Source organism: Spermophilus citellus, assembly GCF_964194105.1.
Source record: "Spermophilus citellus genome assembly, chromosome: 18".
In the NCBI taxonomy this organism is placed as follows: domain Eukaryota; kingdom Metazoa; phylum Chordata; class Mammalia; order Rodentia; family Sciuridae; genus Spermophilus; species Spermophilus citellus.
In genome coordinates, this window is record NC_138200.1 from 66,004,760 (window position 1) to 66,073,386 (window position 68,627).

Below are 68,627 nucleotides of genomic sequence, written 5' to 3' on the forward strand. Positions count from 1 at the left end.
CTGGGGCCTCGGGAGCTGGAGGAGGTGAAGAAAGAGTCCCCAGAGCCTGGGGAGGCTGGGCCACACAGACGTGAGACCCCTCAGCCCAGACCTGGGTGGCACACATTTGCACTGCTCCGAGCCCCGTGTTGGCGGTCTGCCGGGGCAGCCCGGGAAGCCAACCTTGGCTCCTTCCGAGTAACAGGATCTGGGGTGGCTCCCCCTCCCCACAAAGCCACGGAGACCCCCAAGCTTCTCCCTTAGCAGGCGCCCCTCTGGGAAAAGGAGGGGAGCAGCCCTGAGTGGCTGTGAGTGACCCACGTGTGGACGGTTACCTGTCCAGCAGGTCCCTCTCCCACCCCATCTGCACACGCGGCCCTGCCTAGGTCTGGGGCCAAGGTCTCTGCCCTGCCCCAGCAAGGCGGGATGTGGCAGGAGGCCGCTCAGGGGGACACGCAGCACCGGCCAGGCCTCTGTCCACAGCCACGTTCAGACACTTTCAAGTCCAAGTGGCGAGGCAGAGCATGTGCCAAGGCCTTGGGGCACCAAGGGAGCAAGACGAGGTGGTGAGGCTGAGGCATGGTGTGCGTGTGCTTGTGGGGTGAGGGGGGCCAGAGCTTGTGCAGGTGTTTCTGGCTTCCCTGGTGGGGGCGGTGACGGCCTCTCGGGCTGATGACCAAGCCAGCATCCCTTACTTGAGGCATCCCGGACCATGCAGAGTCTCAGTCTGGCCGGGGGCCAACTTTTGCATCTGGAATGTGTTAATTGATTGCTAGAAAAATAATCAGGGCAAATGCAGGGCATTTCTGGTAAAGAGACTCCAAGGAGGCCCCTCTGGAGCCAGATGACTCAGGGCTGTGCCGAGTGGTGTGTGGTCTGGAGCCTTCTGGCCGCGCGGCTCTGCCTGGAAACAGCTGGCGGCGCTGCGCGTTGATTCACGGCGGTTTCTCTTGGAGTTTGGCGCAGGAGCCTGTGGCTAGGTCTGCAGCCTCCCCGGTGCCCTCTCAAAGACGCAGCTGGCTGTAAAGCTGTATGAGTTTCCTGTAGCTGCTGTAACAAATGACCATAGCTCAGTAGCTTAAAACAGCATAGATGCGCTGACTGTGTCATGGTCCCATGTCAGAAGTCTGAGATTGGTCCTGCCAAAAGCAGGTCGAGGTCAGGTAGAACCCTTATCCTGCCTGTTCCAGCTCCAAAGGCATCTGTGTCTCTTGGCTGGCAGCCCCATCCTTCATCCTTCAAGTGCATCCTGACAGTCCCTGCTCCTGTCACCACGTCCCCTTCTCCTCTGCCCCTCTTGCCCCTCTTTGAGCAATGCTGTGATTCTGTCAGGCCCACGGGACACTTCAGGATGCACCACATGTCAAGGTTTTTAACTTAATTGCATCTGCAAAGGCCCTTGGGTGGGGTTACTAGTGTCTCCCAACAGTTGGTGTCCAGCTGGCACCTCAGAACATGACCTTATTTGGAATCAGGGTTCTGAGGCTGTGATGCAGTTAAGAAGAGGCCATGTTCAGTTGGGATGGCCCCCATCCAATGATGTGTTTATAAAACACAGGAGGCCATGTGATGTTGGCAGTGATGGGCGCAGTCACAAGGCAGGGGACACCAGGATGCTGGCCACCACCAGGAGCCAAGGAGAAGGTCGGGAGGGGACCTTCGCGAGGGGACCTGACCCCAGGCTCCCCCTCCAGGACCCTGAGAGAAGACGGTGCTGCTATCTCGAGCCCACTGTGGATCTGGGTCACAGCTTCTGAGTGACCGTGACTGTGGGGTCTAGGAGCAGGAGGCGGGCTGGTCTGGGTGCCGTTATTTAGTTGGCCCCAGGTCCCTGGCAGCCAGGAGGATCAGGCTGACCTCAATGCTGGAGGAAGAGCCGGGATGCCCGTGGCGATGGCTGTGGCTCTGCTGGACACTGCAGGTCTCAGTATGCCCTGGAGGAGTGGCAGAGGTGTCAAAGTCAGACACCCGGAAACGCACATGACACGGCTTTTCACAAGGTCATCCTGAGTCCCTGCCTCTGCCTGAGCTGTATCCCCTGGGGCTGGGTGGCCCTCAGGCCTCGGCCTTCTCTGGTGCGAGGGGTAGAGCAGCCCCAGGTGCTCCTGTGCTGGCACCAAGACTGCCCGGCGCCCCTGGGAGAGGACGACAAGCGGCCGTGGGTTGTGGCCCGGGAAGACCTCCAGCTCCAGGTGCGGAGCCGCCCAGGCGGGAAGCCACCTCCAGCCCACGGAATGGCCAGAGCCGCGCAGGAGCTCCCTGTGTGCGGGGTGCCGTTACTGAGGGCCCCCGACTTGGTGATTAGACCACGGAAGTCACTTCCTCATAGTCCTAGACGGAGGCGTGGGCGGGGCTGGTCCCCGAGGCCTCGATCCTGGACGGCAGGTGGCCGTCTCCTCCTGGGTCTCCCCGAGGCCCCCACCTTCTCTCCTATGAGGACACCTGGGCTGCTGGTGGGGCTCAGCCGTGTGACCGTCCCACCCTCGCCATCTCTGGAGAGGCACACACAGCTGAGGAGCTGGGGTCAGCCCACGGCCCAGGCACGGCGTCCCGAGTTCTCAGAGGACAGTGGAGGAATGTCAGAGAGGACAGTTCCTCCTCTGGTCTGTTGCGACCTGACACGATCTGTTGGCTCTGCTGCCTGATAACACCCGCCTGCAGAGATACAGACGGCCCCGCTGTGTCCCCTCCTGCTCTGGCCATCCTGCTGCTAGGCCCTCAGGGCGCCCTCATGCAAGGGACAGTGAGCAGTGGGGGTCTGGGTCTGCAGGGCCCAAGGCGGTTCCCGTGTGTCGGTGGGGCTGTGGGCAGCCCTCCATGCTGGCTGGGCGGCTGTGGGCAGCCCTCCATGCTGGCTGGCGGCTGTGGGCAGCGTCACCATCTCAGGTCCCAGGGCAACAGCTCAGCACTGATGCTCCGCCACCCCCCCACCTTACGGGGTGCACGGAGATGAGGGGCGAGGGTGCGGGGCTGGGGTTCACTGTCACTGGGACGACGGGCCACGCCCAAGAGACATCCTCAGCGAGACCCTGAGCCGCGGGCCTGTCATCCAACCCAGGGCTGGAGTAGCAGGAGGGGAGGGCACACTGTGGTCCTTGTGCTGCTGTGGCCCCTGAGATCACGCGGGGCCCCGGGCTGTCTCCATCCGGGGCCAGAGTTGCCTGTGTAACTGGAGCAGGAAGCCCCCGTGTAGGACAAGGGCTGGGGCAGCCTGGTGCAGGCAGGTCTGAGCCCCCCGTGTGGCTTCCTGGGTTGGAGATGACACTGCTCCAGGCAGCAGACATTGGGTGAGCACCCACTGTGCGCCCAGCTGCGCTCGCTGGTGCCCCGTGACAGGCCTGTCCCCACCCAGAGTTCGGAGAAGCATTGTCCTCCGTTCTGTGGACACATCTGCAGGATGGGCAGGCGTGGCCGGGCACGGCCTCTGCTGGCCAAGAGGACTCCTTCTGGGTGGCGCACTGGGGACAGCAGCCTGGCACTGGCTGCTGGCTACCTGCTCCAGAGCTCGGCCCCTCCCTGTGTGGGGCTGGTCCCAGGAGGGAGCATGAGCCGCCGGTGCCTTCTGGGCCCCCAATAGGCACGGTCCGCCCCAGCCCTGGGCCAGGTCGAGTGGTTGAGTTGGGAAGGAGACAGGAGGTCAGGGCACCTGGGGCCATCTCTAAGGAAGTACCAAGACCCAGCTGGGGGAGCTGACCGAACCGTCTCGCGTTCCGAGTCGGTCACAGGAGGAAGCTGGGGAAGCCTGGGCCTGGCCTGGCCCCTTGGTGCCCACCTGAGTGCACCTGCCCTTCTCATGTCCCCAACCAGGGAGTGTCCCTGGCCTGGGCTCCATCCCTGCCCCTGGGGAATGGGGCTCACAGCAGCTGTCCCCCTGCCCAGTGCTGGAGTCCTCTGCCGTGGGACGCATTCTCCAGGTGCAGAGACCAGCTCCTCGTCTTCCCGGACGGGCTTCCATCTGTCCCTGCTCAGGCCACGCAGCCAGCATGGGCTCCCGCGAGGTCCACACCAGGAAGGAGGAGGCTGAGTCCCTCACCCGGGAATGACACCGTTGTCATTGATGTCGGTAAGCCAAACTTCAAATCCTGTCACGGGTAGTTACGATGGGCCTGAGCGCTCCACATGTCCACTCCTGGTATTGGACTGGAAGGTCCCCTGTCCCCAGTTCATGTCCCCCAGAACCTCAGACGGCCTTATTCATCAGTGGGGTCTTCACGCAGGTGACGAGGTAGGTGAAGAGAGGTCCTGCTGCATCGGGGCAGGCCCCAAGGACTGGGTGCCTTGTCAGGACAGAAGACACAGCCGCGTGGCCACGGAGACGGGAGGACGCAGCCCCAGGAGCAAGGACCGGACAGCTGCAGAGGCTGGAGGCCAACACTGAGCCCAGACTTCCGCCTCCAGAGCAGGGGTGCGCTGCTGAAACCCCAGCCCCCCGAAGGCTGGTCGCAGCAGGGCGGAGTTCCCCCCCTTTAGGCCGCTGACCCTAGATATGTCTTTGGCCTTTTCTGGGTGGGGTGGTCAGGGAGGCAATGCCTGCAGTCGATTCCAGAGCGCTGACCCCTTGGAGGACAGAGGTGGAGGGACGCTGACCACCGGGCTCTCCACAGTCCCCTCCCCCAGAGCAGCAGCCTTGGGGTGTGTCCCCACGACCGTCCCGTTCACAGGTGGGGAGACCGAGGTAGGGAGAAGACCAGGCACTGGTCCACCATCTTAAGTCAGGAGGGCCCGAGGGGACCTGGAACTGCGAGGGGGCCGCCTCCTTGCGGGACCCAAGGGCAGAGTTTTTGTTCTCCTCGGCTCCAGGCGCAGGGCTCAGGGAGGACCCAGCACAGCCTGAGGCACAGGATGGAGCCACAGGACGGCTGCGTCACAGGCTGGCTTCCCCCCCCCCCCCCACGCTGTCTGGAAGGGCTGGAGGCTTCCAGAAACACCACGCCCTGGGCGCGAGGCCGCAAGTCCAGCCTTGCCCAGCCTGGCCCCATGGAGCTGGCTTGCCCTGGGGAGGCAGCAGTCGGCTCGGGGGTTGTTTTACTGAGGCATTTGCACTCCCGGGCGGTCGCTGCCCTGGTCGACTCCTGTGCTGGGCATCGTGATCCAGGTGTGTCTCACCAGGTGTCGGGGCTGTCCCGTCCTGCGCCCCTGCCCGCAGGGTGGTGTGAGCAAGGAGTCTCACCGGACTGTGAAATGAGATGCAGTCACTTCCGTTCTGTGCCCGTCTCCCTCCCAGGATGAGTAGCTGCCATCCAGAGGATTCAAAGGACAGAAAACTCAAACTATACCAAAGAGATCCTCTGCTCAATGTTAGAACTGTTTTTGCTTTCAGACTAAAGATGTATCAGGATTAGCCAGAGCAAGCAGCAAAGATCCTGCCCTTCCTCTGCGCCCAAATAGGGTCAGACTTTTATTCTCCCTTAGGTGAAGGAAGTGTGGTGTACATGGGCAGAGGGACAGGCACAGAACCTGTGTGTCAGGGAGTCAGCGTCCACTGTTCTCAAGGCACCTCGTGGTTCAAAATGGCTGCTGGGCTGCAGATACCCAGATTGCATGAGGAGAGAATGCTCCGCTCTCTAGGGAGACATCCTGGAAGTCACACACAGCTGTTCCGCTCACTCTCTTCACCTCACACTTAGCTCCACAGAGAGGAGAAGCTGCCCCGAGGGCTGGGGTGTGGTCTTTCTATAGCTGAGCGACTAGGATGTGTCACTGAGTGAGAAAGAAGATAAGCCACGGGGAGGCAGCTCTCCCGGTCTGTACCCTGCTGGGGACCCCTGGGGCAAGAGGTGGTGGCACTTGAGGGAGAGCTGAGGGGCTGGCGCTGCAGCCCCAGGGGCAGGGATGGGCCAGGAGGTCAGAATGCTAGGGCAGAGGGGGGGCATGACGGCTCCTGCCAGAGTGCACATGTGACCTGGGCCGGCCAATCGATGCCTGGCCCCGGGATTTTGTCCCTCAATCTGCAGCTAGTGGCAGGTGCCAGCCCGCTGGTCACAGACTGGAAGGGCTGGCATGGCAGCCGCAGCAGCCACGTCCTCGGCCTTGAGGAGCATTGGGAGGAAATGTGGCCAGGCAGAGCCAGGCGCGGGGAGGGGACACAGGAGAGGGAGGAGGACCGTGGCTGTTGGAGATCCTCCGCAGAGTCTTGCCCGAAGCCAATCCCTCTCCTGGGCTCCTGGGAATCTTCTCCACCCTTCGGGGGTTTTGTTGGGTGTGGAGACTGAACCCAGGGGCTTCACCACCGAGCCACACCCCAGCCCTTTTTATATTTGTTTACAGACAGGGTCTCGCTGAGTTGCTCAGGGCCTCACTAAGCTGCTGAGGCTGGTCTTGAACTGGAAATCCTCTTGCGTGGCAGCTGGCTGGCCCCCACAGTGCACCTGCCTCCTCCTCTTCCCAGTACAACGACCCACCTGCCTGCAGGTTTCTTGGCACTTCTCAGACACACTGCTGCCCCCAGTGTGTTCAGTGTGGGCCTCGCTGCAGACTCCGGGGCTCCTCTGGGCTGAGTGGGTCCTGGCCACCTAGGGGTAGCGTCCAGTGGAGAGGTAGCATGGCTTCTGGACGTCAGGGGTGCATGCGTGGGTGCAGGTGGTGGGGATCTGCAGGGACGCACAGGGATGTGGACTGGCTGCTTCCGTCCTAAACGTAGGTCATCCACCCTCACCCTGAGCTATGGCCCACGGACCCTGGGCTCTTGGGCTGTGTCCACACTGCACACACTCTGCCGTGGGTCCTCCCTATTACTCAGCCTCCTGAGGGTGTCCCTGGCGGCGGTGCCCTGTCACTGTGTCCATGCTGCCCAACAGCAGGTCCCCCTCCCTCATGGCTCCAGGATGGACCCCTGCTCTGACCCAGGTGGAGCCTCTCTCTGGGAGGCCAGAGCTGGGCTGGGCTGTCCCCTGGACAAGGGCGTGCGGACCCCATGCTGGCAGGCTGGCCATGTCCACAGGGAGTGGGCAAGGCCTGGCTGCTGAGAAAGACGGAAGAGACCCCACCAGGAGAGGGAGGATAGAGAGCAGGGCTTCAGGGCCCCCGACCCCTGTCCAGGGCAGCTCGGCTTCGTACTGACTGCCGTGTTCCCAAGGATCCAGGACCTGCAGGAGCTGGCTTGGCACCTCCTGTCACCTGTAACTTCAGGTTGGTCAGAACCTTGCTCCAGACGCCCCACGGGCAGGGCCCGCACTGCCCCAGAGAGTCCTGTCCACTGTGAGCTGTGGAGGCCAGGTGTGCCCTCCAGCAGGTGATGAGAGCCAGGGGCCCACATGATTGGCACCTGTCACTGAGGAATCGTCAGTCTTTTCGGTCTTCCCAGAGCCTTCTTCTAGGCCATACCCACCACAAATGGCACCCCCATGTCTCCCTCTCTGACTCGGATGATTAGTGGTCGTTGATGCCCCATTGAGGCCTGGAGAACCTCTGCCACCCTTGGAAGGGTGCGGCAGGGACAGATGAGCACTGGAGCTCCTGGCCTTGGCTCTCGACATCCAGTTCAAGAGCCTCCAATAAAAATAACTTGCCTCGTGAGGCCCTGGGTTTGCACCTCAGCTCCGCATAGGAATAAGTCAGTAAAATAAAGATGTTAAAAAAAAATAAATAACTGGTGGATAAGAAATTGGTGTGGGGCCCAGAGCCGTGGCCCCCAGGGGACCTCACGGGGACCTCACGGGGACGACAGGGAGCAGCAGCGAGGCCCGGTCCTCACACTGAACGCCAGCGCTCAGGATGGCTGTCCCCACCACCGCTCTGCACACGTGCCTGGTCCTGCCACCAGCCTGCAGGGCTCTGAGGGCGAGTGGCTGGGACGTCCCTCCCAGGACCCCATGTGACCTGTTCCACATTGATGTCTTGTGACTGAGGAGCGTCCCTTTGTCTCAGCCTCTCTGTGATCCACTGCTTGTCTGGGTGGTGAACGGGATCCCGCTGGGATTTCCAAGGACATCTGTGGCCCGTTCCTTCCTGGAGGACACTCGGATGCATCGTGTCCCTTCTCACCAGGGACGTCCCGGGATGAGAGCATTTGCCCAGGATGTGCCATTTAATTCCGGAAAGTCCACTCTGAGATTGCAAAACGATGGGAAAGTTCATCAAGCCAAACCTCCCTCCTCTTACTTCTCTGGCCCATTTAAAAATAATATCGACTAGGACTCGCCCGAGTCGACCGAGTCCCAGTTCTTCTCTGTTTGTTACCCGCTGAATGGTTTAAGGGAGAGAAGAGAAATGCCCCTGTTACCACCGGCATTCTGCAGACGGGGTGCTGAACACGGAGAGGGAAAGTGGTCTGCTCAAAGCCAACAGCTTGGGAGTGGAGTTGCTGGGATGTGAACCAAGCCTGACTGGTCCCTGACCATGGCACCAACAAGCAAAGAAAGGACTCAGTCAGCCCCTGGGGTGGTCAGCCTGGGAAACAACTGTAGCTCAGAGAGGTCAGGTGACTTCAGCAAACACACACAGCAGGGGCAACGGAAGTCAGGATTCAAGCTTGCTTGTCTAGATGCAAAGAGGGCGCCTTGTTCTGCTGGGTGACCTCGCCGAGCTCCCTAAGGAGGACAGGTGGTTTTATTGAGTGTCTGCTTTGCCAGGCCCCGTGTTATAGGTTGTGAAACAGGTCGGCAAATCCTCTGATTTCCATGGGCACAGAAATATGGTCTGTGCTGCCTTCCCTGACCCTGGGCGAGCTCTGTGTCCGGGCAGTGGAGTAGGACAGACCCAGACCCTGGCTCACAGGAGACTTTGTACCTCCTGCCGGGGAGCCAGTCACTTCACCACAATCTCCCCACCGGACCCTGCCAGGCAGGAAAGGCCACCTGGGGGCCCTGCAGCCACCGTCCCCCATCAAATGCCAGCCCTGTCGGGGAACCAGCCTGGGCATCCACACAGGGGAGCCTTCAGGTGTCCACAGCCCCGGCCGGTGCCTGACTGGCCCATGCAAGGGGCCCCTACGTAGAGCACCTGTTGCACATTCCTGACCTACACAATCCCAGGCAAAAAAGAATAGTTGTTTAAAATCCTACATTTTGGGACGATTTGTTACACAACAATACTAACTATACCGTCTCTCCTGAAATACTAACACAATGAAAATCCAATGTGTCCCCTGTACTGCAGCAGACCCACGCCCCCACCCCCAAGGTCACGGGGAATACCACCCGCACCACAGGAACGTGTTTCCCACAGTTGGAGGCTGGAAGTCCAGGTCTAGGCACCTCGGCAGAGCCAGCGTCTGCTGAGGGTCTCTGTGTCGCACATGGTGGGAGGGTCCCGAAGTTCACTGGTTCTCTTCATAGGGACACCGATCCCGTTGCAGAGCCACAGACCTAGTCACCTCCTGCACCACCACCTACTGTCCTCCCATTGGTAGTGGGTTTCAACACGGGACATCCGGCCAGACCCTGGGGCCCGGCACCCGACTGCCTGAGCTGGGGTCTCAGCCGGACCAGTGAATAGCCAGGCACCTGTACTTCCCAGCAGGCAGTGCTCAGTGGTGGGCATGGCTAGGCCCTGGGGGCTCAGCAGGGAGGACAAGAAGACCCCAGACAGAAAGGAGGCAGGGAGGTCTGGAAGATTCTGCAGCTGGGGCAGCTCGGCCAGGGGGTGACAGGCTTGTTCCCTGCGGGCAACTCCGCCCTCGGTGTCTCTGGTGTCCCCAGGTCATCCTGGGCCAGCAAGGAGTCAGCAAGTTTTCCATCAAAAGCGTCTGTCAGGAGGTGGAGGTCGCAGAGCAGAGTAGTGGACACTTCATTGTTAACCCCCGCCCCCCACCCAAATGTCTCCCATGAAAAATCTGATCCTTTGTAACTTCCCTGCCCCGTGTTGTGGGAGCCTGGAGCAATGGTGCAGTTTATTTCACCCCCTGTACACCGGGCTTACAGGCCACAGGCACTGGCAGCTGAGTGGGCAAACGCATGGGTTCAAATCCTAGAGTCTCCACTTTGGAGCTCTGTGACTTTGGGAAAGTGATTTGCATTCTCTGTGCCCAGTTTCTTTATTGGAAAAATGGGAGCTGGGAGCAGTGGCACACACTTGTAATCCCACCTACTCAGGAGGCTGAGGCAGGAGGATCACAAGTTCAAAGCCAGCCTGGACAACTTAGTAAGACCCTGTCTCAAAGGAAGGGGACCCCAAAATGTGGGGCTGCTAATAATGGCACATGTATCGGGGCTGGGTCTTGGGAGAGACAAGGGGTGCCTGCTGACATATTCTCCTCCCCCTTGGGTTTGTCCTTTGCAGCTCTGGGGAGGACTGCTCACTGCTGCCCACTCTGGCTTGGGGGACGAGCCCAGCAGGTGCTTCCCAGTGTCAGATGAGTGTGTTGATCTGAGAGGAGGAAGAAAAGCAAAGGAGATGAGAAAAAGAAAAAGGGAATGGAAAGAGAGACAACAGAGGATGAGGTCTGCAGACAAGCTGTATCCCGTCTCCAGCAAGGGCTCCTGTCTTGGGTCTGTGTCAGGAGCTTGGTCCTCTGACGTCCTTCCCCACGGCTTCCTCTTGTTTCCCCCTCCTGCTCTGAGACCCCAGCAGGGGCCTTCTGGGCTGCTCATGGCTGCATAGCACAGAGCCAGCACAGGCGGCAGTGGGTACTGAGGAAGGGTGAGCTTGTTCCCGGGTCTTCATGCAACTACAGCAAGGTGGAAGGCTGCCCGTCCTGGGCCTGCGCCAGCACCGCAGTTCACACATCAGGTCCACTTTTACCTGACCAAGAGGGGAGCAGGCAGGTCCTCAGCTCTTCTGGCCTCAGTTTCTTCATCTGCCCGCAAAGGACCCGGAGTTACGTGTTCCCAAGGCGCCTCGGACTCTCAGTTGACCTAGGGCTACCCCTGAACAGGTGGGTGTCCTAGGAGCGAGCTCACTGGACTCCGTGAGCAGGTGTTAGGGGAGAGTGAAGCTGCAGCCAGGGCCCTCCATAGTGTCCCCTCCACAACATTCCCCAGTCTCCGTTTATTCATTTGCCACTGGAGCCGTGTGTGTCCGGGCAGCTGGAGCGCGGGTTTCTACGACGTGCAGAGGTGGGCATGAACTCAGCGCCGGTGCGTTCCGGACCTGTGCGCAGAGCTCACGCCCCTGCGGATTTCCTTTGCGACAGTGCTGGGAGGCCTCCTCCCTAACCCCATTCTCCACTCAAGCTGCACAGAGCTGGGATTTATTAAACTCGTAACCCCCTGGCGGAAAGTGCTTGGCACTGCGCCGGGCGCGTAGTAAGCGCTCAATGAAAACGACTTTTATGGTCCCGGTGCGGAAACTGCGCGCGTTCTCCTCTTTCGCCGGCTCTGCAAGCTGGCTGCCGGCCCGCGCCCACCCGGGCCCCCGGCCGCCTTCCGCCCGCGGAGCCCGCTGGGCGGGGGAGGGGGAAGGACGGGGGGGGCGGGGGGCGGGGCCGGACTGAGCAGCCCAATCGGCGTCGCCAGTCACCGGGGGGGCGTGGCCTTTGGGCTCGCCGACAGCCTTCAAAAGGCGGCGCGCTGGCAGCAGCACCCGCTCGCCTCTCGGCCAGTGCGGAGTTCCCGACCCGCTGCCGTCCCTCTGAGCTCTCTGCGCCCGCGCTGCCCTCAGGACACAAGAGACGAGGTGCTGATTGGAGGCCTGCGGAGGTAAGTGTCACTTAGATCCTCTCCTTTTGCAAGCTGCGGTCTGCTCTCCCTGATGTCGGGGCAGCTCTGTCTGCATCTCAGAGCCTTGTTTTGAGGCATGCCCTTTTACAGACGGAACAGGGCCGACGACTAAGCCACTTCCCCGGGGCTCACACCTAGGAAGCCGAGGGGCCAGGACTCGGTCTGTCTGGTCTCAGATCCGTGCTCCCGGGAGGCTGGATGCTCTTCTGCCTTCCTGGTGCAGTTCGCTACCATTTGTGGCCTCTGGTGTTCGGGATGGGCATCATTGACGTGGATGTGGCAAGCATTGCAAAGTGTTCCACCCACATGTGGAGGGTGAGTGATTGGCAGGTGCCTTCTACCTGACAGTTTTTAGGGCCACACCTCTTATGGTCTCATTTGCAGCAAACCTGCAAAGTGGCCTTCTTCCCATATTTCAGATGAAGACACTGAAGGTCAGAGAGGTGAAGTGAGTTGTCCAGGCAGAGCCAGAGCTGGAACCCAGCACTCTGCTCCACAGCTTCGGGCTGGTGTGTCCAGGTGTGAGGCAATTTCAGGGAACACATTTCTGGACCTCTAGCTGGAGTAGGCATCTGCGTAACTCCTTGTGTGGGGAGAATTGGTCGGGTGGCTCTAGGGTCCTGGGAGTCGGCCGCCACATAGGGAGAGCCAGGACCAGCCCCTTGTGTGGTACAGACCCAGAGCCTTCCTTGCCAAGGGCTGGCTGGAGAAGGAGCTCGGAAGGGCTTAGCCAGGTGTACTCACTGCAGTCCAGCTTGAACTGGGCATCTTTCAACCAAAAGCTGAGCTGCTGGTCTGACTGAGAAAGCCTGTGGGGCTGTGGGCATGCCCAGCCCAGCCCGCTCAGCACCTGGAGTGGACTGGGAATTTCCACTCTGAGACTTTGGCCTCCTTGCTCTGGTGGGATGGGGTGGGCCTGTCTTTTCCGTCTAGGATCTGGAGTGTGACCATCCTACAGAGCAAGACCAGGGATGTGCCCCCAGCCCAGATCACCTGAGAGGGATGTCCCAGGGGTCTTTATGTTGTGTGAACCGGTTCTGCTTCTGCCTGGCCTAGCTGTTTGCACGTGGGGAAGGGGCAGGAGGTGTGGGCTGTGTTGCTGAGGAGCCGGGCAAGGCCCATCCACACACTCTGCCCACATGAGCAACCCTGCTCACACACCTGGGCAGGGGCTTCTGGGTCCCCACCTCCCAACTGAGGAATCAAAGGGTCAGCAAAGTGAAGTGTTTGCCCAGGAGGCCCAGCTGGGTGTGATGGATCTGGCTTGAGACCCTGCACACTTGACCTGGGTTCTACCTCTCCTTTCCTTTGTGGGTCTAGGGATGGAACCAGGGCCTTGCACATGCCAGGCAAGTGCTCTGCTGCTGAGCTGCCCCCCAGTCCTGGGTCCTGCCTCTTTAAGCACTTCTCTGTCTCACTGCTAACTCCGCCTCTGAGCCTGACTTTCACACAGGTGTTTTGTTTGAAAGGGGCGCCAGGTAAAGAGCTGGATGGGGTGCCCAGGGAGGAGACAGGAAGGGGAGACTCTGATTTTCAGAGTCCCCTCAGGGGTAAGAGTAGGAGTCGTGACAGCCACGTTTATAATCAGTGCTGGCAGCTGGCACTGTCCTGGCTCTTACGTGGACCAGACGGCCAGGTTTCCAGGAATGATCTCGCCGGCTGCCCTGTGAGGGGGAAGCACACTGAGGCTCAGGATGAATCGGGCGGGGCGGGGGAGAGCGGCCCTCCCAGCTGGACCCTGCCCAGGTGCTGGAGGAAGGGGCCACTTGGCTGCCGTAGCAGAGCCTGCCAGGAGACCAGGCTTCTGGTGCCAGATGGGTCCTCTGCGTTGTCGGGGCTCTGGGTCCCTGGCCCGGGTTCGGGCGGGGCAGGAAGGGCTCTGCTGACACGGGGCTTGGGCTCAGCTCTGCCAGCAGGCACTGGTTCCGCCCGCTGAGAGCCCTGCCCGGGACCTGGACCAATACTGTCTCCCAGAGTCCTGCCACGGGGCTGGAGAGGAGAATTGGCACCCCAGCCAGGTCTGGAGCTGGGGAAGAAGAGCGTAAGGCCCCGGAGAGCCCCTGCACATCACCCCTTGCCATCCCCGAGGGGATATCTGGCCCTGTGTGGGTTGCACCTGGAACGTTTTAGAGGTGGGACCCCCAGTGCCGACCTCCTTGGCCTGAGGGGGCTGGAACGTCCCTCTTCTCTGTCACCAGTGTAATCTGCTGTGTGGGGAGGTGCCGCTGTGTCTGCTGCTCCCAGCTCAGGAGGCTTTTTTTTTGCAAACTCACTGGTTTTTGATCAGTCGCAGATGTGCAGACCCAGCATCAGTCAGGGGCTGAGGGCTTGTCAAGAAGGAACACACAAGGCAGGCGTGACTTTATGTCACTCCACTCAACTCAGGAGATGCTCAGACCTCCACGGGCCGCAGACCCGGAGCACCTTCCAAGTCCCAGGGGAGCATGCTCCCCTCCAGAGCAGGCAGGGTCAGCCCACTGGGGGGCTTTGGCAGTACCAGCGGTATATTTTTCTTTTTTCTTGAAAAATATTTTATTACGGTGAAATACACAAAAGCAGACAGGCATGGTGCTTCACATCTGTAATCCCAGCTACTCTGGAGGCTGAGGCACGAGGATCCCAAGTTCGAGGTTAGCTCAGCAACTTAGTGAGACCCTGTCTCAAAATAAAAATTCAAAAAAGAGCCCGGGGGGACTGGGGCTGTGGTTCAGTGGTCAGCGCTCACCTAGCGTGCATGAGGCACTGGGTTCGATCCTCAGCAGCACAAAAAGAAATAAATAAACAAAGATATAAAGTAAATTTAAAAAAAGAGCTGGGGATGTGGCTCAGAGGTAGAGCACCCCTGGGTTCAACCCCCAGCACCACCACCACCAAATCCACATGAGCACGCAACTTCCCCTTTTAACCCCTTGAGCTGTGCCATCCGGTGGCTTTCACAGATGTGCAGTGCTGTGTGACCCCACTGCTGTCTGATCCCAGGGCATTTTTGTCATCCCATCAGGGACTCTTGCTGTGAGCAGCCCTCCCCAGCCCAGGCAGCCCCTGCCTGCCTCTGTCTCGGTGGCTGGTTCTGGACACTTCCCATAGGTGGGACCATGTGCCGGGGTGTGGCCGGCTGTGTGTGGACGTGGCCCTTGGCACAGTGTTGTCCAGGTCCATCCCCCTGACAGTTTACATATCACAACATCATTCCTTTTTTTGTGGCTGAAAGTGTTCCACCGTATGGCTGGTGCCCATCTGTGTGTCCCCACCTCCACTGATGGCAACCCAGGCTTTCCCCAGCTTGATGACACGGGCAGTTCCACGTGGGCACGTGTCTTCACCGCTCCTGCGTGCAGACCTCGGAGTGGACTTGCTGACCTCACTGGGGAACCCTGGTCCTTCTCTGACCTCCTCCTGGAGGAAGCCCCCACCTGCTGACCCCGTTCTGGTCCCTGGCCACTGGTGTGGGGACAGCCCGGGGCTGGTGTGTGGGCAGGGCGGCTGTCCCACCTGGGTCCCGGCAGCCCCTGGCAGGGTCCTATCTGAGGTGTTGCTGGGGAGCGCAGCCTCGGTGCCAGGCTGGCAACTGCCAGCGCTCCTCGGCAGACGCCCCCTTCAAGGCTGTGGGGACATCGTGGTCCAGCCAGAGGGAGATTTATCTTTGATTATCTCAAGTGCGGCTTCAGCTTAGCCAAAAACCACAGGATCAGGAGAAGAGGGCCTGATGAAGGATCTTGCAATTTCTGGGCCCTTGTTTTTAAAATACGATAGATTAAGAAATCCCACGTTTCCAGCCCGGGTTTCTGGCCTGTCTCCCATCTTGCGTGCAGAGTGGCCATGCTCCAGAAGGAAACAGAATCACGCTCCCATTTTGCACACAGTCGAGGGGCCTGGAGCGGACCCTCCTCCAGTCCTTTCAGACAGGAAGGAGCCCGTGGGTTCTCTAGATGGGGAGCTGGTGGCCAGCTGAACTTGTGACTGACCTCTAAGAGCTCAGGGGCTCCTAGAAGGAAGAGGTGGTGTTCTGCAGGCAGGGAGAGACCAGCAGAGGAGGGGAGCTGGCAGGGTGCACCAGGTGGGGGCCTCGTGGCCAAGGCCTGAGGTGTGGAGGGCACCACCCAGGGGGGCAGCTCACACGGGAGAGTGACATGGAGGTGTCTGCATTCGAGGACAGTTTGCGCTGGAATGAGCTAGTTCCACGAAGTCTGTGGGGGGGCTCCATCCCCAGGCCCACAAGGTGACTGAGCTTGTGCAGACCTGCAGCAAACCCCCTCACCCAGGGGCTGTTCTCTCTGCTCCGTGGACCCCTCCTGCTCACCGGGAGGCTTGCCTGGGATGGGGCCCTCCCAACCCCTGACCACCCTTTACAACCCAGAGCCTGGGCCCTCCTGGCGCCCAGCAGGGAGCAGGGCCTTGTCCTGGTTTTCTTGGGTTTGGCCACTCCTTCCTCCCCTCCAGGCCGCAGGACGAGGTTCTCCACAAGTGGCAGGGGAGAAACTGACCTTTTTGAAGCAAATATTTTGGAACCTCAAAAGCAAACTGACTTAAATAAAAATGCAAAACATTTGCTGGTACAGGTAGATATTTGGGAGGGGAGAGAAGCTTGGGAGGGGGCCCTGCAGGGTTGGGATCCAGGTGGAGGAGCTCAGGGAGGAGACGGGCTGTGGCGGTCTGAGCAGTGCTCCTCCAAGCGGGCCACCCAGGCCCTCTGAGCCAGAACCTGGGGGCGGCTGGCGCTTCACGTGGCCCCCAGCACTCGGACAGGCTCAGGTGTGGGGCCCCCGGTCCTGGAAAGCTGGCAAAGGAGAACCCTGGGCCCTGGCACAGAGGAGGGGTGTGGAGGGACTGGCTGGTCAGGGCAGGGGGGAAGCTGAGGGAAGGTTCTGGTGACAGGGTCTGATGTGACCAAAAAGAAATTGCCTCGCAGCAGTGGGGCGGGTGGCTCTGTGGCTGAGGAACGGCTACCCTCCGGAGCCAGCAGCCAGGCCGGGTGTAGTTCAGTGGCAGAGCATGAGGGGAGCGTGTGGGAGGCCCTGGGTCTGGTCCCAGCACCAGAGGAGAAAACAAGACAAGAGCCAGTCGCTGGCGCGTTCCTCGCCCTTTCCCTGAAGGCGCGCCAGCGGGTGGCCCTCCGTGTGCAGGCCTGAGTCCTGGGGGTCCCGGCAGCTTCCTCCAGAGCACATGTGCCCGGCAGCCTGCTCATGCACCGCTATAACCCCTCAAAACCAGCCCTGCAAGGATGGGTGCTCCCTGGGGCCTCCAGGACAGCTGCGAGGAGGCGGAAGGCTGCACCCTGCCCCAGGGCTCCGCTCCAGCCAGCTCCCAACACAGCGCGTCTGTTCTCCCCCCAGCGCACCGCGCTGAACACACCATTTATTCTGGGATCTTCGAGGCCGGGCTGCCGGACGCAGCAGATATTCTCAGCAGGGCCTTGGCCACCGGGACAAAGTGCTCTCTCAGACTGGGGATGACCCGGGCCTCTGTGGGAGTCTGTGCTGGTCCAAGTGGGAGCCCTGGCAGGCCTTTATCTGGGCTCCTGCCTCCAGAGTTCACTCTGAAGGGCTGCCTGGGACCAGACCTGGAACCTGTCACGGCTCAGAGCTCTGCAGGGCAGGCCAGTGGCCTTCTCCCCGCGCTCCTCACACACATGGCCACCCTTCTTCAGGCAGAGTTAGAGCGCTTCAAAGTTTTTAAAAAGCAACTTGTTATTGCAGTGAGCATTGCTGGAGAGGAGCCCACAGTCATTCATGTGATGTCAGGGGAACTTCTCAAAGATGAATCTGCAGAGATCCGTCCTCAGAGTCCCAGCCCCCCATGTCCCCGCACCCCCCGGGTAGGCATGTGTGGACTCGCAATGGCAGAGCTGGTTTGGCCTGGCTTTGAACTTGGCATAAACGGACCTGTGCACGTCGGTCATTGGCGCCAGGCTCCTGTGCAGTGTGTTGTGAGGTTTGTCTGGGTCGCCGCATGCAAAGGGGCCTTCAAAGAGTAAGTCAGGCCTGTCCCCTCCGGCTTCTCTCCCTCGCAGGCCCCTCTTTGCATCAGAATAAAATCACGCTCAGGTGGCCTCTGGTGCCCACACACCCAGCCCGGCTGCCATGACACTTCCTCTCCTGAGCCCCTGTCTTTGTGCTTCGTCTGCGCCACGCACCTCGACCCGACCACCCAGCAGTACTGCTGCTCGTTCCCCTTCCTCAAGATGTCGGTGGCACACCCGTCCACCCCAGCCAGAGTGGCCCTGACCGCCCAGCAGCCCTGCGGCATGCTCACCGTCTCCTGCCATCCCCGGCCCAGGCTCTGTCTTGCTCACTTGCAGGGCCCCAGGGCCCTGAGGGTGTCCCGGGCTCTTCACCTGCGCAGCAGTGTGGAGGGGCTTCCCCAGTTCCGCCTCCCCTGCTGGAGCCCCCATCACCCTGTGGGTCTCACAGGGGAGCTGGTGGGCACAGCCCTGTCACCTGGAGCAGGGACAGCGCAGGCCCCGAGCTCCTAGAGCGGGGAGGGATGGTGGAGCCCCTCCCCCTGCTGGACCCTCACGAGCACTGTACCCAGCTGCCTGCCTGGAGGCCCCAAGGGCTGCAGACCCCCTCCCCCTGGGCAGCCCTCAGCCTGGGGCAGGGGCTGGGATCCAATGCAGGCCTGACCAGGCCCGCTCAGTCCATGCTGCCCTCCGGGGCCAGCTCTTTCCTTTTGGAGATGAAGGCTGCTGCCTTCACCCCAAGTTTTGCTGTTCCCTGAACCTGTCTCCAGGGGAGCATCCACGCATCGGCCGAGGGCCGTGCCCCGGGTCTTGAGGAATTTCTGAGTGTGTGTCCCGTCCGTCCGTTTGTGATCTGCCTGGCTGGTGTGGAACCCGCCTGGCTTCCTGGTCTCTCCCCACAGAGGCGGTTAGGTAAGTGTGTGTGGAGCGGCTGTTCTTCTCTTGTCTGGAGTTGACGTATTTTCTCAGCACAGTGTAGCGATGTCACCCGCTTTGAGTATCATCGAACCAGTTGTTGAGCATCTCGAGGCCTTCTTCCCGAAGTCCCATGAGGATGGCTCTGCGGAGTGCTTGTGGGCTGGCATGGCCGCCGGGCTGTGGACGGCTGGCCGCCCCTGGTTGTGTGGAGCCTGGGAGAGCAGAGTGGCAGGCCAGGGACGGAGCCAGCCGGTCACCTCTGGGGTCTGGCCCCTCCTGTCCAATGGCTTAGGAAAACCCGGTGGAGGAGGGAGGCGGCCTCGCCCGCTGTCTGGTTCTCCGGTTGTAACGGGACGTTCTGCCCAGCCCGAGATCTGCCGAGACGTGCTGGGGCGGAGGGAGTCCCTCCTTCCAGCCACGGCTTCATTCCTGGGATTTCTGAGTGGTTTGTGGCTATGACTTGGATCTGTCCTTGGCCTCCTGCTCAGATTTTGAGTTCTCCTTGATTAGTTCTGAGAAGGACCAGAGTCCAGGGAAGCCCTGAGCCTTTCGGGGTCAGCCACCGTTGTGGATGGGTCGCACTGTGTGCCAGCAGGTCAGCAGTGCCCTGATGTTTGGGAACCGCCTCACGATGACCAGGCCAGTGGGTGCTGGAGCCCGAGGAGCGGACAGGCACACCCGCAGGCCTCTGCTGACCCTGAGAGGCTTCTTGTCCTTCTGGAGCCTTGGTGTCCTCATCTTGGGACAGCTGATCATGGCAGCGCCCCACCAGTTTGTGGAGAGGATAACTTTGAGGTGCTGGAATGGAGGGGCCCCTTGCCCAGGGCTGCAGGCTCTTGACTGGTCACAAACCTCACTGGGGGGTCCAGGGAGCAAGTCACTGGCTGGGGCTCACCATGTGGACATCCCGGCTCCCGAGGGCTGATGCTGGAGTCCAGCTGGGGGCTAGGGGCCGCTCAGGAGCGAGTACCACAGAAGGAGTAAGCCCAGCGGCACAGCCACGGCCGGCTGCCGGGTGACACCAGCCTGTCGGCCAATAAGCCACACGTAAAATCAAGGCAGTGAGTGCTCAGAACGTATTCTGGCGTTTGACCGCATCTTGCTGTTATCTGAGTCTGAGGTGGTCAGTCTGTCCCTCCAATGGGGAGCGGTCACAGGAAAACCCGGTGAGAGGGAGGCGGCCCGCTGTCTGGACTCTGGCGGTTGTAACAGGCCGTCCTGCCAGCTTCCCTCAGGGGCTTCTCGCTGGATGGGGTGTTGACACCAAGGGAATTGGCGACCACACAGGCCAGCGCTTCAGTTTGTTTTGAGAGTGGGTCCTTCGCACTGGGCCCCTCTGGTCCAGGTGGCATCTGCCAAGCGCCAGGACTGACGGGTGGACACCCCGGCCTGACCGGGGTTGGTGTCTGACCTGGGTCATCATCCTCGGCCCAAGCTCCCTTCTGCGTTGGCACAGAGGCTCCTGGCCAGGGGTGGACCTGCTCCTCCAGGCCTGGTCACGTCCTGGAACCGACCTCCTCGGAGAGCTGCAAAGGCGTGTCCAGGGCTCGGAGCTCAGCCCAGCGCAGTCTGTTTCAGGCTTGAGGAGGCTTCGTCGGTTTCGCCCGGCACTGGGCATTAGTAGGATACCTACAACTGGATTTTGCTGAGGCAAAGGTGAAAGAGTGGCTGAGAGGATCGCCCCTGGACTGCAGGCCGCATTGTTGGTCGAGCCTCCACACAAGGTGCTACTGGCTGAGGACGAGGCCCTGGGCCTCCCCTCCACCTTACCCGTGTGGAAACTGGGCCCAGAGAGGCTGCACACGGCGTCCAGGGCCACAGAGCTGGTGACGGGTTGTGATAAGAACTGAGCCCAGGTTCCTCCCCGAGAGCCCGGCCCGCGGTCAGTGAGGAGGCCGAAGTCACACATAGGCCTTATATGGCCCTCTGATCTCCCCGGCAGGAGGGGGGCACGTTCATTCCATAAATATTTATCCGACTGTGGCTTGTCAGACGCCGGCCGCTGGTGGACGGGGGCGCAGGTCTGCGGCATGATTAAGCCCCAGGAGGGTTCCAGGAAGCGGCTCCCTGGAGCTGGGGAGTGACGAGCGAGCGGGAGTGGATCTGCCCGCCTGGGCCTGGGGCGCGGGGTCATGGGCTGGGCTGTGGGAACAGCATGTGCAGGAGCAGAGCCCGGCTGGCGGCCCAGGCCTGAGACTCATCTTTCTGGCAGACTCTCCCAGACACACGGTGAACGCAGCCCAGGCCCCGACGCACGCGCCTCCCCTCCCTGGCCCCTGAGTCCGGGTGCTATGCTGGCTGGATTTGCTGGCCCCCACACGTCCAGGGAGCCTTGGCCGGATTGTGGGGGATGGGGAGGGCTGTATCCCGGCAGAGGTGTGTGGGAAGTGGGAAGCGGTGGGCCACCTTGAGCTGGTCACCCAGCTCCACAAAGACCAGCTGGGGTCTGCACACTCGGCTCGGTGGCTGTAACCGGGGCTGCAGTCACTGTCCCTAAAGAGCCACAGTGTGCTGCAAAGCTCTGGGCCATGCCCGAGGCCCTGCGGTTCCCGACTGCCAGCTGGGTCTTACATCGGCCCTGGGGCTGGCAGCTCTGTCGGGCCCTCCACGCGCCCGAGCGTCTGGCATCCTCTCGAGGATCTCAGAGCCATCAGCTTGGGATCTGATTGCTGTTTTGCAATTCCAGCAATAGAGGACAAAGTCTTCCAGAGGGCCCGTCAGCTGTCTTAGCCACAGTTCTCGGTGGACACGTCCAGTTACTGGGAAGCCACCAGGGGGACAAGTTGAGGCTTCTCTGGAAATGGGGCTGGAGTTTGGCAGTGCCCGGGGATGCCAGGCCTAGCTGAGCCGCGCGGCCGCCCCAGGCGAGCGTCTCCAGGATGCCTCAGCAGCCCGACGGCAGGGGTCAGAGGTCAGCTCAGCACAGGAGTCAGTGCGCCTCACAGATGGGGCTGCGTGGGTGCCCCACATTGGTGAGGGACATGTCTGGTGAAGTGTGGCCATGATGTAAAGTCTCCCTGAGAGGTGGCAGTGGGGACCTGCTCATTGACACAGTTGTCATTTGACCCGGGAGGACAGTGTCTCTGCTCCCCAGAGCCCAGCCGCCTTCCCAAGGGGCAGAGAAGAGTGAAGGGCAAGACTCAGTTGCCCTGTGTGTGGAGGGGCTTGGGATTTTCTGGTGGCAGGGAAGCCCCCTCTTGGGAGAGCAGGAGGGCACTGAGCAGAGGGCACGGGTGGACTCTGAGGTTGGACGGAGCCGCCTGCTGCCCCAGTGCCAGGTTCTGCCTGCTGGTGGGATGACCCTGGGCAGCTTTCTAAGCCCGCAGGCTTGGCCTCCACACCTGTAGAATGGGAGTCACAAGCCAAACCTCTGGGTGACCCAGAGGGGACATGATGTGGACTGGTGGGGGTGGGTCTCCCTGGCAGAAGCCCTTTGCCCTGAGTCTCCCTGGCAGGAGCTCAGCCTGTCGAGTGTCTCAGTTGGAAAAAGTGTGAGTTTCTCAATTTTCTCTAGGAAAAAGGCAGGAGAGCTTCGCCCCCGTTCCAGCTGAGCTTTCTGGGCAGCGAGGCTCGGTGTGGGCAGAGAGCCCCGTGGACTGGCCACTTGCCCACGCACCTGTTGCTCTGACAGACAGGTTCCTCTGGGATCTTGTCTCAGCCTCTGAATTTCTCTGCCTCTCTCCCGCCACTCTCCATTCAGCAGCTGGGGGCTATCTGGACCCCAGCCCTTCATTATCTGATGTGACCTAGTCTGCGAGGGCTGTGTGGCCCCTCACTGCAGACCAGTGGCCTTCATTTCCTCGGGTCTGGGAGCCCCAAGTCCAGGGTTGAGGTGTGGGCAGGGCTGGTTCCTCCTGAGTCCTCTCCTGGCTTGCAGACGACACGGTCTCCCTGGTGCCCTGGCAGGGCCATTCCTCTGCCCGCGTCTGTGTCCTCCTCTCCAGTCGTCTTGGATCAGGTCCACCCTAAGGACACTTTAACTCGATTCCCTCTTCAAAGGCTTTATCTCCAAATACAGTCACATTCTGAGGCCCCGGGGTTAGACCGCAGCCCGCGGATCCAGGGAGCGCTGGAGCCTGTGAACACTGCGAGTCTCCACATGCCAAGCACGGCCCTGGGCTCTGGAGCATTGCTGGTCCTGCTGATCTTTCTTTTCTACTTGAAATCTTCAGCGCTCCCTGCAGCCAGAACCTAGGAGCCCTCCAGACTGGACCTCGTCCCCTCCCTGGCACAGATTAGGCGCTGGCCAGGCCAGGCTGCTTCCGACCCTGTGGTGCTGGCATGCCACCTGCACAGTGCCCTGAGTGCCTCGGCCAAGGCAGGGCTGCCCCTGGGCCAGGAAGGACGTGGAGAGGCCTCAGTCCCCTCTTTCCTCTTCTGCTGCGAGGGTCGCACCATGTCTGGTGGCCGCCATCTCTCCAGCTCCACCCCAGGCTTTATAACTCCCCTTGGAACCTTGAGGAGGGGGCCTGTGGGCCAGGCAAGTCCCTCAGCTTCTGAAGGAAGGGCCAGGGGAGCTCTTTCGCAGGGAGGCACCTGCTCAGAATGTGCTGGAAGGGTGCGTTTGGAAACGGCATGTGCTGTTTCATGCCTTGGCGTCTTGTTGTATTTTGTTGAGGAATAACTTCAAACCAAGAGAAATGGGCATGCCCCACGGACAGAAAGGCCACCACCCGGGCGGCCTGGGCTCATCACGGTGCCACACTGCGCCCTTGGCCGGCTCCCCGCACGTGAGCATGCACTGACTGCCATATTTCCTTGAGATTTGAAAAATAGAAATATATGTTAAAGGTAAAGATAAGCCTTTTGTATTGTTTCCCCTAGTTCCTGTCCTCTGTCCAGAAGTCACCCCTGAATTCAGTCTTGGGGGCCTCTCTCTCTCTCTCTCTCTCTCTCTCTCATACACACACACACACCCCACATGCATACATATACAGACACACAAATGTGTATATGTAATATATCCATAAATCACACAGAATTTGGTATATGCATAGACACAGTAGGTTTTTGTTTTTTTGCTGTGCTAGGGATTGAACCCAGGGCCTCCTGAGTGCTAGGCAAGCACTCTGCCTCTGAGCTACGTGCCCAGCCACCTATTTTAAAATTAACACAAATGGCATCATAGGCATAATGTTCTACCGCTGCTTTGTGAACCGCCTGTTGCACTTTCTTTTATTAATGCCAGGGTGTAGTCGTTCCTTTTGCTGGCTGCATATTGCTCCACCGCATCATAGCCCCCTACTCCGACTCGCCCTGCCGACAGCTCCAGAGTCGGACCTACTGAAATCAGACCAGGTCCTCCTCTGGTTGGGCAGAGTGGAGTCATGTGAGGCTTTATGCTGCGTGCCTTTGGGGCCCTGCGCCTCCCACTCCCGGAGCACAGAGCAGAGCAGATTGTGCGTGCTATGACGCGGGGTGGACCCCAGCGGTGCCAGCTCCCGCCCCCGACATCCTCCCGGAGCGAGCGTCAGTGTTCCTCCGCGGGTAGGCGTGGCCCCTGGCCTGCAGCTGGAATTGTGCATATATGGTCGTGGGACCAACTGCGAGAGGCGGACGGGAGAACTCCCCAGGCTTGGATTCCCCCAGGCCAGCCGGCCTGCAGAGGTCCTCCCCAGCTGTCCTGGCTCCGCCCCAGGAGGTCGCCCCTGGAGGAGGAGGGCAGCGCGTCCAGCACTACAGAGTGCGGAGCCTCTCCCTGGGCGCAGGCTATTTTTGCTCGCCAGGCCCTGGAGGGCTTCCAGGGCTGAAGATGGGAACGGCCGCGTTCCCACAGCTCGCTGGCCCCCAGGGTGCCCTCTGGTGCCAAGGGCTCAGGTCCTGGGATGCCCATCTCGCTTCCCTCCCCAGCCCAACCTGAGCTCCTTGTGGCCAGGGACCGTGTCCTCTCCCTCCTCAGGCCCAGCACAAGTGCTGGGTGCAGTCCACTAGGTGGCCAGGGACTCCCCTGGGAGTAACCTTGCTCTCTGTCCGTCCTCTCTTGCCTCTCGGGTTGGTAGCATGGTCCTTCGTGGAGGGAGACTGTGGGCTGCCAGGGGACAGGGCCATGGGGCCTGTTGGGAAGTTCCAGGTCTACAGAGCCTCCCTGCCGGAGGCTGAAGAGGGTGGACTTGGGCGGGCCTTGCTGCCACCAGAGGCCTCTGCCTTCTCATGGTAAGTGGGTCCTAATACATGGGCCTCCTGGGTTGTCACAGTGTTTGAAAATGACATTAATGACCCACCTGGATAGATGCTTATGATGGGTTTTCTGAAAGAACCAGATGGTACAGCAAAATTCTCAAGGACATTCTGACTCTGATGTGAGGGACAGGGGTAGCAAAAGTTAGGGACACGTTCAATGTCTTTAATAAGCAGCGGGCACCCTGGGACTCTGAGGGGGTGCATCCCCCTGAGGGGACCTGGAGCTCCTCGGCATGTGCTGGCTGGCAGGAGCACTCTTGGGGACACAGCACCCCGTGGGCCCAGAGGGTCTGGAAGCCTGGCCATGTCTTCCTCCTGTCCTCTCGGCCTCGCTGCTGCCCTGGCAACTAAGAGACCTGTAGGATTGACCCGGACCTGTCTGGAGGTGGCCGTGACTGGTGACTGTCCTGAAGTGGCGGTTGGTTAGTTACCCACATGAATCGCTAACTCGGCGACCAGGGTGTGTGCACCAGGTCTGCATCAGAGGAGCTGGAGGAGGAGACGGCCTGCCTGGGGGCTGCAGGGTCTTTGGAAGCCCGTTTCTGTTGCTCCCACAGAATGTCCAAGGCCAGGTGATCTGTAAAGGCCGGAAGTTGATTTGGCTGATGGTTCTGGAGGCTGGACATCCAGGAGCCTGTGAGGATCTGGCGAGGGCCTCAGGCTGCACCAGGACATGGCGCAGAGAGAACCATGTTGTCTGTCACTGGGTGACAGAGCAAGGTGGTCGCTCAGGTGTCTCTTCCCCTTCTTGTAAAGCCCCTAAGGCCATCAAGGGGGCCACCTCATGATCTCCTCCAGTCCTAAGCTCCACTCCAAACGCCACCCATGTGCCAATGGGGGACAGGGTTCCCGGCACATGGACCTTTGAGGGCACATTGGAGCAGTAGCTGTGGGTCTGCCCTGCAGGGACAAGGACAAGTGGGTAGAGTCCTCCCTTGATGGTCCTGCCCTCTCTCCACTGCTGCTTTTCCTGAGGACCAAGTCAGCAGGTAAAGGTCACTTTGCAGCCTGTGGCCAAGTCCTTGCTGGGCTTGGGGCACCTGTCACAGTGTGTGGCCAAGCCATGGTGGAGCCAGCGGGAGGCAGCGACGGCAGGACCCTTGGGTGTAAGGGGCCTCCTGAGGTCTGCCCACTCTGTGCTAAACCGAGGCTGCTGGGGAGTGGCTGCTAATGTCTGCTCCTGGTGTGTCCCTTGGTGATATGACATGACTCTACAGGTCCCTCTGAGGGCACGAGTCAGAGCTTGATTCACACCTTAGGCCCACTCGGGTCCTCAGTGGATGGAAATGCTGATCTGGGTCAGAAAATATGGTGACAGAGAACTTGGGTCCCGGAGAAACTGCCCGGGCCGTCCTATGGGGAGTCCAGACGCGCGTCTTGCTGGAAGTTCTGGGCTGGGTCCCGGCTCCACCTCGGCCTATCAGCGGGCAGGGTGGTCGCCCTCCCTGAGCCTCGTGTCTGCGTCTGCCAGCAGGAGAGGCTCATGCTGCTGCACTCGCCGCCCGAGCTGGCCGCCTAGTCTGACCGGCTCCTCCCCCCTCTGCTTCCTTCCAGGGCACCACACCAGCTCTGCACCAGGCCCAGGCTGTCCTGTCACCAAGTTGCTGCTGCAGGGCAGAACCATGAGTGGTGTCGCGAGTGGCCTCGCCTCCCTGGGGCTGGCACTGCTGGTCTGCGGAGCCCAAGGCTTCTTCCTGCCCAACGTCACACACCTGGAGAGCCTGCTCAGCAGATACCAGCAGGCGGAGCCGCACTCCCGTGCCCGGAGGGCCATCCCCAGGACAGACCGAGAGGAGATCCTCATGCTTCACAACAAGCTGCGGGGCCAGGTGCACCCCCCGGCCTCCAACATGGAGTACATGGTGAGCGCGCGCGGCAGCCACAGAGGCTGGCACCAACGGCGGGAAGCTCGGCTGCCATCTTGGTTGCCTACCAGCTGGTGGATGGTGGCAGGCCCAGCGTGTCCTCTGGCAAGAGAGCGTCCCCGGCTCTGTCCTTGGCACTCTGGCTGCCTCCTCCCTGGGACTCCTCCTCCTGGTTCAGACAGCCCTACTGACCTGTCCACCAGGCCTCCCGGGGCAGCCTGGGGAGGACCGAGGCATGGGCACAGGGGTCCTAGTCCTAGCTCTGCGGCCCTCATGGGCCTGACATCTCCTTGGTCAGCCGGAGCCTCAGTTTCCACTTTGAGAATCCCACTCCCTTGCTCCTGTGACGGTCAGCTGGAGGACCCGTGAAAGGCCGCACGTACCGGGGCGACGATACCCGCTTGGTTGCTGCCCGTCCTCTGGCTCCGTCTGCGAGTCCTCGAGGGGGGCTGAGTCCTCGAGGGGGCTGAGTCCTCGAGGAAGGGCTGTCTGCTGGGCGTGCGATGGTGGGAAGGGCCTGGAGGTCCTGTCAGACCAGGAGGACCCCACACTTGGCAGCAGGTCCTCATTCCAGTCCCACCCTCACCCCCACCCCCAGGTTGGTGGAAGCGCCCACTGTGCTTTCTCCGGCCTGAGGCTGCGCTGCCCAGACCAGGGAACCCCCACAGCTGGCAGCTCCCCCGTGCGTGGCTTTGAGCTCCTGATCTGCCGCCGCCTGGCTAAGGACTCAGCCAACATGCCCAGCCACTGCCGTGTGGGGCCGTCAGGCCTAGTGGACCCCACAGAAAACCGTGAACCACCCGCCCCCAACGTTGCTCCCCTGACACCCCATTTCTGACCTGAGGTAGGGCTGCTGCCGTTCCAGCCCAAGATCAGGAGGCAGAGGCTGGAGACCCAGAGCCCGGGTTTGAGCCCAGGTCCAGCTGAAGTCAGCAGCACACTCCAGCCCTGCCGCCCTCCGCCAGTCCCCTGCTGGCACCGGCCTCTCTCGGCACGGCCACACTCTGGGCATCCTGTGCCGTCCACCTCGCTCACCAGGCCGCCCAGCCCTGGGTGGGGCTGACGCCTCCCAGCGCCTTCTCCCCCGTCCTGAAGCCCCCCCCCCTGGGATTGCTCCCTGCCTTCTCCTGCTTGGGGGCCGCCTTGGCTCCCGTCCGGATGCAGCCCTCGCACGCCCTTCTGCCAGGACCACTCGTCTGTCTCGGTGACTGACCTCTCTCTCCCGGCTTCAGCCAGAGGTGTACCCGCGCCCCCAGTGGGTGCTCTGCGGGCGCCGCCCTCTGGAACCCCATCCCCTCCGTCATACGAGCCTCAGCCCCCATCCCGGGACCCAGCTGCCGACTGCCCCTTGCTGACGGTGTGGCCTCCTGGTTGGAGAGGAGCAGGTGCCTGCTGCCCTCTCACACCTGTGCTGCCCACCTACAGTGAGGGCTGCTGGCCGGTCGGGGCCCTGGGACGAGGTTGAGTTTCGGAAATGTGGTAGGAGTCTGCATCTTTTTTCCCTTCAAGAACGTCGTGCAGCCATTCATTTCAAAGGCTTGTGCTAATTTTGGGGAGAGGATGGATGCTCTTTCAAATTCCAATGTGGTGGGCAGCTTGTGTGAGCTATTTTAGGTTGAAAATACATAAAACTGTGGGTATAGTTGGGTACAGACTCCTCCGCATCCTTGCTGGGACCCTGGCTGGCTGCCAGGGCAGGAGCCACCAGCTGGGCATGGTGACTGCAGGTGGGAGCTCACCAGGAGCTAGCCTGCGGGATTTGGGCCCCAGTTCTGCTGTGTGACTATGGCCAGATGTCTCAGCCTCCCTGTGCCTCTCCTGTCCTGTGGCCTGCTTCCATAGATCCTGGCCTTTGCCAAGAGTAACAGAAAGCCATCGAGGTTCTCCCTCCTGAGCCCTTGGGACAGCTTCCTGGTGAGCTTGGGTGGCGTTGCCATCTGTCCCTCAGCTCTGGTGTGCAAGCCTCACTCCTGGCTGGTTTTCCAGAACCACATTCTGGGGCATCTTTGAGGGGGCCCTGTGCACAGGTGTGGTCTTCAAAAGGGCCCACAGCCTCCCGTGACAGCTCTGACCCAGGTGACAGGTCTCATTGGTGTCTTCAGAACCGTCCCTGGGCCCCACCTGGTGACGATGCTACAGGCCAGATGGGCGCAAGTCTCCTCTCCTGAGCTGCGGTGGAGGCCGGTGGGGTCCGAGGCTCCTTTGTGCCCCGCGGGTCGACTGCCCGGAGCCTTGTCCTCCTCATCCGAGATGGGAGGCCACGTCCTTCTCACAGGACGTTGGAAGAACACCCAGGTGTGGCAGGCTCTGTGAACACCTGCTGTCCTCAGTGCCAGGTCCCCTCGGCCCCTCACATGAGCTGGCCCTCAGGTGGGGTGGGCAGGGCGTGACGTGTCCATGGGACGGTGCCGGTGTGGAGAGCTGAGTCCCCCCAGTGTGGAGAGCTGAGGACCCCCAGGGCCGTGGAGCACAGTCGCCCTGGGGCCAGCCTGGCGGAGTGTCCTTCCACGCCCCCCCCCCCGCCCCCCGCTCCTGGGCACAAGCGAGGCCAGGGCTCGGCAGAGCCAGGCACCTGGCGCAGCAGACTCCAAGCTCCCACCCAGCCTGGTGTGGGGGCCTTAGTTTGGCCCCCCTGGGGCGGGCGACACAGGACTCCTGTGCGGGGGCTTATTGGGGGTTGACCATGAGCCCGGAGGACAGGATCAAAGAGCCCGGCCTGGGCCAAAGCAGGGTGTCGGGGTGGGATGGCGGCTGAGGGAGCTGGCGCCCCCTCCCTGCAGCGGAAGGCACTGCCTGCCCCACAGGCTGGCTCCCCGTTGGCCCAGGGCACCCGGGGCTGCCAACTGCCCCTCTTCTGGCTGTGGGGGCACAGGCCCTGGGGGCTTCTGCAGCACTGGGGGGAGGTCTGGGCCTGGTGGACACTGAGGTGGGGTTCTGTCACCCAGAGAGGAGCCTCGGCTTCCCCACTGTCCACTTCTGAGATGGGAGGTGGCCAGGGGGTGGCCCAGGATGTCAGCACACAGGACAGTCTCAGTTATCTTGGCCAAAAGGGACACAGGACAGGCAGGGAGGGAGCAGGCCCGCCACTGCCTAGGGCAGCTCCACAGTAGCTGGCACTGGGGGTCCTGTAGCTGGACTAGCAGGCCCCAGAGCTCTGCCAGTTGGCCTTGAGTGAGCGCCTGCTGTGTGCCAGGGTTGGGGAACCAGAACCAGAGCACAGTCTCTGCTCCCCAGAGCCGGAGCCTGTTGGGCACTCGGTGGGCGAGCAGCTGCGGGCGCGTGGTTATTCGGGAGGGCTCTCGGGTCTGCCCTCTGCAGAAGGGCAGGGCCCTGGCCCCGCTCCTGATGCTCTTTCCCAAGGCGTCCTCTGCTCTGTGGCCCAGGGGCGGGCAGGCTGCCTCCCCTGTGTGTGGGTGCCTTGGCCCAGACCCCAGCTGGCCCCTGTCCAGGTTGGGCTGTGCGGGGGGCTGGGCAGCACAGGAAACGAAGCCCTTCCTGGCTGATTTCCCTCAGGATGGGGGTGAGCGTGCCACACCTGGCCATCTTCTCCAGGGCACTGTGTACAGGCCCCGAAGGTAGCCCGCCACTCTCCCCATCCCATCCAGACACCCAGTAGTCCTGTGCTTCTGTCCCCTGTCCCCCATGACAGCCACCAAGAGTCTAAAATCCCAGGAGTTCCCATGGCTTTTCCATGGCCACGCCCATCCCTGGGCACCTCCTCCCTTCATCTGCTCGCTTCTGCCCTCAGCCGGGGGTACCGAGGGCCCGTGTTGCAGATGGAACCGGGGGCTGGGCGCAGTTGCACACGTGTTCACAGGTCGCTCGGGGCCATCCCGAGCCAGGGCCATCCTGAGCCAGGACCCTTCCTTAACCAGGGCCCATCCCGAGCCAGGACCCATCCCGAGCCAGGGCCTTCTCCACATGCGTGACCTGTGATTCAGACTCCAGGCCGGAAGAGCCTCGGGTCACCATGGCACCAGTGGAGAGAGCAGGCTCCAGGCCCCTGCAGGCCAGAGGCCTGACCCCGGTGGGACCCCGGTGGGACCCCGGTGGGTGGCCATGCTTCTCTGTGTCTTGGTTTTCTATCCTGTAAATTGGTCGTTAGAGTGTCGAGGTCAAAGTCCTCACTGGACCACAAGGAGGGTGCGGATAAAGCCCAGGGCCAGGCCCCCGGCACACCCTGACCCAGGGAGGCCCTTCCCCAGCCTGCTGGAGTGGCCGCGGGGAGGGGCTTCCCCAGGTCGCAGCAGGGTAGAGGCTGAGCAGGGAGCCCGGGGTCCAGCCACCGGCCACCTGCCACCTGCCAGTGACTGATTTAGGAGCCCAGCGTCACAGAGCCTGGAGCCCTTCCCGCGGTGTCCTGGAACCAGCCGGCCTGCAGGGAGCCTGGCCATTCCCCTCCCTGCCCTGACCCCCTCCTGTCCTCTGCCCTGCAGACGTGGGACGAAGAGCTCGAGAGGTCAGCGGCGGCCTGGGCGGAGGAGTGCCTCTGGGAGCACGGGCCCGCCAACCTGCTGGTGTCCATCGGGCAGAACCTGGCCGTGCACTGGGGCAGGTAAGTGCTGTGGGTCCCCCAGGCTGCCACGATCCCCTACCTCCTGCCACCACTGCAGGTGCCCACTACTGCCCGTCCTCGAACTCAGCCCAGAGTGGGGAGAGGGAGGGGAGAGGGAAGATGTCCTTTGACCACAGGCTGGACGGGTGTTGGTGACCAGCAGAGACTCGACCAGCTTGGCCCTGAGTCCCCAGTTCTCTCGGGCACACGGGCCACTCTCCAGGGCCCGGGTCTGCTTCCTTCCCGCCCTGGTCATTGAAAAGCTGGGCTGGGATCGAGACGGCCTGTCCAACAGAGGTCAGGGCTCACTATCACTTTGAACAGAACCACTTCATGGCCTGGCCTTTCCTGTGGCCACGGGCAGCATGCTGTCCTCTAGGTCGGTGACAAACCTGGGCACTCAGGACGGCCCCGGGGGTTCGTGGTGGAAGAAGGAGCGCTTCCTTCAGTGGGCGCTGCTTTCTGTGAGCGCGGCCTTCTGCTGGCCCCATGGACAGTCTGAGGCGGGAGACCTGAATTCCACCCTTGGTCTCTGGCCCCTCCGTGGCGCCTGCGGGTGCTGAGCCGCGTTCCCTGGCTGCACCTGGAGCCCGGGGTGCGCGTCCTTCCCCCCCTCCTGCTTTACCTCACGGGCCTCGGGTCCTGCCTGGCGAGGCCGCAGCTCACGGCAGGCAGCACCTCACCTTTGCTCTTACAGCTTTGTCTTGGGTTTGGTTTTGGGGCTCCCCTGCGTCAGCTCTGGGGCCACCGAGGAGCAGGGTTGATGGTCAGGGGCCCAGGGCTTCTCCACGCACCTCCCTCACTTGTTTCCCCAAGGGCTGCTCAGCCTGTGGCCCTGTGCTGGCCGAGCGTCCCCCTCCAAACTGCCCAGCATGACTGCACCCGTGTCCTCGGCCTGCGAGAGGTGGACATGGAGAACCTTGTGTTGGAGGCTTCCTCCTGTGAGCCTGAATGTCCCCGAGCTGGCCCCAGGACAAGACGAGAGAGGCTGTTCCTGGGCCCTGGCTGACCACGACCCTTGGCTCTGGGTACAAGCAGTAATTGTTACAAGACCTCAACTGCCTCGCTGACCGCATGGCCCTGACAGATGGCCACTCCCCCGGAGCGTTTTCTCCTTATTGAAACCACTTTGTTTACACTTGCTGGTGACGATGACCATGGATTTGCATCCAGTTTTCTTTCCTGGTTAAAACAAAGCGAAAGAGAACAGGGCCAAGCTGGTGGGTGGACAGTGGCCACAGAGCCAGTTCCCCGGGGAGGACAGCTTGGGGACAGGTGGTGCCTGGCCCTCCCCGTGGGGGTGCAGGAGGATCCGTGAGGGTGCGGCCCTAGACCACTGGCTTCCTGCCTTCGCCCTCCCTCCCACCTGGGAGGCCCACATGCCTGGATGCGTCTTTCCAGTGAGCTTCTGCCCCGAGTCCTCGGGCACCCTGCAGCGAGGTCCTGAGGGGGACCAGCACAAGGCCTTGGGTTCCTCCCTGAGGGGCAGCAGGGACCCCTGTGCCCTGTCCCCCATAGCCAGGAAGGTCCCCACTTTCAGACTCCTCTGCCCAGTGGTGTCCCGTCTGAGGGTGGCCGCCTTAGGTCTTACTTCTAAGTGGTCTCAGGTCTGAAATCCCGTCTTTCTTAAGCCATAGAATCTGAAGTGTGGGGCTCGTGGGCTGCGTGTACGGTCCCTAGTGTATGTGAAAATAATGCACAGTTGACATCAAAGGGACCCGCGGGGCCAGAGAAGGGTCTCCGGCACACACAGGGGCCACCTTCAAAGCCACCCCCGCCAGCGTCCTCTGGTGGCAGTGCTCCAGCTCTGGGCCCTCCTGGGCCGTGGGCCGTGGGCCGTGGCCGGAACGCAACCGCCCTCTCTGCCCGCAGGTACCGCTCTCCGGGCTTCCACGTGCAGTCCTGGTACGATGAGGTGAAGGACTACACCTACCCCTACCCTCACGAGTGCAACCCCTGGTGCCCCGAGAGGTGCTCGGGGGCCATGTGCACCCACTACACGCAGGTAACTCGGGACCGGCCACCACCTCCGCTCCGCACCCCAGACCAGGCTTTCCCCGTCCCTCTGGGACTGAGGCCAGAGCTGGAGCATCTCTGTGCTGTCACCGCCTCAGAGCTCCCTCAGTGGTGCCACTCAGAGTGCCGCTGGGGGACTGAGCTCTTTGTCCCCAGCTCACAGTAAGGCCAGGACCGGGCCAGCACACGAAGCTTCTGAGGCTGTTGCACGTTGCTAGGGATTTTCACTATGTGTGAATAGTGGGGCTTTTCCATCTTTTATCTATTTTTTTTAAAGAGCTCTGCGCCCGGGGGTCAGGGAGACCCTGGCCCCTCTGCTCTCCACGGCCAGCTCCTCCCCAAGCCCAGGAGGCGCGCCTTGTGCCTGGGCCGTGACGCTGCTCTGTCTTTGCAGATGGTCTGGGCCACCACCACCAAGATCGGCTGTGCCGTCAACACCTGCCGGAGGATGAACGTGTGGGGCGACATCTGGGAGGACGCCGTCTACCTCGTCTGCAACTACTCTCCAAAGTGAGCGTCTGCCGCGGGTCCCCGCTGGGTCCCCACTACAACTGGCTTCGCCAGTGAAGGCTCTCAGCTGTTTCTCGTAGTGAGGGTCTAGGAGTGGGGTGAGGGTCTAGGAGTGGGTTAGGGTCATCTTAGCAGCTCAGCAGTGTCGGGGGGACTCCAGCCCTTTCAGTCTGTGCCTTCCTTGCCTTGTGACCCCAAGGTGGCTGCAGACCACCTGCATCCTGTCTTCCCAAGCAGAAGGAAGTAGGATGGTAGGAGAGGGCTCTCCTTGGGCACTTCTCCAGAACTAGACCAATCAGAGACAAGGGGCAGGTGGTTCCCGGTCGGCATTGGTCAAGGAGGTTGCCCTGGTGGCTGCCCAAGTCATGCCCTGGGGCCACCGCAGCACACAGAGGCAGGAGTGGCTGTTGTCTGGGCGGCCAGAGGGTCTGCCAGGTGCTGTTGCTGCTATTCTCTGAAGGTGTGCCCAGATGGCACCCGAGGAAGCCCAGCTTCATGCTGGACCCGACTTGCCGTCCTCGTTCTGTTGTCCTGCCCAAGGGACCACAGGACGTCAGTGTGGCCCCTCCTCGGGGGACCTGTCATGTCACTCAGCCCTTATTCATTCACCCCGTTGCTCACTGCACAAATATGTGCTGACCCTGGAGCTTCTGTCCCCGTGTGAGCCCGCGGTCTGCCTGCCGGTCACTCCGCTGGCCGCTGTCCTCGCAGGGCACGCTGCAGAGGGGCCCTCACGGCATATTTGCCCCGTGACTGAATGAGATGGGAATGACCTCATCTGCTTGGGTTGGGTCGGGAGTGGCCCTGGGAGGTAGGAGGCCAGGAGGAAGCAATCTCTGCAGATGCCATCAGGCAGGGTGACGTCACCGCCAGGAGGCTCCGGAGCCCACGGAGCACCGTCACTGCCCCCTGGAAGGTGCACTCAGAACGGAGCCCCTCACACCCGCCTTGGCCAGGGGCAGCTCCACCGCGGGCTCCTCGCTCCCTGCTGGGACCCAGGAGCCGCAGGGTTCTGGCCAGGCCGCCTCCTGGCGTGTACTCCCCGGGCAGCCAGGGCGTGAGCCCCCTGACTGTCTCTGGACGGACACTCACGGGTGCACCAGGACCCACCCGATGGCCTCGGCAGCGTCCTTCCCTCCTGAGCAGCCCATCTCGGGATGCAGGCCACACGGGTATAGGGCTTCAATGCACGGATCCTGGGGACGAGCGTGGACATGTCCACATACACCCACACACACACTTGTGCTCGCACACACCTGCTGTCCCAGCAGCACCCGCGTTGGTGACAGCGCCACACCTGCGTCAGCGCTGAATGGTTCCAGTGCCCCAGGCTCCCTCGTTCCCAAAGTGCCCCAGTTGGCACCCCTGGTGGTCCTGTCTGGTTGGGACCCCGCAGCAGGGGCTGTGTGTGGGCTCTGGGTGTCCAGCACCTTCTGCCGGGCGTCGCCTCTGTGAGAGGCACCCATGGTGTGTGTGCTTACTGTGGCCATGTGAGGGTCAGCTCTGTCCACAGCTTCTGTCCTAAGGAGAGAGCCCGAGACCCTGGGCTGGGCCGGGCACTGTCCCTGGCACCAGGGTGGACACTGGCGGAGAGGGTGGGCTCAGGAGTGGTACAGGGTTCATGCTGTGGTGGCCTCAGGCGTGAGGAGGACGGAGGCAGCACCCAGCCTCCCCCAGCCGTGGAGCCCCCCCCTCCCCTGCCACTCCTCCGCCACCCCCCCCCAGGTTCAAGGCCACAGAGGGGCACGGGCTCAACAGAGCTGTTTCCGCAGTTGGTCCTCTGGCCAGTATCAGCAGGCCCTCCCTGGAAAGCTGTGGGAGGAGAGCTGGGCGGGCTTCTGATTTACTAACCCTCCTGAGCAGCCCTAGGGCCTCCGACTGGCCGCCTGCTGAGGCCTCCCCACAGCCCACTCTCAGGAGCCGAGGGCGGGTGGGTCCCTCTGCTGGAGGCCTGGTGTCCACCCGGGGCCCAGGCTTCACTCAGGGCTGAGGAGGCAGAACCAGGTGCCGGGTGGAAGGGTTCTGTGGGGTTTCGGAATTCTCTAGACGGCCCTGGAGGACCTGGGTGGCTGCCTGTCCCTGGCACACACCCTCCCCCCCGACTTGGTGGGACTGTGTTCAGGGTCCCCAGGGGGTCTGGGAGAGTCTCATCTCCAGGCCCCGAGGCCCTCCTGACGGTGTTCCTGGTCTCCTCCAGGGGGAACTGGATCGGAGAAGCCCCCTACAAGACCGGCCGGCCCTGCTCCGAGTGCCCGCCCAGCTACGGAGGCAGCTGCAGAAACAACCTGTGCTACCGAGGTAGGAGCACGGGACAGCCACGAGTGACAGGGACCTCCTGACCCCAGTCACAGATGGCTTGACACTAGGCAGGAAACCAGACCCTACAAAGGCCCCAGCGCCCCACCTGGGGGTCCTGCTCGCCCCCGAACCTCTCTCCTCCCGCTGCCGAAGCTGGAGCACCAAGGCCCAAGCCCTTCCGCTATTCCGGTGCGCATCTGCCGGGCCTGCGATGTCCCCACATCCTCTGCTGCTGTGCGTGGCCACCCACTGCCATCCCTGCCCTTCCCTGGGCTTCCAGGGCCATGTCCCAGGAAGGGCCAAATGGGCCCTGGCCGCTGAGGCTCGTGCAGCACCGTCAGCAGTACCGTGGGCCGTGCAGGAGGACAGGTGGCTCTGCGTCAGGGGAGGTGGGCAGGCGGGAGTAGCCCTCTTGGCAGGGAGACCCGGGGTCGGCCGGGGGCTCTGGCAGGGAGGAGAGGAGGGTGAGAGGGAGGTTGCAGGGACCCGGGCACTCTGCTGCCCAGCAGCTGTGTACAGCTGACTGTTCCCTGTGGGGAGGAGGGACCGGCCTCCTGCAGTCTGCTCTGAGGAGCCCCCTCCCGCCAGCCCCTGGCTGTGCACCCTGCTGCAGCTGTTCCTGAGGAACGGCTGGGGTGGCCTCCTGCTGGGAGCCGCAGTGCACCTGCCCCGTGTGCTCATGACCCCAGCTCCCCGTGAGCCCTGCCCTGCTAGACTGCGGGCACTCAGGCCGCCGGGGCACGTGGCATGTGTGTCCTGCATGGTCTTTGGTTAAATACGCCCCCAGTTTCCACAGAGACTCACTTTCAAAGGACAGACGCACACAGAGACCTTAGATGCCAGTTTACCCACGAAACGATGCCCCGTGTACATATTTCTTTATTTTTGGTGGAAAACGCCCAACTCCTCTTGGCAGGCATCCCCGTCTCCTCAGCCAGCCAGGCAAAGTCCCCTGAGAGCCGCTTACCTGCATAAGCTACTTAATAAGTGCGCGTCGCAGGTGCCGGGCAAGGCCCTGACCCGTAATGGAGATATGGGGGCTTAAGGATAAGGAGAGAAAAGAGAAGCTGGCTTCCCTCCAGCCCCCTGGGTGGGACGGGAGGTCAGGTTGCGGAGCTGGATGCCTGACGGACACTTTCCAGCTGTGTGAGCTTGGGAAGGTCGCTTCCCCTCTCTGAGCCCAGTCTCCTGTGGCGGGGCTGATGGTGTCTCTATGGGAATGAGGGGAAGTGGGGGGATGCCGGGACCCACGCTGCCCGGGGTCCCGTGAGCTCTGTGCTCTGTTATAACCGCGAGGCCAGGCAGATCCTGCAAGGGATGTAAGTGACGCTCTGGGCCCCAGGACCCCCAGCCTGGAGCTCGATCTTGGGACGTGACCTGGAGGTGGACGGGGCAGGAATTTCCCCAGCCCCAGGTGGGTCCTCACAGGGATCCTAATTGGGATGTGCCCAGCTGCAGCCGCCCCGGGAACAGCCCCTTTTCCTGTGTGCATCTGAGGGAGGACCTGTCTGCCCGGCCCTGCAATGGTCACCCTCAAACGCTCTGGACGCCTCACCAGGCTAGATCCTGCTAAATAAAGCCACGATTATGAGGCGTAAGATCCCGAAGGCCAGTGGAAGAAACCCAGCTCACTGCCGAGAAGCTCTGGCCTCAGGAGAGGGCAGCCCTGAATAGCCACATTGATGGGCGCAGGGGACAGGAGGGGCCGTGTGCTGGGCGTGTTTGCCAGCCGTGTCTGCGGAGCGCCTCCTCCAGCGCCCTGCTCGGGCGCCCGACGGTCCCTTCCTTGGGTGTCCTTGACTGGGTGGCCAGGCCTCCTTTTGTTTTGGGTGACAGTCCTCCCTCGGTGAGCTTTGTCCAGTGGCTCCTAGTGCGGGGGCTGGTTAGCGTGGCCTGGGCAGCAGGCGGCCGAGGGTGAACCAGCAGAGCATAAGAAAGGATGGGGCCCCCCTTTCCTTCTGGCTCCCCCACCCATGCTCCTCTGGAGTGCTGGCTGGGTGGGGTGGTGGGCAGTGAGTTAGCCAGGAACAGCGTGGAGGCCAGGCCTGGAACGGCGCTTGAGGGTGCTGAGCTGCTGGACCTTTGGATTGTGTGCACAGAAACCCCTGCTCTGCCCTCTGGCAGAGAGCTCGTGGGCTGGAAGGCAGGAGGCCTGCGAGGGGCTTCACTCCTCCTTCAGTCCTCTCACCCAACACCCTGCGAAGGCCTCTGACAGGGTGGCTGGACTGGCGGCCTCTTGACCTGGCTGGAAGCCGCATGTGCTGGGTGGAAACCCGACTCAGAACTCTGCGTCTTGGTCTTCTCCAGGCGCGTGGCCAGCGCTCTCCATGCTGGGCCGTGGCAGTTCATGTCTTAAGGACTTCTCGGGGGGTGACCACCTTGTAAGCTGAGGAGCGTCTGTATTGTCCCTTTCACTTGAGGAGCTTGGGAGGCAGGGGACCCCAAGTCTCGGAGGACAGGAGGTGCAGGCTGTGGATGACGGAGGAAAGGGGCCCCGGCAGAGCCGCACATCTGCTCACCCTTGATCAGGTCCCGGGGCCACAGGTTGGCTCTCACTTCTTGGCTTTGTCTGGACTTAGCTTGGTGTCCTGGTGGGCCAGCAGCTCAGGACTGTCCATCATGATGAAAATGAAAGTGGACTGATATTTAATAAGTGCAACTTGTTTATTTAACTAAAAGATTTTAAAACTTGGGGGTCGTGGTCATGGTTGGAGAAATGTGACACACATGCCCTTTGTGGGGAAGGATGGGGACCGGATAGCAGAGTCAGGTTTTGGACGGTCGTGTGTGATGAGCCCGAAGCTGTGACACAGTCACTCCCCAGGGCACAGAGGGCACAGGTGGCTGGCCAGAGGTGCAGCTGGGGTCCCAGAGCATCAACCTGGGTCTGTGACCCTTCCCCCAATGAAAGGGCAGAGGGGCCTCGGGGAAGGCGAGGGCTTTGGGTCAGTGACCAGGGAAGCTCCTGGAAGCTGCCTTCTTGGACAGCTGTCGTGGGCGGCAGATGGACGACAGCTCTGGTTGGACAGGCGTCCTCCCTGCCCTTGGGTCCATGGCAATTGTGGGTGGTGGGAAGAGCCAGCTCCTGGCTGGTGGAGTGCCGGCGGCTGGGTCTGTCCCCGATGGAACCTTCTCTCTGCTGCTGAAATGACTTCTGAGGCACTGACCCCCCACAAGTTCCGTTTTCAAACTGCCTCCCCCAAGTCCTTTTGCTGACTCCCAGTGTGTGCTCTCCCCCTCGCCACCGCCAAGAGGAGACCTACGTCCAGAAACCCGAGACGGACGACATGAACGAGGTGGAAACGGCCCCCGTCCCTGACGAGAAGCACGTCTGGGTCCAGCCGAGGGTGGTCAGACCCACGAAGCCCAAGAAAACCCCCGCGGTCAAATACATGAGTGAGTCGTGGTCCCCTGCCTCCTGCTCACCAAGCCACCTGGGTGACCTGAGGGGAGCTGGGCGGGGCCCACAGGGGGCAGGCGGCAGAAAGGGGTGCCCGGCTGGCCAGAGTAGACCGCTCCCCAGGTCCTTCCTAGGAGACCTGGACGAGATAGGTCCCTCCTGGGGCAGCTGGCCTGTCAACGGGAATGCAGCACCTACCACGTCCAGGGGCTCGGGCACCTTCCACCACCCCTTTGCAGGGTTCCAGCTCTGGGCCAGGTGACCCTTTGCTTTTTCTGGCTCTGTACTCCTCCGTGGAGTGGGGAGACCATGCCCAGCGCAGGGCAGTCCTGGGGGTTATTGGCTGTGATGGGACGGCCCAGTGTCCCCACTCTAGACCACCATGAAGCGCCCCCAGTATCCCTGATGGGCAGGAGGCCAAGTGCTTCTCCCAGGACTAGGAAGCCCAACAGTGTCCCCTGCTCACCTCTTGCCCTCTGATGGCTGAGCACCCCTGGAGCTTTGGGCTTGGCTAGAGCTTGGCCCCCAGGGGCAGCCTGGCTGAGGGCCGGGCACTTCCTCGGCCGGGATGGCCCAGGTGAGTGCTGTGGCTCGTTCCCCAAAAGGACCAAGAAACACAAAGCTGGACTCACTGTGAGGGCACCCTGACCCTGCACCCTGCTTGCCCTGGAGACCCTTCCTGCCTTTTCAGCACCTCTGTCCTCCTGGCCCTGTCCATCCTTCTCTCCTCCCCTGCCTTCAAGCCTCTCCCGGCAGGTGACTGTTCTGCAGCTCATTTTGACCTGGACGCTGGTCCCTTGTCTCTCTGAAGTGGTGGCAGTTTTAATCATATGGAATCATGATATGGCCAGGGCCTCTCCAGCGACCCCACTCTGGACCCTGACGCGTCCCTGTAAACCACGCCACGGGAGCTCGGCACAGCTCACTTGACCATGGGGAGGCAGCCATGTCCGGCACCTGGGCTGGGACAAGGACCCTGTCCTTGTGGGTCCTGCTGCCAGAACCTGGCGGGGCTGCCGGGCACCAGTGGTCCCAGGCTGCTTCTGGACCACACCTGCTCACCCTTTAGTGCTCACAGGGCCTTTCAAGTGGGTGCCATAATTATCCCCATGTGGAACTGGGACCTCAGAGGGTGAGCGACACCCAGGGTCACACCACAGTGACAAGCAGCAGGTCTGGGACTGAGCCCCTGTGAGGTCACAGCTGCCAGGCATTGCTCTTCTCTTGTATGGCTTGGCTCCAGAATGTTCCAGAATGACCTGCGGGGAGGCCTTCTAGCTCGCACTCACCCTCCTGGCTTCTTGCTGTGACGGATACCTCCCCGTTTCTCTCCTAGCCCAGATCATCCGCTGTGACACCAAGATGAAGGACAAGTGCAAGGGGTCTACGTGCAACAGGTGAGTCTGGCTGACCTGCCTCTCGGAGTCCCTGGTCCTCACAGATGGGCTCATTGAACCTGGGCCGGGTGCGTGGAAACTCGTGGACACTGGCTATTGGTCAACTTAGAGTCACTGTGACCACATGCCTGACAAGAACAGCGCAGAGGAGGAGCCGTTGGTGGTGGCTCACAGTGTCAGAGGGTCAGTCCACGGTCAGCCTCCCCATCGCTTGGGGTCCGAGAAGGGCGTGGGGGAGGAGTGCCGTCCATTCTGGGCAGCCAGCAAGCAGGGAAGGGAATGGGCTGCAGGGCAGTTGCGCCCCTCCAGGGCCCACCCCAGTGACCTCACCTTCTCAGCCACGCCTGCCTGCTGACAGTGACCGTCCAGACAGTCTAGTCACACTGGGTGGGCTGACAGGTCCCAGCTCTCAGTCCTGCCATTTCCCCTCCTTCCACCCCTGCATGGACACAGGCGCTCTGGGGACACCTCACTCCACACCCAATTCCCTACAGCTCTAAGGCTGGGCCCAGCGAGCCAGGAGCAGGCCCGGGTCAGGCGTGCCCTGGCCATGGCACCCCGCCTTTTCTCTGACTTCGCCCAGTGCCCGAGAGCTTGGCTCCTGGGGCTGTTCCTCTGTCGACACAGGCAGGGCCCGGGCTGCACTCTCCTGGCACTGGGGCCGGCTTGGTCTTCCTGGTGGGGCCGACAGTTCCCTGGCCTCTACCCAGCAGGTGCCAGTAGCAAGCTGCCCAAGGGGTGATCACCAAATGTCTCCAGGGACTGCAAATGTCCCTGAGGGGTGACACCACCCCAGGTGAGAACGGCACGTGGGGGTGACGGAGCTGGGTCTCCCGCCCAGGTGTTTATTCCCTTTGAGGGTCTCAGGATGGGGGGCTCACACCCTGCACACACCGGGAGCTGCATCCTGGGGTCATGCACTGAGACCCCCATGCAGCCTGGGGACAGCAGATGGCGGTGTGCAGGCAAAGCGGCTCTCAAGAGGGCGAAGACAGCGTGAGCCGGTGTGGTCCCTGAGGGACGAATGTGCTCCGTGCCCAGGTTTCCAGGGACCGGGTTAGGGCCAGCTCTCAGTGTCGAAGTATGAAACAAGCTGTCCCTGCCAGAGGAACCTGGCACCCGCACCACCAGGATCTCCCAGGAGACTTTCAGAAGGGACTCGTCCCAGAGGCCGCTGCCCGTGACGCTGACTTTGCCTGAGAGGGCTCAGCCTCTCAAGGGCCTTTGGGTTCCCAGAGCATTTCCCAAGCTCCCTGGGAAATTCTGACCTGCGGCTGGTGTTGTGAACCTTAAATGGCACGATTGTCCTCAAACCCGAGAGCCTGGTGGGTCACCCTAACCGTGACCCTCTGGAGCCAGGACCAGGGGGGTCTTCCAGCTGCACGCGGATAAGCCGCTTAGGACCTGCAGAGGTACGCTCAGTCTTAGCTGAAAGGGGGTCAGTGCCAGGCTGGGGCGGGGGCCAAGCAGAGGGGACTTGAGAACACAAAGAGTAACCTCGGTGGCCCTAATGCCAACCACAGAGTGAAGCCCTTTATCGGGACACTCTCCACCACGCCCCTGGGAAATGAGTGGGTTCCTGGCCCCAGAGCCCCAGAGCAGCTGATTGGCGGGTCCCAGTTTGCCAGGGACTTTTCCTGGTTTTAGTAGGAAAGGTCCTGGGAGACCCAGGACCATGGGGAGGCTTGGTCACTTAGCTGCGAACGTGACTTGGCAGACTTTCTAACGCAGCAGGGGTGGGGTGCGGTTGGAATGAGGTGGCTTCACAGAACCTAAGGGCACTCGAGGCTTCTCCGTGTCCGTGGCGCTCCCTCTATCCGCTGGTCTTCCTCGATGTCCGTGTCTGTTCAGCCGGTCAAGGCGGGACACTCCAGCATGCTGGACACTCCAGCAGGTGCCCGAGTTGCAGGTGGCTGGGCTGTTGGTTAACGAGCACTGCCCAGCTGCAGACAGGCCAGAGGTCACACGGCCGACGTGTCATCCAGGTGAGAAACAGGAGGTCTCGCCGGCCCAGGTGTTTGTCAGGCTCCGTCCACCTCTCTGTGCTGAGGGCAGGGCAGCCGGAGCCCAGCAGGACTTTCCATGCAGCTTCCTGGCAGCATGTGGTCAGCAGGAGCGGCTGCGTCCCATGGACCCTCAGAATTTTCCAAAGTCCAGAAATATCCCTCAAACACTTCCTTGTGAGTGGCTGCAGGACACGCTGGCATTTGGCGACACAAACCATGTTGGGCCATTTCAGGTCACCTGTGGCTTCTCCCCGCCTCCATGGTGACAGCTGGCCTGGGTGTGGGGCTGACCGTGTGACTTGTTGCTTGGGATGTGGACTTGGAGGGAAATTCCGGGGCCCATGGAGTGGACGTGGAGGCGTACTGTGCTTGTGTGGTCCCAGGAAGGACCCAGGCCTCCCGGGCGAGGCAGGGTCCACCGCTGAGCTACACGTCCTGGGCCCCCTCCCCGCTTTTTCTGAGACAGGGTCTCCTTAAGTTACCCAGGCTGGCCCCAAACCGGCATGCCCCTGCCTTAGCCTCTGGAGTCTCTGGGCGGGTCTGGGGGTCACGAACAGAGCAGCTTCTCTGAGGTTCCCCTGACCAAATGCCCTATTGAGTGACAGTCAGAAAACAGCCCTCATTATCTGCACATCCTGGAGGACAATCAGGGCTTCTGGTGCGTGTGAAGTCACGGGTCTTTCTCCTGTGACTCGTCTCCCTAAGTATGTGATCGCTATCAAGACCACAGTGTGTGACTGTGAGCCCGCCCGGGCCCTGGTGAACTGGGAGAGCCGCGGGGTCTCCCTGGGCGACGCTTCTCTAGATGTGATAATGGAGCTCTTGAAGGAAGAGCACTCAGGTGGCCGGCAGCCTCATCGGCGAGGCGCCCTCTGAACGCCATTTCTTTCTTCAGGTACCAGTGCCCAGGAGGCTGCCTGAGCCACAAGGCAAAGATCTTCGGGTCCGTGTTCTATGAAAGTGTAAGTGTGGTCAGTGTTGCTGTGGGCGGTTCGGCTGGACGCTGCCGTGTGTTTTTAAAGAGGTGGTGGCTTCATAGCAGAGGGCTTCCTTTCCACCCCTGGGTCACACCTGGAGGGTCTGGAACTGATCAGGGCTCGGGGGCTCCCAGCCTGTCAGAGCCACCTGTGGGGACGGGGGCTGGTCCTCACCGGGCCCGTCTCCGCGTCAGACCCAGAGTTAGCATGCTCCGCTGAGTGGGGAGAAAGGGCTCTTGTCACCGTCCTGAGCTGGTAAAGCGACTCGGATGGGATCTTCCAGATAAGCCAGCCCGGGAACAAAGACCTGGTTATGGAGAGGGAACGTCGGGGTGGGGGGAGCCTGGGCCCGGCGTTTTGGCTTTCAGGGGTTTAAGGACAAACCTCTTGGGTATTTCTAACAAAGATTAATTCAGACTGTACTTGTGGCCTCCTCCCCGCCCCCTCCAGTCATCCAGCATATGCCGGGCCGCCCTCCACTCCGGAGTCCTCGACGACAAAGGGGGCCTGGTGGACATCACCAGGAACGGGCAGGTGCCCTTCTTCGTCAAGTCTCAGAAACATGGCGTGGAGTCGTTGAGGTAACTGTTGTGTCTGTGCCCGGGGCTCCTTAAAACAGTCTTTCCTGTTCCGAGGGTGCCTCTGGCTCCTGCCTGGGCTGGGCAGGCCTGCCACCCACCTCGCGGGGTGAATCACAGCGCCCACCCCACCGGCGTCCACCTGCAATGGAGTGTGTCCTTCCTGATGTTGGGCACAGCCTCCATGCAGCACCCCTGGGAGGCGACGTCCCTGCTGGTGGAACCAGTCGCTGCAGACGTCTGAAGCACTGTCCCTCCAGTGGTTACCCTGGGATGACGGGCACCAGGGGGTCCATACCTGACCCCGCTCGGCTGTGCATTAACGAAGAAGCACAGTATTCAGTCATCGCATAATAACAACCAACTTCTTTGTGGTGTTTGGAATGTATCTTCACATCTTAAAACCGTTGTCCGAGAGTCTGTAGGTCTCACTGGGTTTCCAGAGGAGTCTTGGTACAAAAAGGTTAAGCAGCCCTGCTCTAGAATATTCTGAGAGCTCGAACTTGGGAAGGCCGAGCTGGGCAGCCGCAGGATGAGCCCCGAGGCGTGTTCCGCTCCCTGACCTGACGTTCTTTCTTCCAGCAAATACAAGCCCTCCAGCTCATTCATGGTGTCCAAAGTGACAGGTGAGCCGCGGTCACTTAGGGGGACTGCACGTGGGGGACCTCTGTCCCCTGCCAGCTTTACTCCTGGGGTCACTGCCCTCTCCTCCCTCCGTCACGCCCGCCAGCACCTTTGTCCCAGTGTCAGGAGGGTCATTTCCAGAGGCCCCTGAGAGGTCCTCTCTTTGATTGGCTTCTCAACATAACTGGACTCGAAACTGGCTCTGGATGGCAGAGTCAAAAGCAGGTCTGGGCTGTCCTGTTGAATGTCACAGGAGTGCTGGTGCCTGGGGCTGCAGTTACTAATGGGAGTGGCAGTGGCCACCTGGAGCCCTGTGTTGAGAAGGATTCTGAGCCTCGACTGGCACTCAGCAGGAAGCAGAGCGTAATGGTCAGTAGGCCTGCCTGGACAAGGAGGGAGACTTGCCGTCCCTGCAGATGGCTCGTCTTGCCCTGGGGCTTCCTTTGGTAACATGGGAGGTGGCTCCAGCCGGTGATGGAGGGTGTGATCGAGGGTTGTCCCAGTGGGCCCTGCCTGGGCTGCTCGCGGCAGGCAGTGCAGGGCTCCGTCCAGCGCCCTCCCTGGACTTGCTCACCCCTCTCGTCCTTTGGGAAAGCAACTCTTGTCATTTGCCCCAGAGGCAAGAATTGTTAGTTGCCTTTATAAAAACGTTGTCACAGAGCTTTCCTTAGGACAGAAACGATGTTTGTGTATCCACTTAATTAAAGATACCGTGGAGCCTTTAAAATGTTTTTGAAAAGCTAACTTGACCTAAATTCTACTGGTTAGTGGTGACCACATCCTTTGGGTGATGTCCCAGTTTATTTTTCCTGTATTTCAAAAGCATATACATCGATAACTTTTAAAATTTAAAAGGGATTAGCTTACAAATTGATTTTTTTCCTTTAATAATTGTGGTTCAGGAATGCATTTCCATGCCTGTAAATAGTCTTCTAAACCCAACTTTAATGTCCCCACCCCACCCCGCGCCCCAGCATCCCGCGGAATAGAAGTCCCTGTGGTACGGAGCCAGGTCCTTTGTTGGGCAGCTGCAGAAACCCGGGGCCCGTCCAAATGACAGACGGGGCCGGGCTGGCAAACTGGCCTGTGGGCCAGGTCTGTCTGCCTCCTGATCGTGGATGGAGCCTCAGTACCCCTGGCCAGGCCCCCCACTCACACGTCACCAACAGGGACCTGCTGCTCCAGCAGCGTCCAGTGGTCTTGATGTGACATTAGGCCACAGCGAAAATGTCCACGCTCTGAGCCTTTAAGAAAGAAGTTGTCCAGCCCTGGCCTGGGGAGGCCCGCGGTCAGGGACCCCAGGAGGCTGGTGTCAGAGCTGTCCTCTCACAACGATGGCCTGAAGGAGAGAGCACTGCCCCCCCACCCCCGTGGGGACCTGACCTTTCCCTCTGCCCCACAGTGCAGGACGTGGACTGCTACACCACCGTGGCTCAGCTCTGCCCGTTTGAAAAGCCGGCTTCCCACTGCCCGAGGTGAGGCCCGGGGTGACCACCATGGGGGCTTGGGGCTTGGGGCTCAGGCCCTTCTCTGGGGCTGGCACCTGGCTTCGTCTACACCGGGTTGAGGAAGACGCCAGGCGGTTGTGCCTGGAGTGGGTGATGTCACTGTCCTCCAGGCCTTGCCCTTAGCTGCCGCTCTCGGTGGGGACGCTGCTAAGCTTCCTGTCCAGGCCACCAAAAGCCCTGGATCCTTGCTGTGGTGCCCTAGACAGGGACATGGAAGTGTCCCCTCAAGGTGGCACTGACTCGGGGAGGGAATCCTGTTCCTGGGTAAATGTCCATCTCCCTCGAGCGCCACTTGCCATTCTCTCTTAGGTCAGTGCAGAAGCCCTGGAAGCTGCTTGTCCTCTGTCCCCTTTGGTTATCTTAGCGCTCTTTGTTCTTGGCCTGGTCTAGTTTGGGCAGATTATTCTAGAAGTAGCTTTTTTTTTTTTTTTCACTTTTAGAAATCTGTCCTCTGGTCACACCTGACAGTAGTGTATTTTGACATGTTTGTATAGACGTGGAGTCCCTCTTATTCTAATTAGGACCCCAGTCTAGAAGTAGCTTTTTAAAAATGACTTTTATTAAGGGCCTCAGTGAAACTGGCCAGTGTAAGTTGACCACCTGGTGTGTCTGAGGGACGTGTGGGGCACAGCCACCAGCACGAGGTGAGGGATGCAGCGGCCTCCTCCAGCGCCCACCCACACCCACCACACCGTGCTGGGGCCAGGCCTCTGGCTCCCCATGCCCCCTTCTGAGACGCGCCCTTCTGCCGTCGCAGTGTGGGTTCCACCGTGCCTGCCGGAGGCGCAGTTCCTCTGGGAAGGCTGGTCCTCGGAGGATGACAGCCTCTCTCCTGAAGGGAAGGGTGTCCTGGCCACGTCTGTCTCCCGTTCCTGTAGAGCCCCTTGGAGGCGAGATGGGAAAACCTGCTCCTTGGTGGACTCCGAGGCCTCCTTAGCCAGGCTCCAGCTTCCTGGACCAGCCTGCTGGTCCTGTGGCCACTGCACGGCCTTCGGGAGGTAGAGCAGAGTGCAGCTGCCCCGTCAGAGCCACAGCTGTGTGACAGGTGGTAACAGCTGAACACAGTGGGAGTCCCCAGCACAGGGGACAAGACGGGCCCCCTGGCGGCCTGTGAGGAGCGGCCCAGGAGTCCTCACTGGACCTGGAGACACGTGGGTTCCGGAAGGGACACGAGGTAGAGATCTGAGCAGGTGCCTGTCCAGGAGAGGCCCGCGGGGCCTGGGCTCCTCGTCGGTCCTCCTCGATGTTAAAGTGCCTTTTGTTTTTTTTTTTTAATTTTTTTAATATTTATTTTTTAGTCGTAGGTGAACACATACCTTTATTCTATTTATTTTATGTGGTGCTGAGGATCAAACCAGGGCCTCGCACGTGCTGGGCACACGCTCTACCACTGAGCCATGTTCCCAGCCCCTAAAATGCCTGTGAGTAGACTTAGTAGAATATTAAAGAGAAGCAGAAGGAAATAATTTCAGAAAAATACAGACACTAACAAGATCTTGGTAGAGTGAGAGTATCCAAAATGTGAGTTTCTGACCTGCCATTCCAGGAGGAGTGGGAGAAGAAATAGAAGTATCATGTCCGTCTACAACCAAAAATAAAAAAATAAAAAATGAAAGAGAGACAGAGATGGTGACTTTAAAATGATTTAAAAATAGACCTAAATAGCCCCGGTGCCCAGGGCTGGTGTCCAGCTGACATTTCACTGGGCAAAGCTGTTTCACCCAAATACAAACAAAAAGAGCAGCAGCGTGCAGGCCACCGCCGACTCATGGGTTCAAACTCAGAGACCGAATGGGACTACATTTTTTTTTTCAAATCCCCACTCTCTCCCTGCCTGCCCCTTCCCTGCTTCCTCCAGACCTATGTCGGTCCTCTGCCTGGCCTTCTTCCCTTCAAGAGTCCTGCCACCTTGGGGCCAGATGGCTCTTGGACGCCATCTTGGTTTCTTGGTCCCTGGGCTCTAGCCTGTGGCAGACTGTTCTAGATAAACACTGAAGACCTCTTCTTCAGTCAAGCTCATGCTGTTGCCTGGTTGGAAGCTCCAGGAACACCAGGAGTCCAGCCCTTCGACCCCTGTCATGAGTTGGCCTGTGGCAACTGACCCCGCTGCCTGGGACACCCTGTGACCCACTGAGGTGGGGGCCTCCGCCCTCCCTCCCCCAGCAGGGAAGTGGCCTTGGAAAAGGTCTGTGGATGGTCATCGCACACCCACCGTAGGAGCTGCCAACACCCAAGCCTGGGACCACCCCGCGGCCCACGGCCCCACCACCCACGGCCCCACTGCCCTCGCTCATCTCTCTAGCTCCCTTGTCTGCACATGCCCTTCTGCGTGGGGTTTTGAAGAGCTGCCTGCGGCCTTTGAGGAGGGCAGGAACACCTTCCCCTGCTGCCCTGGGAGAGGCCTTGTCTTTCTTAAAGAGCAAGATGGCGGGCGGCTTCCTTGCACTCCCAAATGGAGTCCGGAAATTCAAACAAAGAGCAAGCTCGGGGGGTTCCACCTTCGGCTGATTGTTCCCTTCCACAAATGCCGCTTCTTTTCCAGAGTCCGCTGTCCTGCGCGCTGTAGGGACGAGCCGTCCTACTGGGCCCCCGTGGTCGGCAGCAACATCTATGCAGATGTGAGTACTTTGGCCTCCTCTGTGGCCTCTTGGGACCTGCTATGACCTCAGGGTCCCAGGCCTGGACCCAGGACCTGGCAGCTCACTCCAGAGCCTGTAGGGAAGTCTGGACTGTCACTTCTCTGAGCACCGTCCCATCTCTGCATCCACGGAGGTGTCCCCCACCGCGTCCTGATGCGTGGAAGGGCACGCAGGCCTCACCTCACCCGGGCGGGTTTCAGGGTTTCTGGCCTCATGTGCCCCATGTCCCCAGCATCCCGTGATCTCTCCGCCCTCGCTGCTTTCCTTCTGGCTCTGCACACATTTAGCTCAGAGTGCGACCCCTGTTCCTGCACCGGAGGCTCCTTCCAGCCTCCCTCCTGACTCCAACAAGGAGGCTGTGTCCTCACTTCTCTCAGTGAATCCTCTAGAGCTTGGCTGCTCCCCGGTGCCCAGGGCTGGTTGTGACGTGGTCCCAGCTCTCTTGCAGACAGGCTGTGTGACCTTGCCAGGTAGTTGCCCTCTCTGTGGAGTGGGCCAGAGCTGGTGTCCAGCTGACGTCCCTCGGTGCTCCCTGATGTTTTTGTGGGCACCCCCCCCATCTTGGCCTCCATCTGCCTTCAATTGTCCCCGATTCCTGTCAGCGTGAAGTCACTCAGCTCTGTGGGGTCAAGGCGACCTTCATGACTAAGCTTTTCTTCCTCCTCATTTCTCTTTCCTCTTTAAATCAGCTTTTTTCCTTCTTGAAAGCATTCGGCTAAGACTGAGTTCTAAAAGTCAGGCTTCCTGTGGCAATTGTTAAACTAAGTGCTTGGACCAAGCTCTGGTTAGGAGGCGGAGAGGACCGGGCTGCGTGGCCGGGGCTCCCCCGTGGGTGAGGCGCTGGATTCCGTCCCCAGCAGTCAGGGAAACTAAGTGAATAAATAAGAAACAAGTAAATAAACGTCGGTGTCCATCTACAACTAAAAATATTTTAAAAAGAGAGAGAGATGGTGACTTAAGATGATTTAAAGTAGATGGATGGCCAGAGCTGGTCCCCGTCACCAGCCAGCTCCGTGGGCTTAAACTCATATATACCGAATGGGACAACGCAGTTCCTGTGTGGTGACAGAGTGCAGTGACAAGATGGAATCTGTACACAGCAGACAACAAACAGCTAAACGTGTGCAACAAAGATGAGGGAGAGATGCCCGGCCAGCGGGCGGCCGTGAGGTGAAGCTGCTTTGTATCCAACACCTGCAGCCTTAGGCTCCTTAAAACACCCTGCGCAGGTGTCCTTGTCCCCATTCTACAGAGGGGGAAACAGCTCAGGTAACCTTCCCCAGGTGACAGTGAGCACGTGGCCCAGGCTGCTCCACCTGCTGAGCTCACCAGCACCCGGTCACGCGGGGGACAGGCGTGTGGCTGGAACCCGAGTGTCCCTGGAACTGACGTGTCCCCTCGGGTTGGAGCTTTGACACTCAGGCTCCTACGGGGCCGGTCCCGTGATGGCTTGGCTTGTTGGAGGCATAGTAAATGGAGGGGCTCAGAGTCTTAACGGAAAGAAAGTCGGGCGGAAAGAAGGTCGGGAGGCAGAGGTGGGGTGAGCGGCCTCGGTGGCAGAGCCTCGATTCTGGCCTCAGTTTCTAGGTCACGCTGGGTTCTGGGACATGATGGCTTCTGGAAGCGTCTGTTTAGCTAAGAGATTTATTTTGGGAGCGCCAGCCCCAGTCCTGCCAGGGCCTCGCAGTGCCCACACTCCTGCCCATTCCCCTGAAGCTCTGCCCCTGGCCTTGGGTCGAGCTGTGGCAGAGGCGTTCGGGCGTGGCCCAGCGAGCGGAGCCTGGGTCCAGGCCGAGTGGCCAGCCTGGCAGACGCTCCCTGGGGTGGGATGTGGGCGAGGCTTCCTGGACCTCCGTTTCCCTGGGTCCTCCCTGCCCGCTGCCTGGGAAGTGCCCCCAGAGCCCCGGGAGCTGCTCGGACAGGTCCCTGGCCTCCTGCAGCCACTCGCCTCGTGGGCCGGGGGGGGGGGGGGGGCAGAGACTCGTTGCTAAGGTGTCCCAGGTGGCGTGGCTGCTGCTGGCTGGGGACCACATCCGAGGGTCCCTGAGGCAGATTCCCACCCTGGAGCCTTGGGTGGCCATGTGGGGTGGTCCTTGACTTTAGGTCCCGTGTCTGTCTCACTAGTGCCACCTCAGGAGACACCTGCCTTCAGCCCTGGTCTTCCGTGTCACGTGGCCACCCTGTGGAGGGGAATATGGTCTCTGGCTCTGCCGTTTGCCGGCCGAGTGACTTGGGCCTGGCCTTCAGCTCCCTGTCCATCAGGAAGGACCCGTGATGATAAGAGCTGCCCTGGGGCCCCTGGCTCACTGCGCAGGGGCTGGAGACGCTCAGGGCAGGCCCCTCCGCAGGTGCCCCCAGGGCTTCCGTGCTGGCCTGCCCCCTGGAGGGAAGAGGCTCTGGGTGGACGCAGGTCACTGGGCGCTCAGCTGTGGCGTGGGGGGCCAGGGGGTCGTGGGGAGGTCAGTGAGTGTTCAGGTGCTCGTGTGCGCCAGGCCCGGAGGAGGGAGCGGAGCCTGTCTCTCTGCAGATGCCCAGAGGGGGAGAGGCTGGCGGCAGGAGGACGGGCGGGAAGGGACCTCTGCCCACATTCCAGTCCCTGCAGGCAGGTCTCGGATCTCTCTTGGGCTGCTGCTCAGTTGCTGGCCCCTGAGGGCAGATCCGCCAGGAGCGTGAGCCCTGAGCTGTGGCCTTGCCTGCTTTCAAAGGCCACCTCCACCCACACTCGGCTGGAGCCTGCTGGGCCTCCTGGGGGCTCTGGGCAGATGTCCTGGGCCTCCACCCGCCATGAGTCTCAGCCTCTGGGGCTGAGGTGCTCTTGCTCCTGGACACACTCTGCCGCCCCCAGCTCCTGAGGCGGGTCTTCATTTGTTCCCTGCTGACCCCCCTGCCCTCCCCATGCCGGGGATGGCACCTGGCACATCCAGGCTCAGAAAGCCACTTGCTGAACACGTGAGGCAGAGTGTGCCCTTTCTTGTTGTTTTATGGCACTGGGGTCAGCCCTGGCCTTGCTGCGCCAAGCCCCCGCCTGTCACTCAGATGAGCGGGTGAGGCCGGGTCTCTCTCCGCAGAGACCCCGAGGGGCCGGGCTGCGCCGGGTACCCCCTGCCACATCAGCCCCACCGACAGGTGCTCGACGTGCCACCTCGGCCCTGACCCTCGTCCGTGTACTTGCAGAAGTCCAGCATCTGCAGGACAGCCGTGCACGCCGGCGTCATTGGGGACGAGAGCGGCGGGTACGTGGACGTGATGCCTGTGGACAAGAAGAAGGCCTACGCGGGCTCGCTCAGGAACGGGGTACAGTCTGAGAGGTAGGCCGGCCGGGGCCAGTGCCAGGGGCCATCTTGCAGCAGCGCATGGGCGGAGGCGCCAACTCCACAGGGCAGCGGGCTGAGCCGGGCCCCCTCCCCTTCCCTTCACCTTTCAGGAACTATCTTTCTGTTCCCAGCAGAGTATCTAGAATCTGTAGAAACAGCACAACCCTGACCACCACTGTCCCCAGGGCCACTGTGGGAACTGGGTGCGCCGGGTGCGTCTCAGACGGGGTCAGTGGGTGGTTACGTAACGGTCATGGAAACCTACACACAACTCGGTCACATCGGGTTTTATAAGCTCGAGTGATGCCCTTTGTGCCCCGACCTGGCCCTGCTCGTCACCAGCTCAGAGCCAGCCACCTGATTTCTCTGGGCCTCGGTGTCCCCACCTGTGAGGTGGGATCATGGCTGTCCTGACCTCCTCTGTTGGCTGGACCCCTTGAGCCGGGGCCTGTCGAGGGCTGGAGGTGAGACGGGCTCCGGAACCAGCGTTGTGAATTTCCGCCCGTGGGTGCAGGCGGTGACTGTCGCCAGCCCGGGTCGCGGGGTCCACGGCTCCGCCTCCCGGCCTGGCTGGGGTGAAGCCTAATGAAGGGAAATTCCACCGAGCCAGCGGGAGGGAAGTGAGGCAGCTGATTAGGTGGAATTTCCTGGCCACGCTGGAAATAAGTCCCCGGACGCCCGTTTGCAGAGTGCTTTGTGTCCCAGTTAAGAGCAAACAGCCTTCCTGAGTCGGGGTGGCTGGGCTTGTTCCCGCTGCCCCTGTGACCTGCGCACATGGCGGCTCCTCCCTCTGGCTGCGGCCGTGGTCCCAGAGAGCTGAGGCCCCCGTGAGGGCACAGCCCAGAGTCTCTGCCAGTCTCTAGGTCCCTCCCAGGAGGGGCCCGAGGCTGCCACAGGACGAACTTGAGTCACCCCGCAGTCTCCCCCCGTGGGCCCTGCTGCCCCCTCCCCGCCTGCGTCCTCTGTCCTGGGCCGGAACCATGGCTGTTCATGCCTGGCTTTCCCGTGCCCCATGTGCTCGCCCATAAAGGGAGAGATATGGTGCTGTCCCCACAGGGGGCAATGCTGTGGGTCTCCAGGGGTCCGCAGGCCACTCACCTCACATCAGCAGGGAACTTGTCACAGAGCACGTTCCTGATGACCTGCTTGGAGGTGGCCCAGCAGGCTTGACATTCAGGGTGTGGAGTGCAGGAGGGGACCGTGTGCCTGGCATGTAGTCAGCAGGCTCACGGCCCCGTCCCCACGGGTTCCACGTCCACCGGTTCCGCCAGCCACGGGGCAGATATGTTCCTACTGCCCATGTGCGGACTCTTCCCTGGTGTTTTCTCTGAGCAGTGCAGTGCCGTGGCCATTTCTGTACCCATGGAGGTGCGTGGACACCTGGACGTTATGTGAGGGACAGAGGTCCTGGAGCAGTTACCCACAAATGCCAGGAAGGGCGGGGGTCTGATGTTCCCCCAGGACTCCTCCATCGCCTGGTGTGGCCACTGCGTGTCTCAGCCACTCAGGAGGCTGAGGGAGGAGGATCTTGAGCTCCAGGCCAGCCAGGCAGCTTAGTGAGACCCCGTCTCAAAATAAATCATCTTTTTAGAAAGGGAGAGCTGGGCTATGGCTCTAAGAAGACCCTCCTGGGTTCGAGCTCGGTACTGCGGAAAAAAAAAGGTCATCCATTTACGTACTGGAGCACCCGCAGCTACCAGGACTGACCCAAGGAACCCAGAGCCCAGGAGGGACAAGCGCACGCGCCACATGTGTGCCAGGCTACAGGCATGTGGCACCCAGTGGCACTGGGGGCCCTGCTCTGCTGTTTGTCAGTGGGGTCCCCTTGAGCAGGTCTCCCTGAGCCTGATCCTCACCTGAGGATCGGAGGGGACACAATGGCTCAGAGACAGTGTGTGGCAGAACCCGGGGCCTTGCTCTGGGCACCACCTCTGAGGGTGGTTGACCCTAGAGAGGCCATGGTGCTCTCCATAGGGGTCAGCGGCTCCTCATAAGAAGTGGCCTTCAAGAATTCTCTCATGGGATAAAGCAACTTCCAAATGCTCCCCGGTCCCTCTCGCATCTGCCCTGGTAGCACCCGCTCACCTGTGCAAGTGGCCTCCTCCCGGGCAGCCCTGACCCTGTCCCAGGCACCCGGGCTCCAGCAGGGAGCCCTTCAGCCAGATCTCTGCCCTCGTGGGGCTTGTGTCTTGTGGGGGACAGGCAATATAGAAGTCAAAACCCCTGTCACCAGGCCCAGGGTCACCGTCAGGGAGGGGTGCTGGGAGCTGAGATCCCAGCAGGGTTCAGCCTACTGTCTAGGGGTCCTTGGTGACGAGGCCCCAGTGGAGGGTCTGCAGAGATGCCTCCGTGGCCAGGCCTGTCCTCTCTGTGTAGATGGAGCCCCGGCCCCCTGACCTGCAGGGCAGTGGGGCCCAGGGGCCTCCCCAGCCCATCCCCACCTGGGAACATGGGAAGCTATTTTGGAGCCAGAGGGTGGCTTTGTCCCCAATGGCTGCTGAGACCCTGTCAGGATCTCACAAGGTCCCAAGGGAGATGTGCGCAGAGGATGTACTGTGACCGCTGTGTGACAAATGGCGTTTTAAACTTACATAACCCTTCAGTCCGCACCCAAACCCAGGTGCTCTGGGGAGGCACTCAGCTCCCAGGCGAGGCTGCTGGCTCGGGCGGCTCTGCTTTCACAATGGCCTTCTTGAGAAGACGGCTTCCGGAGTTGTGACAGGCAGCCGCGGGAACCCCCTTCTCTCCTACCCAGGGCCGGGGGCAGGAACAAGGGGGTTGGGGGGCTGTGACTCTGGACCCTGCTCGGCCCTGTCTCCTGGGAGAAGCTGGCCTTCCCGATGCACATCTCCCAGGGCTTTCCTTAGACCAGGACCATTTTTAAAGACAGATTTCAAGGGAGATTGGGAAACGCACCAACAGTGTCGGCGTCCTTGGTCACGCGGTCTTTAAAAACCTAACCAGTGCGCCCAGGTGCATGGGCTGGGCTTTGTCTGACTAGTGAGCCCCTCTGTGCCCGGGGGACATAACAGGGAACAGAAAGGACAGAAGTGCCTGTCTTCAAAGGACTGGTGTCCACTGTGCAGGGCCAGCAGATGTGAACCGTGAGCCACACACTGGATTCTAAAGTTTCTGGTGACCCTGTGGGAGGTGACAGAAGAGCGCGGGTACATTTTAGTTACTCCATCTGTCCATCACCTTCTCGTATTGATATGTAACCAGTAGAAAAGTCACCAACAAGAAACCTGCATCTTGGGGCTGGGAACATAGCTCAGTGCTTGCCTCGCAAGGCCCTGGGTTCAGTCCCCAGCACCTCCAAAAAAACAGAAAGAGACCTGCATCTTCTGTTCAGATGTCGGAGACCTGGTCCATGCCCACCTCGTAGCGCAGACCTGCCGCTTAGTCCAGCAGCCACCCATGACCAGCGGACAGCCTGGCTCTGGGCATCTCAAAGGTTGGGCGACTCAAATCTGTTTCTAGGAATTTGAGAAGCAAAAGCCACTGAGCCACTATTTCCAGGTCTGATGGGCCCACGGCTTCGGTGCCAGGCAGGGCCAGGCTGGGGCCCTGCCTCCCTCCTGCACATCTGATCCCCCGGGGCCCTGTGGGCGGGGCTGCCACTGTCCACATCTTATTATAAAGGAAAGGGAAGCCAGGGCAGGTGGTTGGTGGTGCACACCGAATCCCAGGGGCTCAGGAGGCTGAGGCAGGAGGATCTCGAGTTCAAAGCCAGCCTCAGCAACCAGCAAGGGGCTAAGCCAGTCAGTGAGACCCCATCTCTAAATAAAATTCAAATAGGGCTGGGATGTGGCTCAGTGGTCCAGTGCCCCTGAGTTCAATCCCCGGTACCCACATCCCCCAAAAAAGAAAGAAAGGAGGAGAAAAGTGGTTAAGCAACTTGCCCAAGGTCACGCAGCCAGCAAGGGCGGAGCTGGGCCTGACCCAGGCTGCCCAGGGCTCCCGGGCTCTTACCCAGCATGCCCTGCTCCCTCCCTCCACTCAGACCCTCCCCAGGAGGAGCCAGGTGCACTGGATGCTGCTACAGGTGCTTCTGTCTTTAAAAATGCTTGTCGTAGGGTTGGGCTGCAGCTCCGTGGCAGAGCACTAGCCTGGCATGTGTGAGGCGCTGGGTCCCATCCTCAGCACCACGTGAGATAAACAAATAAGATAAAGCCATTCCGTCCATTTACAACTACAAAAAGTTTTTTGTTGTAAAGGAAATGTGTGCTGTTATTTAAACAGTCAGGCAGAGAACAGAAACCCAGGGTCCCTGAAGGCCCCGCAGTGCCCTGTCCGTCTACTGCCCATTTATAGCTTGCCCTGAGCATTTGGAGCAGTGCACACATAAAAACCCAAGCAGAGCTGGGGGGAGGCACCTGGTGCCGAGCTTCCTTCCTTCAAACAGCCTGCGCGTCAGTGCGAGCGGCGAGGCTGGCAGCCCTGGGCCTGGGGCTTCAGGATCATTCGTGGGTGCCCGCCATGTGCGGGCTTGTCCTCCCCTGGACAGCACAGGCCCAGGGACGCGGGACTCTGTGGCTCTTGGCTGTTGAGCACCTGCTACATGCCAGTCGCTGTCCCGCTGCCTCCGGAGAGCTGGCTCTGCTCACGTCCCGAGGAGGGAGCATCTTGGTGAACTGTTCACAGACAGGAAACTGAGGCTCCGAGACAGGGAGCACCAGGCCCCGCCAGCGGGGTCGCGCCTGTCCCGCGGACTTGCTCTTCCCTCAGCAGATAAACGAGGCTTTCAGAGACGAGGCTCCCTTAAAGGAAGGGAGAGCCCACGTGCTCACCACGGTGTGCGGACGGAGGCACGTGTCTGTGCCTGTAGACATGTCCGGCTGATCCTTAAGAATGAGAGGGACTTTGCCCTCTAGGAAGCCAGGTGTGCCCCTCCTGCTGTCCTTTTGACACTGGCCATAGGCAGCGGCCACCTCCAGGACACTCCTGACCCGTCCTTCACAGGCTGCGCCACTCTGTGCCTGCTGTCCTCCTCTCATGTCGTGGTCCCCGGTGGCCAGCTCTTCCCTGGTTAGGATCCAGAACGCTGGGGGCAGGAAACTAGTGTCCAGGCTGCTCTCTCACAGGGCCCCTGGCGTCCACCCCTGGCCCTGGCCTTCACGACCCTCATCCTCCTCCCCCGCCACTCCTGAGCGGGACAGACAGCCCACACCCAGTACAGCCACCGTGACCGTGTGACGTTTTGCTCACACACAAGACTTGTCCCAAGAAAGGGTCACGCCCTTGAGTGGCCGCTGAGAGCGAAGGTGGCTTTCCAAGCCCGGTGCACTGTCCTGCGGTCTCCTCGGTGACACAGCGACCCATGCACAAACCACTCTGGGTGTCCTTGCTCACCGACGTGGTGTGGTGACGTGGTGGTTTGTCTTTCTTTGTTGTGATGAACAAACCGGAAAGAACATCTTTGCACAAGCACGAGCACTTCCTGCGCTCTCCTGGCAGACTTCCCACCAGCAGAGTGACCACGGCCACCAAGCGCCTCCTGATGTCACGTGCACCTCTGCAGCGTGACCGCTCCTAGGTGCACTAGGCTGAGGCCCTCGCGGGAGCCTGTTCAGAGCCTGTGCCTTCTCCTACCATCCTAAGAGCCTGTCCTTCAGGTGGCCGTGATCTGGTGGAAGGTGTGGCAGACACCAGGCGGGGTCCTGGGGTGAGCCCCGCCCAGCAGGCTGGGCCACAAGGATCCCGAGTTGGGCTGAAGCACTTACAGCCCTGACCTAGATTCAGGCTGGGCTCATCTGCACAGGAAGCGGGGCCCGCCAGGTCCCTGACTCATCCGGGCCGCGGGGGTGTCCCTGGTCGCTCGTGCCTCTGTGGGGCTGCTCTGTGGGGCTGCTCTGCGGAGCCCATGGCTCTCCTGCCCGCCCGCTCCCTCAGTAACACCTTCTCCCTTCTCTTTCAGCCTGAGCTCGCCCGGGGACGGGAAGGCCTTCCGGATCTTTGCCGTCAGGCAGTGACCGCTCACCACTGGGACACGGGCGTCTGCAGCAGGGCTTCGCGGTTTTGCTTTGGTTTTGACTTTGTCGTGTGGGGTCGGGTGGGGTGGGAGTGCAGAGAGTCAGGGAGCTTCTGTGGATGGCGGTCAGGGCCCCGCCCTCCGTGGCCTTGGCCAGGGTGACGTGGGCCCCCTCCTCTGGAGCAAGGCCTCCCGGGCTGTCTGCTCAGCACTCAGGCCTGGGCCTCCACTGGGGCCTCTCCCCCTCCAGGGGTCAGTACCAAGGTGCTCTGGCCACGGTTCCTTTGTGGGTGGAGGGGAGGACCCTGAGCTCTAGAGAGAGAGAGGGTCCAGAGCTGGAGACGGAGGTTGGGGGCGTGGGGCGGGCAGGGAGCAGGCGCAGGGAGTCTGGGAAACGGGGTATAAAGTAGTTATTTAAAAATAAAAAAGCACAGTCCGTCCCTGACATGGAGGAAGGTGGGCTTAGTGTTTGCTGGTCAGACAAGTGCGCTGGGCAGGCGGGAGCCTACGGCTGGCCCTGGAGGCGCCCGCGGCCCGCAGTCCTGGGGGCTGAGAGCTCAGGAGTGCTGGTGCCTGAGAGCTCGGGGCCCAGAGGTCTGTGTCCTCACTGCTTCCTCCCTGTGGCCCGTCTGTTTTCCGCTGTGACCTTTGGTCTCGTTGAGGACTGATGACCAGGACCCTCCCCTCCCGTCTGCCCGGCCTCCACCGCCCCTGGCTGGCCTCGGGGCTCTCTCTGGCAGGCAGTCCCGCGGGGCCACTTCTCTGAACTCCAGGCTGGGTGCCACTTCTTAAATGACCGTGCGACATGCCGGCCCCCATCTTCACTGACCTATTAAAAACTAGGTCAGCAGGGGAGGAACGGATTCCTGGGCACATTCCTCACCGAGGTTAGCGGCTCTGCTTGTGGCCGCGACCCCACCCGGCCGTGGACAGCAGAGGGACGGCAGGGCCCAGAAGTGCCTCCTTTCCAGTTTTTGTGGGGCGCGTCCTGCCAGAGGTCCCCAGGCTCCCGGGCGTGTGGGGCGCGGGCGTCCATCACTTGTAAAAGGTCTTCCTAAACCAGGCCAGCAACCCTCGGTGAAACGAAATCCCCTGTGAATAGCGTTTCTCAGCAGAAGGTGAAATCCCACCCCCAGCAGCAGGCCGGCCGGCGCCTCACTTTTGTGAGCTCTGGTTGCAAATTTGACTCTGCTCTCCATCAAAATATGTCCTAGGCAAAATGACGAGCAGAACGTTTAAAAATAAAATAGCTCTGCCTGGGGACCCCGGGCACCTTTCCTGTTTCCTAATTAATGCAGAGACTGAAGGTTAAAGGATTAGGACACCTTCGGGGGTCTGTAAGAGCAGTCGCACTCGTGGCCCGTGTCTCCCTCTGCCCTTGTGGGTGCCAACCCTTCCACCCCACGTGGCGCAGGGAGGGGGTTGTCAGCCTGTTGGGTAGAAGTCTAGATCCCACCTGGCACCTGGGGACCTCACGATGCAAGGTGCACCCTGCCCGCTGGCTGTGGCGGGGTCACCACTGCAGGACAGTCGGATCGCTTGCTGGGTCTTGGACACTCCCGGGGGACCCGGTGGTTTCCTTCTGGGGTGTCCCCCCCGGGAGTGGAGGCTTCCAGTGTGATGGGCCCCACAGCCCTGGGCCCCCTCCTGCCTCCTGGGCAGCCTCCAACCAGAGGAGTGTCCTCCCAGGGCCACACCTGGCCGTCTTCTTCCCCAGGACCATTTGAAACTGGAACCATTTTTTTCCCCAGAAAATGGGAATAAGACACAAAGGATAAGTCCCTGTGATCGGGGACCACCTCTACCTGCGGTCAGCAGTGCCCAGTGCCTTCCGCACAGCCGTGCCCGGGAGACGGTGCCCAGCCAGGGCATCGCTGGGCCTCCTGCCCCACAAACGTCTGCACTGGCTTCAGACTCTCGCCCCCTGTGCTCCGAGGGTATCGGGTCCCCGATTATCTGTAGGCTCACGCAGCCCGCAGTTGACGTGTGTGCTTTTTTCTATGAAAAATGATGTATTTTACTACTTCCTGTGTACAAAAATTCATTGTGAAAGTTTTCTGTGCTTTGCGTGAACACGGGCCACTGTGTTGTTGCTGTTATTTCAATAAAACTGGTTTGATTTCTAAGTCGCCTGTGTCCCACTTTAGGGACGAGTCTGATCAATACACGTCCACGACCCCTTGCAGCCCTCCTCGGTCCAGGTGCGCCAGTTCCTGGGGGCTGTGCCCAGCTGCTCTTCTGTCCCCGAGCCCGGCCGAGACCCCTCTGGACTGCGGTTTGCCAAAGCGCAGACTCTGGGCAGGGCCTGCGGCTGCCTCCCGGAGGCTCCTGGAGGTGCCGGTGCTGCAGCCCCGGGTCCCAGTGGACGGGCTCAAGTTCCTGTGGTCTCCATCTCACCACATCCCACTGCCTGGGGGGGACTTGAACATCGCAGTTCATCTTCACCGTCCTGGAGGCCGAAGGTCATGGTGTCGCCAGGCCTGGGTTTGCAGGTGGCCACCTTCTCTGTCCTCCGTGGCCTTTCCTCAGTGCGCACGCCCGGGGTCTCCCTCTCTTTTCCCACCCTATGACCCATTTAACCTTAACTGCTCCTTAAAGGCCCAGTCCAGATGCAGTCACCTTGGGGGCCGGGGCTCCCTAGGGGACATTTGGAGAGAACATGATCGGCCCATGACAGAGACCTTCCTCACAGCCCAGAAACGGCCCCCGCCTGCCTCCTGCCTCTGGGAGGGGCGTCCTGCCCCAGGACCCCAGGACCTTCAGCCCTGAGAACTGTGCAGGTGTCCCAGGAGGAGGTGACAGAATTCCTCTTAGGGCTGAGTGCCACTGCACCTGGGTGACACCCACCAGCAGAGGGCCCTCCAAGGTGACTGAGGGACAGGGAGCCAGGCCTGGGCGTCCCTGGTCACCTCTGCCTCTTACCAGCAGGGGTGCCTTTGGTGAGAGCTCCTCCTGGGGTGGAGGGTCCCTGCAGGAGGGCGAGAGGAGCTGAGCCATGTGTGCAAGGCCCGGCACTGGGACCCCGCTGTTCTCACTGGCCAGGAGCCCGGGCTGCAGAGGACGGTCGGCTCAGCCCTGCAGAGGTCTCCTGTGGCCCCGGGCAGCCTCCCTGGGCCTGGCCACAGGTGCAGATTCTCAGATGCCATGGTGGCGTCCCTCTGGGGACAAGCCCCCACACCCTCAGAGGCTGCGGAGGGCTCCCAGACCCGCCCCTTCCTGGGTGGTTGTTGGGTTTTGAACGTCCGCCCTCCCTCTCCTGCCCCAAGCCTGCCCTGGACTGCCTCGGGGCTTCAGAAGTCTCAGGCTCTTAAAAACACATTTGGTGGCCAAGGGCCTGGGTTGTGAAATATCAGTGACATTCCTCTTCCCTTCACTGCCGCCAAGTGGACTGGCAGCGTCCTCGCCCAAACCAGCTCATGGCCCTCATGCCCAGCCCGGCTCCAGGGGCACTGCACCTCGCTGGCACCTACTGGCCTACCTTCAGTCCACCACATCAGGGAGACCCAAACTCTGAAGATCATCCCCCACCCCCTGTCACCAGCCCCAGCGGTGTCCCCACAGCCTGACTCAGGAAAGCAGGAAAAGGAGTTCACCTATGCCAGGTGCCACCACCTGGCACTGAGCGTGACATCTCACGTCTTTTGGTGACTTGCTGTTTCCCGGAGGCAAATTCAAGTGTGTGTCAAAGTGGCAGTCCGGAGCGCACTGTCGGCAGGTGACAGCAGCCACCGTGGGGTCGGGGCAGCACGGGGCAGTGCCGTGGGGTCGGGGCAGTGCGGGGCAGCGCCGAGTCCCAGCCTCCAGGCTCCGCCCCACGCGGCGCCTCCGACCAGTCAGGAAGGGGCACCTGGTGAGGGGCCAGAGGTGGCTGCTGAACTCCGTCCCTCTCTCCGTCCATCTCTCCGTCCCTCTCTGCGCTCCAGGATTCCCATTTGGTCCATTTTCTAATTCTCCATAACATTTCCAATTTTTTAAAATGACCTCTTTGGAAGATACCTCCCAACGCCTCAGGATAGAGGCCCAACAGCAGATTCTGTCTCTGGGTCCTCCGGGGTCTGGTGGCCCTTTCTTTTGAGCAGTGGCAGCAAACTTCTTAAGGACCCCACTAATACCCAGCTCAGGCCCCTCCCCACCATGACGTCGCTGTGGAGCGGGAGGCAGCGGCTGCTGGCCCTCAGGACACAGGTGCGGGTGGTGCTCGGGGGGCCTCTTAGACGGGGCGGGTCTGCGTTTGAGACTCGCTGTGGTTCTGCTTCAGCAGGAAACTGAGTGGGCTGGGTGCAAGCCCTAAATCCTGTTCCATGGCAGTGGCCGCTGCTTCAGCCCCTATGCTATCTGTCACCTGGCTGGACCATGTGGAGCCCGCCTGCCACCCGGCCCAGGGGGCAGCCAGGGCTGTGGGCAGGGCTGGCCCACAGGAGCCTTGGTTTCTAAGTGTCCATCAGTTTTGCACCACTGTGACAAAAGACCTGAGATAACAGTTCATTTTGGCTCAGATTTTTGGAGGTTTCAGGCCACGTGGGTTGGTCCCGTTGCTAGGGCCCGTGGTGAGGCAGAATGTCATGTTGGAAGGACACAGAAGGCTGGGACTCACGGAAACAAAGCCAGAGGGGAAGGGCTGGGGCCCCGGTGATGGCCGGCCTCCCTTCCCCAGGCCCCACCTGCTGAAGTCCCCGCCACCTGAGTGGAACCTCGGCTGGGGACGAGCCCCCACAGGTAGGCCTCTGGGGGACGCTCACCCAAACCGTAGGCCATGACCCCTTCTTCTGCAGCCTCACTGCTGTGACCTGGTCCTTGGGACCATGGGCTCTGACGGACACTTAGCCAACCCCCTGTGGCACCAACTGGGGACTCAGGGTGTCGCCCCTTCTCTCAGGGTTGACACCCCCGTTTCTGCCTGCCGAGTTGCTCTCAGGGACCGTAGGTGGCTGCCTTTCCCGTCTCGAGCAGAGGCTGGTCTGACAGAGGCCACTTGGCCTTCACTGGACGCAGAACCCCCGAGGCTACAACTTTGTTTGGGGAAAACGCAGAGCCACGGTTTTCTAAAAGTCTCGGCCAGTAATTTGCACTGGCCCCTGTGGTCAGAGCGGCCCCTCGGCTGCTCCTAGCTGCAAGGGAGCTTGGGGGGGGGGAGTGTCCCTGCCAGGGGATGCGGCTCCCACCCGAGGGGCTCAAGGTGAGGAAGGGCCCTGGGTGGCCCCAGGGTGGTTTAACCGAGAACCTATGGCAGGGTCTCAATTCTTAGGGCTACTGGGACAAGTGACCATGAATCTGGTGGCCTGAGACAACAGGAAGTGTCCCTCTCACTGTTCTGGAGGCCAGGGGTCCAAAACCAAGGTGGGGTGGGGGCATCCACCCTGGGGCTCTGGGGAGGCCCCCTGCTCCCGTCTCCGCCGGGCCCTCTCTCCCTGGCCGGCTGTCCTTTCCCTTCTTATCAGGACACGTCGTTGGAGTTGGGACTGACCACCCTAAATCCCAGGATCATCTCACCCCGAGAACCTTAATCAGTCACATGGCCAAGACCCTCTTCCAGAATGAGGTCACATTCTAGGCTCCAGGAGGACATTACGTGTGGGACACGTTCCCGCCCAAGGAGAGAGGCGCGCACGTCCCTGGGGCCAGCAGTGGCTTGGCCTGGCCATCCTCCTCCTGGGCCCGCGGGTCCTCTCCCTGGGCTGGCACACCCTGGGGCCTGGGCCTATTCCAGCCCTCACTCCCTTTCCAGCCCCCCGAGGTCTGAAACCCCGAAATCTTCCTCATAAATATTCCTCCTCGGAGGCCCAGAGAGGACCCCGGAGACGCGTCCCTGGGCAGACCCTCCCTCCTCTATTGAGGTCTCCGGCCCTCAGACGGGTGGCCAGCCTGTGTCCAGTGGGCCCCGGTTTCCTCACTACTAAGTGGGGGCGATCCTAGCAGCCACTTCGGAGGGTGCTGTGCCGTCAGACCAGGTGACACAGTTGTGGGGCCGCAGGTCACCGTGCCATTGTCACCTGTCCTACCACGTGGTGACATGGGCCCACGGCTTTGTGCTCACTCACGGTCTCCTGGGCTCCCGGCTTCAGCCCTCTCCATCCTGGCGTCTCCTTGGGGAAGGCGGCCACAGCCGAAGGGCAGGGACAGAGGTGCTTGTGACTTTTGAGTCCCCTGCAGACACTCTGTTTGTTCCCCAACTGTCCAACCTGACGTGACTTCCGAGTTGCGAGGACAGCCATGGGGACCCCACACGCCCTTCCGATTCCCCAGAGATGAGCTTTGCATCCCACCCCTTGGTCACAATCTCCCTTCAGTGTCTGTGACGTGCAGAGCCTGGAGACCTTTTGTCCTTGTCCTTGGGTGTGTGCTCCTGGGGAGAGGACCTCCTCGCACTGAGGGGACAACTCAGAGAGCCCCTGCAGAGGCGCACAGGCCTGGCTCGGTGCCACCCCCATCCCCCAATGTCCTCATGGCAGGGGAGACCTCGAGCCGTGCCACATGCCATTCCACGTCCCTCTGATGTCCCCCCTTTCTGCTGTTAACATTCTTTCTAGATTAATGGCAGATGCTTGCAGAGCGGCCTCCACGGGTTGTCCAAAGTTCTTCATGATGAGAGTCAGATGGGGGGACGCTGTGTCCTTCTCCTGCGTCAAATGGGGAGGCCCCGCTGGAGTCCGGCCACGCGGCTAAGGAGGCCCAGATGCCGCCATCGTGAAGCCCCATCTTTAAGACAAACCTCGTCTTGAGGAGAGCCGCGCTGAGCCTGGCAGGCGCCCTGCTCCCCGTAAGACCTCCACCCGCCACTTTGATCCTCTCTGAATCTTGCCAGAAGGAAGCACCTCGTGCCAGCTGCCAGGACAGACCGCACCTCGTGCTCACTAGTGGCATGGCGCTGCAGGGAGCTCACCTGCCCCCAGTGTACGCAGCCACCCACCCACACTCGTGGGCACAGGCAGACGCAGATGTGAAGGCAGGACCCTGTGCACCCTCGCGGCGTGGCATGGGCTCGGCCTTCTCCTTTGCTCAGGGGGCCACCCTTTACCCTGGATTGTCCCAGGCTGCACACAGGCACCCATCCACTGGCTTCAGGTGCTGCTGACAGGGTCCCATGCTTTCTGGGCACTTCCTGGCCTGCTGTCAGAGTGAGGTGCCCCTGGCCGTCCTGGCCAGCCCTGGAGTCAGCCGTCCCTCCGAGGAGCCCCTGCCCTTACTGGGGAGTCTTCCCACTCTAGAAGAGACCATGGAGGAGCCGTGGCAGGAGGAAAGGGGCGGAGTCTCCAGAGCAGCAGGCGGGGACCGTCTGTCCTCGCCCCTCCAGGCCTGAGAACGGGGGAGCAGAAGCCTCAAACCAGATGCCCGAGGTCAGGGGCCCAGTCCCAGAGCAGAGCCTGCCGTGTAGACACCTGGAGGACCTGACGCTCGCCCTGCCCTGGCAGCCAGGGCACCGTGGGACGTGCCCAGGCCTTGACTCACAAGGAAGCGGGGCTTAGACTCCTCTCGGGACCACGGGGTGGGTGACCTCTGGCGTGGTGGACAGGCAGGCCAGAGCCGGACAAAGTGAAATCACAGCCGTGAGCTATTGCAGGACACACGCTTGTCCTGAGGACTCCCGCCTCCACCTGCCCCTGAGGTGAGGGACTGACTGGCCAGGCCAGCGTCCTGCCCAGGGATGCCTTGGCCGGCTTGGTGATGTGACCCTGGGTGGCCTTCTGAGGCAGAGCCTCCCCCCCCCGTCATCCTGCTCCCCCTGAATCTGCAGGGGGATGAGCTCCGGGTGGTGGGGGCAGTCACCTGTGCCACGTGTGGGACACGTTCCTGCCCAAGGAGAGAGGCGCGCACGTCCCTGGGGCCAGCTGAGGGGAGGAGGCCCGAGAGAGGAGGGACCACTGCCACCTCCAGCCAGCAGCCAGGGGACACCTGGGCCGGCGAGGTGGGCGCTGTGTGACAGCCTGCCTGGGCCCCAACACCCGGGAGCCACCTGGAGCTGCCAAAGGGAGGGCTGGAGGTCCTGAAGGGGTGTCCACTGGAGAGGGCCGGGTGGGAGCCCTCCCAGGGCCAACCCCCACAGGTGACAGCCCCAGCCCAGCGTCTCCCTGCATTGCTGGGTGCTATAGAGACACTGCTCCACCCCCAGTGTCCACCCTTCCACCCCTCCACTGTCCACCATCCACTGACCGCCTCTCCTCCTTCCTCTCCGTCCTTTCCCCGGCCCCCTCTCCTCCGACAGGTGACAAACATGGTGCAGCTGGATTGTGGTTGAGAGGCCTTATCTGCAGGGTGGTGGGGCTCGGCCGGCAGAGCCCTCCAGGGCACAGGAAGTCCTGCGTCCACCTTAGTCTTAGGTGAGAACTAAGTCATTGCCAAGACCCTGGCCAAGCCATCCATGGACCCGGCCCCGCTTTGTGGATGGGGTGGTCATCCTGGGACACAGGCCTGGCTTACACGGCTGCCCTGACCCACAGCAAGCGTCAGAGACTGCATCCAGCCCCACCCCGACCACTGGCTGTGGCCAGGGCTCGGCACCCCAGTCTGGGGAGACGGGACCCCTGCCCTCCCTCTGCCCACCGCGCATCCTCCGCCCGCCAGAGCCACCCAGAGCCTTGCAGACCTGCAGGTAGGGACCGGCCACCCGGGCCCCAGACTGGAACCCTGGTCACCCCCAGGAGCCTCCGCGGCCCACGGTTGGCCACTTTGTTAGGCGGCCAGTGCTGGGTGGAGCGGCAACGCTGAGGCGGACACGCGCCCCTGTCCAGTAGCCAGGGCCAGGCCTCTCCGCGGGGCCTGCGCCTCCCCTCAGGCCAGGTGGGCTCTTCTCCTTCCTGTTGTTTTGCCGAAGGCCAGAGGAGCAGGCCCACCACCTGTGGCCAGGGAGAGAGAGCCGTATCCTGCCGGAGGCACACCCAGGGCAGCAGGAGGACCGGGAGGTCGGCAGAGATGGCCGGCTCCAGTGACCTCACACCCAGGGCCTCACCCCGCGTGGCCCTTCCTGTGAGTCCTGCAGGCGCCCAGGGACTCGGTGACCTGACCCAAACTGTGGTCAAGGGCAGGGAGTTCCGGGCTGCCAGTTCCCGGGCTGCTCTGTGGCCTCAGCTCACCTCGCCAGCTGACTTTCCGAATGGCCCCAGGCGGCCCTTCCTGGCTGGGCCGAGGCGTGGACACTCCCATCTCCCATCTCCAGGGAGGAGTGGGTGGCCACTGCAGGTGGGAGGCGGGCGGCCTCTGGGCTTCCACCCAGGAGCAAGGACTTCAGACGGCCTGAGGTTTCAGGCAGCGCTCAGAGACCAGAGGCCACCGAGGAGCCCTTCCCCGAATCCCTACACCCAGGGCCTGACCCCCAGCCGAGTGGCCGAGTGGCCAAGTGGCCGAGTGGCCGTGCCCCAGCACCTGGGCTGGCAGATGCCACAGCCCTACGGGGGCAGAGATGAGTCATCTAGGGGCCACACGGCCCAGATTCCAACCGAGGCTGGGACAAAGACAGTGACGAGTCCCCGTGTGAATTGTGACCGGCCCTGACAGCTCACGGGTGCCACAGCCCTCAGTCCTCCCTGGCAAGTGCTGTGGCTGAGCTTGGGGACACAGTCCTTCCTGTAGGCCCCGATTCCCACTCTCGGGGTACAGGGAGCACCTGGGAGCCACGGTGGCAGTCGGCAGCAGCTGGAGGTGGGGACGGCTCCGTAAAGACCGGCAGGCTGCCCAGAGGGGTCAGTCACCCTGGAGCAGGAGGCTGGGTGGGGCCCCATGGGAAGGACCGGGGTCAGAGGAGGCTGCAGTCCTGACGGGGGACACAGGGACTTCGGGGAGAGGAAACTGGACGGATGGTGACTCTAGTTGGGGAGGGAGCTAGGAGTAAAATTCTTTGTCATATTAGGTTTTGAAAAGATACGGAGTGTCATCACCATGTGAAAGCATCTTTGTTCTAAAATGTACAGAAAACTTGGTCCCTCGTAGAAAAAATAAGATACAATGCAGAGAAGAAAGGAAATTACTGAATTTAAGAGAGGTTCTCTGGGAGCATAGGATTGTCTTCTCTTTTACTCTATTACTTAGATCTTCATTGACGTTCAATTGCGAATATGGTTAAGGAAACCACTTGGGAAAAAAGCTCTAGGAAAACTCATGCATCCCCTTGTGGAGAGGGTTTTCGGGATTTGGACCCTTGACTTGACGTCCTCATGGCCGCAGTGACTGCCTCCAGCCTGGGCCCGCGCCGTGGGACCCTCTCTGGAAGAGACACCTTGCTGCATTTATCAAATCTAGGTCCGTGCCCCGGGTTCCGAATCCCAACAGCTCGTTGTAAATTCCTTTTTGAGTTCGACAGAATCTTTTCTCCCAAGAAAACCTGCCAACCAGACCACAGCGTGTG

At 61.3% G+C, this 68,627-nt stretch overlaps 1 protein-coding gene across 1 annotated transcript; it reads left to right on the forward strand.

Annotated features, from left to right (window-relative positions):
• Positions 1 to 11,426: 11,426 nt before the first annotated feature.
• Positions 11,427 to 58,736, forward strand: CRISPLD2 (cysteine rich secretory protein LCCL domain containing 2). The gene is made up of 15 exons (XM_081273904.1): positions 11,427 to 11,555; positions 26,188 to 26,495; positions 30,935 to 31,053; positions 32,926 to 33,058; positions 33,464 to 33,579; positions 35,777 to 35,877; positions 39,130 to 39,273; positions 40,614 to 40,674; positions 43,576 to 43,642; positions 44,108 to 44,238; positions 44,818 to 44,861; positions 46,262 to 46,334; positions 48,910 to 48,985; positions 52,181 to 52,314; positions 58,238 to 58,736. Exons 2-15 carry the CDS (start codon positions 26,256 to 26,258, stop codon positions 58,290 to 58,292), a joined length of 1,494 nt encoding a protein of 497 aa, XP_081130030.1. The 5' UTR covers positions 11,427 to 11,555; positions 26,188 to 26,255; the 3' UTR covers positions 58,293 to 58,736.
• Positions 58,737 to 68,627: the final 9,891 nt, after the last annotated feature.

Bases quoted from the DNA above. Each gene is read 5' to 3' on its own strand.
- CRISPLD2 (XM_081273904.1), top strand. From the start codon at position 26,256: ATGAGTGGTGTCGCGAGTGGCCTCGCCTCCCTGGGGCTGGCACTGCTG. The intron at 31,054-32,925 runs GTAAGTGCTGTG...CTCTGCCCGCAG, and splicing joins CTGGCCGTGCACTGGGGCAG to GTACCGCTCTCCGGGCTTCC. The intron at 33,059-33,463 runs GTAACTCGGGAC...CTGTCTTTGCAG, and splicing joins TGTGCACCCACTACACGCAG to ATGGTCTGGGCCACCACCAC.